A 72,089-nucleotide genomic window follows, 5' to 3' on the forward strand; every position below is an offset into this window, starting at 1 on the left:
CACATCCTTGCTCACATGCCCACACTATCTTGCACAAACACAGACTCACACAGCCCCTCTCTCACAGACACACTCTCTCTCACACACACTGTCTCACACAAACACACAGAGACAATCTCTCACACACACACTCTCACACTGTCTCACACAAACACACATGCAGACCCTGTCTCTCTCTCTCTCACACACACTCTCTCACACACACTGTCTCATGCAAACACACACACAGACCCTCTCTCACACAAATACACACACTCTCTCCCTCACACACATACACACACACAATCACACAGACCCTCTCTCACATACACTCTCTCGCATGAACACACACGCACAGAGTTACGCAGAACATCTCTCTCACACACACTCACAAATCTATTGGGTGAATCATTTCATTCAAGACATTTATGTATTTGCAGATACATTTTTTTTCAAAAAGCACACAATTTGTAGTAACAGTCAGCCATTGCAATCCTGTAAATTCCAACTTGTGGAATTAAATTAGCTGGATTCCAAATTAAATCTCTGGACAGATTCTGGAGAGGCCCTCTCACCTACAATGCAGTGTCTAACCTGAGGTATCACCTTTTTTATAATCCTATCACTCTGGCTGGTTGCCATGACAGCACAGCACTGACATTGATTTTATAAACACTTTACACACTGTCTAACATTATTGGTCACCTGCAGAGACATATTACCTGATACTCCACTGACACCAGTGGTATGATCTTTTAATCTCTCTGCCCTTGATCTCTCGGCCGATAACCTCTGTGTGTTTGTCCTGCTCTCTCCCTGCACCTAATGAAGGAGCAACACTCCTAAAGCTTGTGTGATTTCAAGTAAACCTGTTCGACTGTATCTGTGTGTCGTGTGACTTCTGACTTTATTTATATCAAGTATTATTTGTGCTACATGAAATTTAAAACATGTGAACTGAATACCATGAAGATGTTTTATATCAGTATTTTTATTTTTGTGAATATTTCAAGGATTTTTACACAGACGTTCATTCACACGACGTGGGCATCATCGGTAAAGACGGTATTTGCTGCTGATGCCGAATTGCCTCTGAGAAGGAAGGAGCGAGTTCAAATGGGGTCACATCAGTGACTGTCATCCCTGTCTTTTAAATATTACACAGAGTGAGCAGTTTAAATGTTCCTTGTTGTGAGCACGTTAAACAATATTTGCTGCAATGATTTAAGCGACATTTGCTGTAACCATTTTATGTAATAGTTTTGCTTTGTTTATGCACTGCAACCAGCGAAAGTTACATCTGTGGTGACTATTTATAAATATCTGATGGAAGCCTTTTTTAAAGTGCTCTTCAGAAAATTTCCACAACATGAGGAGTGATGGACAGTGTCGATAAGGGCTAATTTGTGCACCTTAACAAAGTGAAACTTTGTGTTTGTCTCACTGATCCAGGAAGGACTGATCGAGTGCACTGTGTCTGTTTAAAGGATCATGGGGAGTGTTGAATGAACCTACTGTGTGTCTCTCACAGACGTCAGGGAGAGCAGACTGACCTCACTGTGTCTTTATCACTGACCCAAGGAACCTGGATTGTTCAATTGTGATCCCAGAATGACTCAATTCACCTCATCATTTCATAAGTTTCACTAATTGAGCAAAAGTGTATGTTACCATGCTCTTCAGCTGTTCTCTGAACTTAGTCTGGGTCACGGCATATATACATGTGTTTGTGCAGCAACTGAGAAGCTGGAGAATGAATCCTATATCTCGTGAAAAGTAATGTAAATATACAGCCTTATACCCTAAACGATACATGCGTCTCCACATAGAATACACCAGAAACATTGACCATAACAGGATGAAATTCCCTGAGATAACAAACATTAAAATGATGGATTTCCTTCGGCTCTCCAAGTGTCGGTCCTTGGAATGCTGCCCCCTGCTGTCAGACTGGAGTCTCCTGCGGGCTCTGCTGGCCACGAAAATGTACCTCCCAGTGAGAGCATTGAGCAGCAGAATCAGAACAAATGGGAGCGCTGGGGTCAGAATGTAGTGAATCAGCTCAATCGATCCCCAATCAGAGATAATATAACATTTTTTAGCCACACGAAACCAAGGCTGGTTCCTCAGACTATACCAAGGTGTTAACATAAAATACCAGGAAATGTTCTTTAAACAGCTGAGCACAGTTATTGTTCCCAGAACCACGGCTGCTGTTTTCTCAGTGCAATAGTTGCCTTTCATCTTTTGACAACAAATGGCCACAAATTGATCAAAGGTGAAAGCGACAGTGAACCAGACAGAGCAGTCCATAGCTGCAAAAACCAGGATGGCGTGGATGTTACACACGGGGATGGTCTTCAGAAATGTAAATTCAGTTTTATAAATAATTCGATGTGTCTCAATATCAGATTAATGATGTTGAGCAGTAAGTCCACTGCTGCCATGGCCACCAGGTAGCGAATGATACATTTTGAAAGATCACACTTTCTCTGCGACAGAATCACTATTGTGACTATATTAATTATGAGAAAGGGAGATAAACAAGATCATGTTATGTTAATCTGAGAACAAACCTTATTACAGTTACAGTCAGTAAGTTACAGTACTTGTTGAAATATTCAAAACTGTTATTACATCCAGTAACCATATAATAATGGAACATTAACTGGAATCATTGAATGGATATTTCGTGTCTGTCTCCAGAATGCAAACAACATGCCAGAAATAAGTATGAATAATAAATTGAAAGGAAGGAATAAATTAGACACAATTACAATCATTGCAAAATGTTGCTCAGTATATTATTCAAACCAAGGACCGATGTATCCCGAGTTCTGAGAAATTGCATCTAATGGTTTTCAAAGGAATGCTGGATGCGTTCGCAGATGCGCTGGTTTTAATTTTGCAATAGTGCCCAGAAGCTGGTGAGAATGGAGAGCAACTGCTTCTCCAATCACAGGCTGGTTCTCTCCATGCTTTCTGTTGGTAGGTTAATGATGAGGATGTCAGTGTCCAATAAGCCACAACTAAATTAAATGGCAGGGTAGGCTCGATGGGCTGAATGGTCTCCTCCATTGCCTACACCCCTAAAAACTTGTAAAGTCAGTAATCAGAGCACACAGATTTAATATGATTGGCACAAGGAGTAGAGGATGACATGAATATAATTGCTAAACACAATAAATGATTTGGATTTGGAATTCACAGTCTAATAGACTGACACAGATAGATTCAATCGTAGCTTATAAATATGGAACTGGAGAAATATGTGAGGGAGGAAAAGTTAAAGGACATGGGGAAACAGAGTGTGAGGGAGAGAAGAGTGAGTCCAAGATCAGTGTTGTGAATTTAAGGAAGGGTAGATCTGAGAGCATGAAATTAGATCAAACTAAAGAGAACAGGGAAATGAGGTTCAGGGAGAACACAGTAGTGGCAGAATTTTTTTTATAAGATTAGATTACTTACAGTGTGGAAACAGGCCCTTCGGCCCAACAACTCCACACTGGTCCTCTGAAGAGCAACTCACCCAGACCCATTCCCCTACATTAAACCCTTCACCTGACACTACGGGCAATTTAGCATGGCCAATTTACCTAACCTGCACATTTTTGGACTGTGGGAGGATACTGGAACCCTGGAGGAAACTCACTGAGACACAGGGAGAATGTGCAAACTCCACATGGACAGTTGCCTGAGGCGGGAATTGAAACTGGGTCTCTGGCACTGTGAGGCAGCAGTGCTCACCACTGTGCCACTGATTATACATAATAATTACATTCAAAATGAGAAAGGAAAATTTCCAAATGGAGCACCCACCATCTGTGTCAAAAATGGCATCAAACTTCAATAAAAAGCAAATAATTGTGAAAATTTGGCTGGCCGTCAGCAGTTTGAACAAAAAATAATAGTCTGCACAGAATGGGTAAAATTTTAACATGAGGGAACAATTAGAGTACAAGAGAAACCTAGCGAGCAACACAGGGGCAAGAACAAGGTGGGCTACAGTGAGAGGCCTTCATTGACATTGCTCGCTATTACCCTCATTAACACCAAATCTCACCTCATTAATATGCAGATTCCCATTCTACCATCCACTGGATAGAAACTAGACACAGAGAATTCCCAAGTCAGACTGGGAACCTGGTGACTCCAGCTCACTGCTTGTTCCTCCAGCCCTCCAGCTTGGAACCCCAGCACCAACAGCTCAAGGTCCGGTTTCTGGGTGGTGACCGCACACAGCCCACGGTCACAGACATTGGAATCTGACATGTGCCAGTCTCACCACACCCCATCCTGGCACATCTCCGAGCCACTCGTAGGGCACTGCCAAGGAGGCCACTCCTGTGGAATGACGGCTGGGGAACATAATAGTGGGAATCGGAGTTGGGAAGCTGGGGAATGATGATACTGAAGGGAGATAACTTACTATGTAAGGGGGAGGGGTTCAGTGAGAGTCAGCAACAGCCTGGATACAAGGAGGGGGCCAGTGCATTCCCAGCCCTGGCACATTGACCCGACCGGACTGGGGTTACAGCTGGAGGGTACGTAGATGCAGATGAGTTGGGCGGGGACTCGGGGAGGTGTGAAGTCTGAGAGGTTCCCAGGGCAGGGGGTGCTTGCAGGAACGGTCATTTTATCCGTGAGGGTTCCCCTGTGTGCAGAGGAGGAGGCTGGAACTCAGTGTCTGAGTGGAGCCTGCTCTTGCCTTCCATCCTGCTGTGACTCAGAAATGAAGATGGCTGCACCTGAACATGAGGCCAGCAGGGTAAGTGTTTGGATGTGCAGCCTCGGGTGGGGGTGGGGTATCTACAAGTCCATGCAATGGGAGGCCCCTTCAAAGGGCAAGGTCACTCGGCACACACCCAGAACCTGAAGGGCAGACCCTTTAATATTGTACATTGCAGCTCCTTCCCCAAACAGCTCAGAGCATTTAGTGTCATACAGGTTTACAGCATGGAAACAGGCCCTTCAGCCCATCTTGTTCATGCTTCCCAGTTGGTATAGTTAAACGTACCCAGTTTGGATACATTTAGTCAATATCCCCCATAACTGTCCCAACAACGCGCCTGTCTAAATATTTCTTAAATGACAAAATTGTACTCACTTCCACCACCACCTCTGGGAGCCCATTCCAGACACTCACCACTTTCTGAGTGAAAAATTGCCTGATGCACATTTCTGTACCTCTCCCCTCTGAACTTAAGCCTTTGGCCTCTAGTTGTAGACTCCCCTACCGTGGGGAGAAGCTGTTGGCTTTCTGCCTGAGCTATGCCTCTCATGGTTTTACAGACCTCTATAAGGACTGTGACAGAAAGGACATTTGAAGACTCATTTACTGAGGTAGTATGGGCTGAGGTTCGAAACAGGAAAGAAGAGGTCACCCTGTTGGGAGATTTCTATAGGACTCTGAATAGTTCCAGAGATGTAGTGGAAAGGATAGCAAAGATGTTTTTCGATAGGAGTGAGAGTGACAGGGTAGTTGTTATGGGGGCTTTGACTTTCTAAATTAAGACAGGGCATAATGTAGTTCAAGCATTTCAGATGGGTCTCTTTTTGCCCAATGTGTGCAGGAGAGTATCCTGACACAATATGTAGGGAGGCCAACATGGGGCAAGGCCACATTGGATTTGATACGGGGAAATGAACCTGGCTAAGTATTAGATTTGAACGTAGGTGAGCACTTTGGTGATAGTGACTACTGTTCAGTTATGTTTACTTTAGCGATGGAAAGGGACAGGTATATAACGCAGAGCAAGAGTTATAGCTGGGGGAAAGGCAATTACGATGCGATTAGGCAATATTTAGGATGCATAGGATGGGGAGGGAAACTGCAGGGGATGGGCACAATTGAAATAGGGAGCTTATTCAAGGTACAGTTACTGCGTGTCCTTGATAAGTATGTACCTGTCAGGCAGGGAGGAAGTTGTAGAATGAGGGAACAGTGTTTTACTATAGAAGATGAAGCTCTTGTCAAGAGAAAGAAGAAGGCACATGTTTGGATGAGACATGGCAGCTCAGTTAGGGCACTTGAGAGTTAGCCAGGAAAGACCTAAAGAGAGAGCTAAGAAAAGCTGGGGAGGACATGAGAAGTCATTGCTGGATAGGATCAAGGAAGGCTAAGGCCATCTATAGAAATATCAGGAACAATAGGATGACCAGGGTAAGATTAGGGCCAATCAAGGATAGTCATGGCAAGTTGTGTGTGGAGTCAGAGGAGATAAGGGAATAGCTAAATGAATATATTTTGTCAGTATTCACACTGGGAAAAGACAATGTAGCTGAGGAGAATACTGAGCCAAAGGTTACTAGCCTTGAGGAGTTGTTAGCAATTCTGGCAAGTGTGAAAATATATAAGTCCTCTGGACTGGATGGAATTTATCCTAGGATTCTCTGGGAGGCCAGGGTTGAGATTGCTGAGCCTCTGGCTTTGATCCTTGTGTCCACATTGTCTGCAGGAGTTGTGCCAGAACATTTGAGGATAGCAAATGTTGTTCCCTTGTTCAAGAAGGGGAGTAGAGACAATCCTGGTAATTATAGACCAGTGAGCATTACTTCCGGTGTGGGTTTGGTTCAGTTAGTAAAGGTTATAGGAGATAGGATTTATAACCATCTAGAAAGGACTAATTTGATTAGGGATAGCCAACACGGTTTTGTAAAGGATAGATTGTGCCTCACAAACCTGATTCAGTTCTTTGAGAAGGTAACCAAACAGATGAATGAGGGTATAGTAGTTGCTGTGGTGTATAGGGATTTCAGTGAGACGTTTGATAAGGTTCCCCATGTTAGGCTAATGCACAAAATATAGAGGCATGGGATTGAGGGTGATTTAGTGGTTTAGATCAGAAATTGGCTAGCTGAAAGAAGACAGATGTTGGTGGCTGATGTGATATGTTCACCCTGGTGTTCTGTTGCTAGTAGTGTACCAGAAGGATTTGTTTAGGGACTACTGAAAAAAATATTTTTTATAAATGGCCTGGATGAGGGGATAGGATGGGGAAGTAAATTTTTAGATGACAGTAAGGTCAGTGGAGATATGGAGAGTGCCAAAGGATGTTCTAGGATCCAGAGGGACATAGGTATGATGCAGAGCTGGGCTGAGAGGTAGCAAATGGAGTTCATGTGGAAAAGTGTGAAGCAATACACTTTGGAAGAAGTGACAGGAGTGCAGAGTACTGGGCTGATGGTAAGATTCTTGGTAGTGTAGATGAATAGAGAGATCAAGGTATACTTGTATGTAGCTCCTAGAAAATTGTCACCCAGGTTGATAGCGTTGTTAAGAAGGCATATGGTGTGTTAGCTTTTGTTAGTGGAGGGATTGCGTTTCAGAGCCATGAGGTCACGTTGCAACTGTACAAAACTCTGGTGCGGCCGCACTTGGAATATTGCTTACACTTCTGGTCACCGCATTGTAGGAAAGCTGTGGAAGTTTTGGAAAAGGTTCAGAGGAGATTTACTGGAATGTTGCCTGGTATGGAGGAAATTTCTTCCAAGGAAATGCTGATGGACTTGAGGCTGTTTTCATTAGAGAGAAGAAGGTTGAGAGGTGACTTAATTGAGACATATAAGAGAATTAGAGGGTTAGATAGGGTGGACAGGGAGAGCCTTTTTCCGAGGATGGTGTTTGCTAGCACGAGGGGACATAGCTTTAACTTGAGAAGTGATAGATATAGCACAGATTTCAGAGGCAGTTTCTTTACTCAAAGAGTATTAGGAACGTGGAACGGTCTCCCTGCAACAGTAGTAGACTCTCCAAATCTAAGAGCATTTAAGTGGTCATTGCATAGACATATGGATGAAAATGGAATAGGGTAGGTTTAGTGGGCTTCAGATTGGTTTCACACATTGATGCTACATTGACGGCCAAAAGGCCTGTATTACGTTGAAATGTTCGATGTTTTATGTTTTAGGGTCATCCCTCAGTCTTCGACTTGCTGGAGTACAAAGTCCCAGTCTCTCCAGCCTCTCCCCAAAACGTAAATCTTCCAGGCTTGGAAGCATCCTAATAAACCTTCTCTGGACTATTTCCAGTTTAATCTTATCCCTTTGATAGGAGGGTGACCAGAACTGCACACAGTATGCCAAATGTGGCCTTTCCAACATCTTGTACAGCTGCAACAAGACATCCCAACTTTTATACTCACTGCTCTCCCCAGTGAAAGCAAGCATGCTGAAAGCCTTCTTGACCATCCTGCCTACCTGTGTCTCCAGTTTCAAGGAGCAATGAACCTGTACCCCTAGATCTCCTTGTTCTATAACGCTCCCCGTGGCCTGACCAATGACTGGGTAAGTCCTGCCCTGGTGTGACCCAGCAAAATGCAACACCTCGCGTTTATCTAAATTAAACTCCATCTGCCATTCAGGTCAGCTCTAGGCCCAGGGAAGAAGAGTTTATAATCGGGACAGTTTCCTTTTCTTTTGGTTCTTTGTTTGATTTTTTTCTCTTTTGTTTATATCAGGCTTTGGATTCTTTATTTTAAGATGGCGCCTGAGAGTGGAGACTTGGTAAACCTTTCTCTGTACTTCTGTACGTGAGTACACGTGACAATAAAATCGAATTCTGACACAGATTTACATCATTGATAAAGAAACTTCAGGCAAAATAAGGATATCTTTCATTACAAAATGAGTTAGGATGATTTGGAATGTACTTCCCTGAAAACATTTTCGAAACAGATCTAAAAGGAGTTTACAAGGGAATTGCCAAGTACTTGACCAGCAAACATGTGTCCAGCTGTGGGGAAGGAGAGGGACAGAGCAACTCATTCTATTAATCAGTGAGCTGTGTACAATGAGCCTGTAATGTTTCTATCATCCAAGGTTCTGTGAATAAGGGAGAGATCAAAGAGGAAGAGGACTTAGCTAAAGGAAAAGAGACCGGAAAAGCAAGACGTGGAAGAGGGAGAGACACAAAGTGAAACAAATGAACTTTTAGAACGGAATTAAATTAAAGAAAACTAGAAGGAGATACAAAGGCTGCTCAGGCTGGTACTTTTTCACTGAAGCACAGGAGGTTAAGGGGTGACATTATCGAGGTTTAGAAAACCATGAGGGGCAGAGGTAAGGTGAAAGGCAGGCGTCCTTGGCCTCAGGGGGGGCATTTCTTTTAAAAGGGGAAATATTTTAAAGGTGACTAGAGAAAAATTTAAAAATGACATCTGTGACTTTTTTTTTAGCAAAGAGTGTGGTTCATGTGGGAGATGACCTTCCAGAGGAAGTGGCGGATGTGGGTACAGTCACAATGTTTAAAAAGACATTTGGAGAAGTAAATGAATAGGAAAGGGTTGGAAGGATACGGTCCAAGCACAAAGAAGTGGGACTAGTTTAGTTTGGGATTATGGTCAGCATGGACTGGTTGGAGCTAAAGGATTCTTTCTCCACCGTAACATTGTTTAGTGGATAGTGATGAGAGCACTGAGGGTGGGAATAATTAGACAGGACAGACCTGAACACAAAAATGAGAATACTAAAATGAGAAGTTGTTGGATCAAGAACATTTTTAGTCAAAGAACACAAAGGTAAATGATAAACCAAAGTTTCCCATTCAGTTCAGAGTTCAGAACAGGCAGCAGAACTTTGGACGAGTTCGGGTGTATTGAGGTTTGACACCGTGACGCTGAAGATGATATCAGTGGAATCCTCGAGTCTGGATTAATCAAACCCAGAGACGGTGTAGTGTGCAGCATCCCGGATGAAGCAGGCAGGAGACGGAGATATTACAGAGGGGATGGTAAACAAGCTTTGCAATGGAGAGGATGTGGGGTCAAACCTCAGGTTAGGGTTAAAGGGCGCCCTGAGGCTACAAACATTTTGGTTCAGCCTGAAGCCAGGGGGGATGGATGAAGTAGAATGATAGAAAACTGAATTTGTGATGGGAACCAAAGACAATGGCATTGGTACTTCTCAAGATTAAAGTGAGAATAGCAGGAGTCTAGTAGTTTATAAATCTACTGGGAGGGAGACAGAGACTTAGTTACAGCAGGAGCAGTAAGCAGCAGAATGGGAAATGACAAGAACGATAATAAAGTTAAACCATGATTCACAGAATTACCACCCAGACAGAGACACTTACCTGGAATACCAACAGCAGCGAGATAGTAAATTTGCCGCATAATCCAAAGTATACATTGGATCCGAGGTTCCAAATACATCTGTTGATAATTTGTAGAAAAATACTCGATTATCCCGGAGAGACTCCGGCCCATTGTGGTAACATTGCAGTCTGCTCTCCTCAGATTCTGATCTGTCATGTCTCCCTGTTTCGAGGAATGTTGCAGCTGAGACTCATTTATTAATAGAAGGAGGAATCCATCCAGAGACTCGATTAAAGCCGACAGAAATTGACATTAATTACAGTCACTGAACAAACAGGTTCATTGAACTCCTTTCAATCCAGTGCCTTTGTCCCAGAGTAAAGTTAAACTTATACCTGGTCTGGAGAGAATATGTGAGGGTTGCTGAGTAAAGGAACAATGAAAATACGAGAAGGGCCCACAGCACCAGTGTTTATGAGAAGTGCCCCCTGCTGATCCATGAAAACATTGAGCTTGGTGCCTTTAAAGAAGAGTTTGGCAAATGACAGCTATTATGCACTTGATAGAGTTCTTTAATAAAGTAATCGGAACTTGCTGAGTGCAGCATGTTTTGTGTTATAATCGCAGATGTTCAAAGGATGAGGTGCCAGTTTGTTGACTTATTCGGAAAGGGTAAACATCTGGATTGAAGGATCAATAGCTTTTTGAGTATCATATTGACCGAGGGACATAATTCAGAGAGAAATGTGAATAGGTAAAGTTTGGTTACAGGGAGAGGGTTCTTGTGGTGCAGTGATAGTGTCCCTACCTTGAGGCCAAGAGATCTTAGGTTCAATTCCCACCTGCTCCAAAGATGTATAACTTCAAAGCAAGTTAGATAGATTAAAGTAAAATATACAGTTCTTCCCTCATGGCTAGTATTAGGGAAACTGATCTTTGTAATACATATGTTAATGACATTGTCAAATATGTTATATATAAAGGGCATGATTTCAATTTTTGTAGTAAACAAGAGATACAGAAAGATAGTGATTAGTGAGGAGGATAGTATCAGACATCAGAAGATCATTCAAGCAAAATGTTGCACAACTGATATAAAAAGGAATGCTGCAGAATCTCAGGAATCAGGCAGCATTCATGGGGAGAGAAAAACAGAGTTAACACTCGGGAGTCATCACAGAATAGGAAGCAAGCCATTCGGCCCATAGAGTCCACACTAACCCTCTGATGCAGGTTATCACATCATGACACATCGCTGTCCTCTATCCCCGAAACCCTTCATTATCCCATGGCTAATCCACCTCATCTACACATCCCTGGACACTATGGGCAATTTGGCATCGCCAGCCCATCTAAACTGCACATCCTTGGACCGTGCAAGGAAACTGGAGCACCTGGTGGAAGCCCACCAAGGACCTTGGCATGGTCAGGCAGCAGTGATTGAGCCAGCGTGCAATCCTGTATGACTCAGAACCGAATGGGGTGGGTGGGGGTGAAGATTATTTTATACTTTAGACAGAGGCAGAAGAAAAGTGAAATAGTATCGAGGCCCAGTGTAAAAGACAATTGAGTGGTTAATGGGGTTGGAAGAGGAAAGAAAAGATGTAAAATGGGGATAAATGAAAGTGTGAAACGGAGTGCACGGGTCCTCTCGACTAGGAGCAATGTAAATAAGACAGAAACAAGAAAGCTGTGTGTGTAAAATATAATAAAATGTCAGAGATTGCAGGAATTAAAGAAAAGTGAAGAAGAGACATCATACAGTCAAGATCTGAAGCTGGGAAGATCGATATTGGGTCCACGAGGCTGGAAGGTTTCTCTGTGGAAAATGAGATGTTGTTCCTCAAGCTTGTGCTGTGCTTTGTTCCCACTCTCCCATTAACTGCTCTGTCAGTCTCATTCATCTCTCTCTCTCTCTGTGTGCCTTGTGGGTACTACCAGCATCTCCACCATCCCCAAGAGTGACGTGGCTGTTCCCCACAGAAGCCACCTCCTCCCCCTGTGAGGATGAGAGTACTGAAAGGCAGCCCACCAGCTCAGACCCTGAGACCTCGGTGGGAAGGTTAGCCTTAGAGTGTGTGGCAGCCACAAGCTGGTGAGCACCTCACTGCCACAGCTCCGCAGCTGGCTGAGGAAGAAATACCCCAGGCCGCTGGCACTCGGAGGGACCGGCAGAGACCAGGCAGCTGCTCAGGATAAGGAGAGGAGCCCGTGGTGTCACCAATCAGGACCCACATCTGAATGTACAGGGAGGAGCGGCAGACGGGGAAATGGGACACAATGGGCCCCATTACCCAAAGGCTGCAGCAGGGCAGTGAATCCTGAGGGAATTTGATAAGGTGCCACATCAAAGTTCATGCAGAAAATAAAAGCTCATGGTATTGGGGGAAACATAATGACCTGGATAGAAGATTGGCTGGTGAACATAAAGCAGTGAGTAGGAATAAGTGGGTCTTTTTCAGCCTGACAGGATGTGGTAATGGTATGTCCCAGGGGTCAGTGCTGGGCTCTCAACTCTTTCCAATTTACAGAAATTATTTGGATGGAGGTATCGAAGGTATGGAGCTAAATTTACTGATGGCACAAAGATTGCTGTGAAGATGAGTTGTGAATAGTAATGAGGATCCTACAAAGGATATGGATTGATTCACCGAGTGGGCAAAGATCTGATAAATGGAGGAAGATGTGGGAAAGTGGGAAACTGTACATTTTGGAAGAAAGAATAAAAAACAAATACCTTATCTGAATGGTCAGAGGTTGCACATCTCTGAGATGCAGAGGGATCTGGGTGTCCTGGTACATGAATCACTGAAGGTTAGTATGCAGGTGCAGCAAGAATTCAGGAAAAGATGAATAGAATGTTATGGTTTATCATGAGGGGAATTGAATGCTGCAGTATGGAGGCTATGCCTCAGTTATACAGCACATTGATGAGACCACATCTGGAGGACAGTGTACAGTACTGGTCACCCTACATACAGGATGTTAACATGGTGGAAGCTGTTCAGAGAAGGTTTATTGGACTGATTCCTGGAATGTGCTGATTACCTGATGAGACTATGCCTGCATACTGTAGTGTGTAGAAGAGTCAAAGTTGACTTAATTGAAACATATAAGATCCTGAGGGGACTTGGCCAATTGAATGTGAAAAGGTTGTTTCCTCTTCCGGGAGAATCTAACACTGAGAGGTCACAGTTTAAAAATAAGGTTGCCCCTTTCCGAGAATCATACACTGGAACCCTAGCTCCCTCTGCTCCTGTATTCCCCTCACAGTCATCAAATTGAGCCTGGATTGTCTCTCCATGTTGCTTCTACTCAAATGCATTCGCTCTCATTTCTCTGCATTGGAATTAGTCTGCCAGGTGTCTGCCCATTTGGGCAATCTGTTAATGCCTCTCTGAAGTCACTCAGCATCATCAGCACATTACGCCATTCTCTCTCACTTAGTATAATCTGCAAATTGAGAAAGTTTGCCCTCAACACCCATGTCCAAATTGTTTATATAAATTGGCAAAAGCAAGGAACTCACCCGAGGGAGTGTTATTGTCACCACATCAAGGAACACTGTTCAATTTGTTTCATATGACCTATCCTTGACAAAGCCGGGTTAACTGTCTCCAATTAAGTTAGTTTTTGCTGTTCTTATTCAGTATATCCTGCATTATGGTCTCCACCAGATGATATCAAGCTGCTTGGTCTGTTGGTTCCTGGATTATACTTTGCTCCTTTCTGAAAGAACGCTGCCACATTTTGCAATCCTCCAGGACTATTCCTGTGAACAGAGAGGTCTGGAAAGTTCCTGTCAATGGCTTTGCAATTTTCTCCCTCAAATCTGTCAGCAAACTAGATGCATCCTGCCTTTGTGTCATGACTTCTCTCCCTGAAGTGCCAGAACGTTTAGCACCTCTTCTTCATCGATCACTATAGTGTTCAGTTACTCAACATCCAGATTTTTAACTTGGCCATTCTCAATATTTTTTTAATTTGGTAAAGACAGAACCAAAGTACTTATTTAGTACCTCTATCATATCATTTCCTTCAGTGAGCAGATTATTCTGCCTGTTCGTCTATGGGCCCCACTTTATCCTTAACTAATCTTTCACTATTAATATGTTTGAAGAACATTTTCCTGTTTGAGCACAGCCTGTCATCCTTTCCTCTCGCTTCCTCTTAGCCTTCCTTACTCGAGCCTGAGCCTCTCTCCTGCCTTTGTGGTGATCTTCCTGATTTCCCTTTGCTGTTATTATTCTTGTCGGTATCATGGGCTTCCTTTCCTTCCTCAGTTATCCCACGTACACTCGCTTTGGATAAAGTCCTTCACCTGGATCGTGCATTTCGTCAACGTGATTTGGCTGCAACATGATTGGTGATTTGGGGAACAATTGTTTAAAATAGGTGAACACCTTTTGGCTATCAGGTGATTCCATCCCCGGTTCCCTTAAATCCACTCTCGGTGTTTACTTCAGGTCAAGCAAAAGAATTTCAATGACAGGGCACATTTTTTCTGTCCTTATTGTTGACGCTTTTGAGCATGTAGTTTAGAAATGATTCCGGGGAAGTGATTTGGATTTCAAGGTTTTCCTCATTCTGGACAATGCACCAAGCCATCCTCCCACCACTGGTGAGCTTTCTGAAAACATCAACGTTTTATTCCTACCTCCGAACACAACCGCTCTTATTCAACACATGGACCTGGGTGCAATAACAGATTCTAAAGCTTAATATTTAATGTATACATTCAGGAAGCTGACTGCAGTAACTGAGGGGGATCATGAGGATAGTGTTCTTCAATTTTGGAAGAGCTTTAACATCCATAATGCTACTGACATCATTGTATGTGTTTTGAGTGCAGTTGCTTTTTTGCGACCCATAGACTGTTGTGGTACTGTCCTGGTGATAAGTACGGCTGTGTGACTGTACAAGATGGCTTAGTTTATGTAGATTGTTTTGGAAAGGAAATATTTTTCCCTTGTGTAAGATTAACAAAATGTGTAGACTTGTAATGCTTCCCTAAAAACACCAGATTAAATACATTTCGGTACTAAATTCTATAACTTCAATTATGTAAAATCTTATTGATACACGAGGGCCCTGAGAACTGTGACCTAACTGGAGCCAGAATCTCTTCTAATAAACAGGGGGGAGCTCATTGCCTCTCATGATTAGTTGCACACATTAGAAGGATTTATTGTCCGTTGTAACAGAGACTGTTCGAAGAATCTAATCATTTGTTCGACTCCTCCCAGATCATCCCACCATGTCATGGACACTGTGAGTTGTCCTTATAACACTCAGTCTATATTAACCCTTTCAGACCCATGTACGACATGTGATTTGATTTATTATTGTCAAATGTACCTACATTCAGTGAAATGTTTTGGTTCGCGGGTGGTAGAGGTGCATCATAACACACAGACAGATCATTGGGTATTTAGACAGAGCAAGGCATACTGGGTTACAGCTACACAGGAGATACACAAACACAACATCAGCATTAGGTTTGAAATTAGAGAGGTCCATTCAGCAGTCTAAGAACAGCAGGGAAGAAGCTGTGGCATCTCCTGCCTGATGGAAGAGGTTGGAAGAGAGTCTGACTGGGTGGGAGGGGTCTTTGATGGTATTTGCTGTCTTTACACCTCATCGAGAACTATAGATGAAGTAGCTAGATGGAAGGTTGGCTTGTGGCATGATCTGGGCTGTGTTCATAGCTTTCTTCTGGACCTGGACCAAGCTGTTACCATACCAAGCCGTGATGCACACAGATAGAATGCTTTTCATGGTGCAGTTATTAAGGTCGGTGAGAGTCCTTACGAATGTGCTGAATATCCTTAGCCTCATGAGGAAGAAGACTCATTGTGGTGACCTCCATGATGTCCTCTCTATATCTCTATTCAATTCTCTACACTGCTCCATGATTTCTTCCATACACCTCCATTCGGTCCACCATATACCTCATTCAGTCCTCTACACACCTCTATTCAGTCCCCAAGATTCCTTCATGCAACCTCCCATGATTTGGAGACGCCGGTCTTTGACTGCAGCATACAAAGTTAAAAATCAGACAAAACCAGTATATAGTCCAACAAGGTTATTTGGAAGCACTAACTTTTGGTGCACTGCTCCTTCATCAGGTGGTTGTGGAGAATAAGATTGTAACACATAGAATTTATAGCAAATGTTTACAGTGTTATGTAACTGAAATTATAATTGGAAAAGACCTGGATTGATTAAGTCTCTCATCTTTTACAATTACTATGTTGGTTTCAGTTCTTTCATATGTAAATCGCAAAACTCCTGGTATTATTACGAGACAATCGATCCAGAAACTCAGTTAATGCTCTGGGGACCAAGGTTAGATTCCTGCCATGACAAATTAAACTCTATTAAAGAAAACATCTGCAAATAAGAATATACTGATGGCCATGGGAAAGCCCATCTGGTTCACTAATGTCTGACAGGGAAGGAAATCTAATGGCCTCACCTGGATTGGCCGACATGTGACTCCAGACCCACAGCAGTGTGAGTGATTCTCAACTGCCCCCTGGTCTGGCTTGGCAAGCCATTCAGTTGTACCAGTCATTACAAAGTCTCAGAGAAATGAAACTGGACGGATCACCTGGCACCGCCCGAGGCAACGGAAAATGCAGGAACAGCCCTGTCGATCCTGCAAAGTCCTCCTTACTAACATCTGGGGGCTACTGCCAAAACTGGGAGAGCTGTCTCACAGTCTAGTCAAGCAACAACCTGACATAGACATACTCACAGAATCTTACTTGACATTCTATGTCCCAGTCACCACCATCACCATCCCTGGATATGTCCTGACAGACCCAGCAAAGGAGGCAGCACAGTGGGGATACAGTCGGGAGGGAGTTACTCTGTGAGTCCTCAACATTGACTCTGGACCCCATGGAGTCTCACGGCTTCAGGTTAAGCATAAATAAGGAAAGCTCCTGCTGATTACCATGTACTGTCCTCCCTCAGCTGATGAATCAGTTCTCCTCCATGTTGAACAACACGTGGAGGAACCACTGAAGGTGACAGGGGCACAACATGTACCCTGGGGGGGGGGGATTTCAATGTCCACCATCAAGAGTGTCTCGGCAGCAGTACGACTGATTGAGCTGGTTGGGTCCTAAAGGACAGAGCTGTTAGTCTGGGTCTGCGGCAGGTGGTGAGGGAACCAACAAAAAGGAAAAACATACTCGACCTCATTCTTACCAATCTGCCAGCTGCAGATACATCTGTCCATGACAATACCAGGAAGAGTGATAACCACACATTCCTTCAGGAGACAAAGTCCTGTCTTCAGGTTGAGACTAAACTCCCACATGTTGTGTGGAACTAAATGTTTGTGATAAATGAGACAGACTTCAAACAGTTCGAGCAACTAAAACATTGGCGTCCACAATGTGATGTGGGCCATCAACAGCAGCACAGTCTGTGACCTCATGGCCCAGCATATCCCCCACTCAGCCATGACCCCATCAAGAGAGAATATCAACCCTGGTTCAATGGAGAGTGCAGGGGAACATGCCAGGAACAACACCAGGCACAGCTGAATATGAGGTTTCAACCTGGTGAAGCCACCAAACTGGACTACTTCCATGCCAATCAGCATAAACAGCAAGTGATAGACAGAGATGTGTGTTCCCACAATCAACAGGTAAGATCTAAGGTCTGCAGTCCTGCCACATCCAATCATGAATGGTGGCGAACAATTAAACAACTCAGGGGAGAAGGAGTCTCCATAAATATTCCCATCCTCAATGAGGGAAGAGCTCAGCACATCAGTACAAAAGGTAAGGATGAAGTCTTTGCAGGAATCATCAGTGAATGATCCATCTCACGCCCCTCCAATGGGCCCCAGCTTTACAGATACCAGGCTTCAGTCAATTCAATTCACTCCACGTGATATCATGAAATGGTGGGAGACACTGGACACTGCAAAGGCTATAGGCCCTGACAACATTCCAGCAATAATACCTGAAGACATGTGCTCAAGAGCTTGTCGCTTCCCTGACCAAGCTGCTCCAGTACACCTACAACACTAGCATCTATCCGACAATGTGGAAAATTGCCCAGGTATGTCCTGTACAGAAAAAGCAGGTCAAATCCAACCCAGCCAATTCCCGACCCATCAGTCTATTCTCGATCTCCAGTAAAGTGATGGAAGGTGACACCAGCCGTGCTATTGAGCAGCTCCTGCTCAGCTATAACCTGGTCAGTGACGCCCAGTTTGGGTTCCACCAGGAGCACTCAGCTCCTGACCTCATTACAGCCTTGGTTCAAATATGAACAGTTCCAGAGGGGAGGTGAGAGTGACAGCCTATGACATGAAGGCCATTTGGATCGAGTATGGCATCGAGGAGTCCGAGCAAAACTGGAATCAATGGGGGACAAGCTCTCCCATGGTTGGAGTCAGACCAGGCACAGAGGGAGAATGCTGTGGTTGTTGGAGGTCAGTCATCTCAGCTTCAGGACATCTCTGCAGGAGTTACTCTGGGTCAAGCCCTTGGCCCAAACATCTCCACCTGCTCCATCTTAATGTACACATAAGCACCTTCCCTTCCTCATAAAATCAGAAGTGGGGATGTACACCGATGATTCGACAATGTTCAGCATCATTAATGACTCTTTAGATATTGAAGCAGTCCGTGTTCAAATGCAACAAGATCTGAACAATGTCCAGGCTTGGGGTCACAAGTGACAAGTAATATTCATGGCACAGAAATGCCAGGTGATGACCATTACCAATAAGAGACAGTCTATCAACTGACCCTTGAATTTCAATGGTGTTACTATCACTGAATTCCCCCAGTGTCAACATCCTGGAGGTTATCATTGACCAGTAACTCCACTGAACTCATCACATAAACACAATAATTGCAAGTATCGGTCAGGAACTCAGTATATCACTGTGAGTAAATCACCTCTTTACTTCCCAAAGCCTATCTACCATCTACAAGGTACAAGTCGGAGTGTGATAGAATACTCCCCACTTGCCTGAATAAGTGAAGCTCCAACAGCACACAAGAAGCTGACACCATCCTGGATAAAGCAGCACACTTGATTAGCAATACATCTGCGAGGATCCATTCCCTCCATCTCTGATGCTCAGTAGTAGTAGTCTGTAGTTTGTGCTGCAGAAAATCACCAGGGATCATCAGACAGCACCTTCCAAACTCACATACACTTCCACCTGGAAGGACAAGAGCAACAGTTATACAGGAATGCCACCACCATTAAGTTCCCCACCAAGCCCCTCACCATCCTGACTTGGAACTACATCATCGTTTCTTCACCATCACTGGGTCAAAATCCTGGAATTCCCACCCTAATGGCATTGCAGTTCAAGAAGGTAACTCACCAACATCTTCTCAAGGGGCAGCTGGGGTCAGGCAATAAATACTGGCCCAGTCAGCGACACCCAGATCCCACCAAGAATAAATAATTTCCTCCATGCTGTCCTCTATACAGATTCATCCTCTGCACCGTGTGATAAACTGACTAGTGACATGGTGAATGCCTGTCACTCTGCACTAAACACTGAGATAAACTGGACAGCCACAAGTAAACACAAAGTGAATGAGCCTTTAGAAAGTTAGCTCAGAGCCAGAAGATGCATCTTATGTCGCTGCATGAAATGTGCGCATGCCCCTGACTGTGAACCAGGAGAAAGTGAGGTCTGCAGATGCTGGAGATCAGAGCTGGAAATGTGTTGCTGGAAAAGCGCAGCAAGTCAAGCAGCATCCAGGGAACAGGAGAATCGACGTTTCGGGCATAAGCCTTCCTGAAGAAGGGCTTACGCCCGAAACGTCGATTCTTCTGTTCCCTGGATGCTGCCTGACCTGCTGCGCTTTTCCAGCAACACATTTCCAGCCCTGACTGTGAACCAACCTGGCAGAAGCAAGTACAACATCATTGTCTCTGAGCTCCACAGTGAAGGGTGAGTTAATCTGAAAGCAGCCAGAATGATGTGGTGAGGCTGGGGTTTGGTGATGCCCACACACACCGACAAAGTGTGGGAGAGGACAGTGTTGATGGAGCATGCAGTGAAATGGTGCTGATGGTGGAGATGGATGAAGACCTGGAGAAGCAAACAGTGAGCTCCTGCCTCCAGGTAACTGCCCAGGCTTTCCTGTTGGGAACTGGCACCATCTGGTTTCCACAGGAACTGAAGGGAGGATTAGAATCTCCATCGAAATGAGGCAAGACCAGCTCCTAATGAGATAGAACAGCATGAAAATGAAGTGGTCACCCCTCACTAGTGAGAAACAGAATTCGCTGTTTAAATGATAAAGGGGGAAATTGGAAATACTTTTCACAACAAAATCTAATGCTTTCATTCTTGCCATATTTCCCTAACTTTCTTGTCTTTGCTCATGTCACTCAAGGCAGCAGAAAATTCAACTCAAAAAAAATTACGAACAATGTTCTCTTTAATCTACTTACAGGATTGATGATTCCAATGGTTGTCCAGGCCTGAGGACTTTCGATGCTAGTCATCCAGTAGCATCCAGAGCAGATCTATGGACTTCCTGTAGGACTCACATGGCCACCAGAACCATGATCTGACCCCTGACCCCGCAGCATCCTGACCTCAACACAGAATGAAATCGGCCCTGTCTGTGAATTAGATTCCCTACGGTGTGGAGGTAGGTCTATCGGCCCAACAGGTGCACACCGACCCGCCGAAGAAAAGTCCACCCAGACCCATTCTCCTATCCCTATTTACCCATGATGAATGTACCTGACCTGCATATCCCTGAACAATGGGATGGGCAAATTAGCATGGTCAATTCACCGAATTTGCATATCTTTAGATTGTGGGAGGAAACCTGAGCACCAGGAGGAAACCTGCACAGACACGGGAAGAATGTGCAAACTCCACACAGACATCACCCGTGGTGGGAACCGAACCCAAGTCCCTGGTGCTGTGAGGCAGCAGTGCTAACCACTGAGTTACCATGCCACCCAGAGTAGGTTTAACTAGCCTTTGTCCAGTCCCAGACCCTGTGACTACTCCAACCCGAGGAGGCCCTACCCGACCAGGCCCAACTCACTAACATACAGGAGAAGTAGACACGCTCAACCAACACCCAGAAACGTCCAGAAAGCTTCAAGGAAACAGGAAACACCTGCTGGCCTGAAGGTGATGCTGAAACAGCACAGTTACAAGACCACCACCCCCCTTTCCCAGCATACTTCTCACAAATGTCCAGGCTATCAAAAACAAAATGGATGAACTCAGATCCATACTTACCTACCAGAGGGAACTCAGAGGCTGTTGTGTGCTGTGTTTCACAGAGACTTGGCTACACCTGCCATTCCTGACTGCTCCCTACAAGCTGAGGGGTTCTCCATACACCATATCGACCACACAGCATCCTGGAGGAAGGTGAAGGGCAGTGGGATATGTGCTCAGATGTAGCAACTCTGACAAGCCATTGCTCTGCTTGATCGAGAATACCTTACCGTAAAATGGCACCCTTGCTGCCTTCCGTGAGAGTTCACCTCCACCATCTTGACAGCAGTCTGCATCCCACCCCATGAAGATGTGAAGAATGCCCTGGATGGATTTTCCACCGTCATAAACATGATGAGACAAAATTCCCCGAGTCCTTACTCATCGTGGCGGTGATCCCAACCGATCCAACCGCAAGAGGGCACTGCCAAAGTCCCACCAACACATCTCCTGCCCCACTGGAGGACCCAACATCCTGGACCAGTGTTACACAACCATCAAACACACCGATAGTTCCATCCCCCGCAGCACACATCAGAAAATCAGATCACAACGCTGTGCCCCTCCTCCCAGCTTGCAAGCAGAAGCTAATATGGGAGGATCCTTCACAGAAAGAAATACAATCTTGGTCTGAGGCAGTGGAAGAGCATCTCTGGGACTGGTTGGAATCAGTGAACTGGATACTATTCAAGGACTCAGCAGAAATCCGGGACGATTGCACCATCATCATCACGGACATCATGAGCAAATCCACGGAGAAGTGCGTGCCAAAGTCACTCCGGGTGTTTCCCAAAAGGGAATCTTGGATGAACTGTGAAATCCACTTCCTCCTGAAAACCAGACACTCAGCATTCAAGTTGGATTACCCAGACCAATACAGAAAACCCAGATATGACCTCCGCAAAACCATCAGAGATACCAAGAGGCAGTATCAGGCCAAGAGTTGGAGGTACAAACCAACCATCCAGACACCCACTGTCTGTGGGAAGGCCGAAACAACATAACGGGATACAGAATGAGGCAGAGCAAGACAGCGGACAAAGATACATCCCTCCCTGACGCGCTCAACGCTTTCTATGCACTGTTCAAGCAGAAAGCCAGCAGTGCAGTGTTACATTCCCCGATAGCTCCAGGGACTGATCATTGACTTCAGAAAGACAGGAGGAGAACATGCCTCCTTCTACATCAATGGAGCTGAGGCTGAGAGGGTGGAGAGTGTCAAGTTCCGAGGAGTGAAAGTAACTGTCAAGCTGTCCTGGCCTTCCCACATTGCTGTGATAATCCACAAGGAACAACAACGCATCTTGTTCCTCAGGCAACTTCAGGAATTTGGCCTGTCCATAAGGTCCCTCACCAAACTCTCCAGATGCAACACAGAGAGCATCCTGTCCCGGTGTAACAACCGCTCTGCCCAGCACGGTAAGGAACTACAGAGAGTTGTGTGCACAGCCCAGACCATCACGGAAGCCAACCTTCCATCCATGGACTCCACTTACACGGCCCGTTGCCGTGGAATGGCTGCCAACATCATCGAGGACCCCTCCCACCCCGGTAATGATCTTCTACAACCTCACCCATCAGGCAGAAGGTACAGAAGCTTGAACACACTCACCAGCAGCTTCAGGAACAGCTTCTTCCCAGCCGTTATTAGACTGATGGATGGAACCTTGAACTTCAAATAATGCTGACTTTGTTAATGTTGATCTTGCCCAGTGCACACGCTGTGGGGTGTAACCTGTACATCTCTGTCCACATTTCTGTTCACCCTGTGATCTGTATATCCCTGCTTACTGTGATCTATCTGTACTGCTCATAAATGAAGCTTTTCACTTCTTCTAATCAATCAATCAAACAATTAATGTGTCTCTTTTCAGCCTGAACCACAGCCTTTCAACATGTCTCTCTGCTGTCAGTGCCTCAGACAACATGTTACTGAAGCGGTCCTTACTTTAAACTAAGGGAGGCAGAGTACCCCAACTGACTGGCTGCAGGAACAGCAATTATCTCTCCAGCCTTTTTTGAACAGGAGTGTATTATTTATAACTATCCATTTCTTTCGAACCACTTCAATATCTCCAGATAATTGAAAGATTATGGTCAATGCCTGAATCTCTCCTTCTCTCAGTAACTCATGTCCATACAGTCCGCGTTTGCTCCAGGTCCTATTCCATTGTGGGAATAGTGTACTGGATTGAAAGGGTTAACTGAACATGTTTGTTCAGTGACTGTACTTGATGTCAAACTCCATGGAATTTAATAGTGTCCCAGGAGGGTTTCCCTTTTCTATTAATAACAAATTCCTTACAATGTACAAGGATATAGCATCAGTGACAGCATCACCTCCAGCATCACCCCCAGCAGTAACAGGGACCGGCAGCTCCAGAGACTGGGAGCACGGGAGAAGAGAGATTCAAATCTGAGAACAATAGATTGGAATTTTACAACCATGGGTTGGAATCTGAACACAGAAGATCGGAATTTTACAACAATGGGCAGGAGTTTCTCAGCAACAATTGATTATATTTTTGCAAATTACCACTTGATGTCATTAACAAATCAGATCCATTATATACTCCGGGTTATTCAACACATTTACTATCCCACCCTTGTTATTGTTGGTGTTCCTGGTAAGTCTCTAGCTCTTAATTAACTCTTAGAACTATCTTTAACTGCATCACTTTCCCTGCCAGTTGCTCTGTCCTCCTTGCTGCTTTTGCTGTTATTCCTGCTAAGTGTCAAAGTCTACCCATGAGATCTGTAAATCATATTTCACCGTAGTAATGCTCTTATCATTTCAATTTGGAAAGATCAAAGCCATTATCTTTCGTTCCTACTATAAGCTTTAATGCCTATCCACCGATTCCAATCCTATCCTTGGCCAAGTCATGTGGACCAGTGAGATTGTTCAGAATCTTACAGACCCATTTGACCCGAATTGGGTCACCCTTGTGTTGGTTCCTGGCACTGACTCGGGTGGCCACTGTTCCCAACATGTATCTCATTACAAGAAGCTTTTCAGTCAACTCACTTTCCCAGTTCCCCATCCTGACCAACATTTCCTGATCCCCATCCTCCTCCACCCCTCGACATCAGGGTGAAACAAATACAATCTCTCAGAACTGGCTGCCACAGGAATGGAGCTGTCTGAAAACCAGAGACTTATAGAATGTGCCTTGCATTGTTTCTTCAAAGTTTCCCTCAATTGCAATGAACCTACCCGGACAATGAATGGTGCTGGATGTGATATTTATTCCACTGCCTGTGTGTCAATCTATTCCCGTGCTGCAAGTGACCCTTGACCCCTCTTCTGTCAAAACTGCCAAAATGTGACCAAACCCCTGCCTTCCAAAATCTAAAACCAGTCAATGGTCTTGGTGCCATGACTGCTGGCTATGAGAGAATGTTCCTGTATTTGTACTGGAGAAGGTCTACTCCAACACAATTTATTCAATGACCTGCTCAACCCCTCCAGCCATACACCTCCCTCCACACCACCCCCATGTAGTTAACTACACCAAGGAGTCAGCACAGTTACTGGTAGGGCACTGGGTAGAAATCTTGAAAAGAGACACCAGTGGGTGCAGATACATGGTACCATGAGAGTGGCATCACAGGTAGACAGGGTGGTATAGAAGGTGTTTTTCACACTTACCCAAAGCTGGAGGGCATAGTTTTAAGGTGAGCGGGGAACGATGTAAAATCGACCTGAGGGGCAACTTTTCCACACAGAGGGTGGTGCGTGTATGAGACGAGCTGCCAGAAGAAGTGGTAGAGGCGACTACAATGACAGCATTCAAAACAAACTTGGACAGATACGTGGATGGGAAAGGTCAGAGGAATATGGGGCAGATACATGAACAGAGGACTAGTTCAGAGGACTAGTTCAGAGGAGGAAATCTGGTTTGCATAGACAATTTGGATCAAAAGACCTTTTTCCATGCTCTATAATTCTCCAATTCTATGGCCCAGAGCTGAGGATGCAGGGCAGGAGAACTGGCAGGAGAAAACAGAGACCATCCCTCAGTGTAGACCCCACTGCAGGCCCAATCAGTTTCATCTCCAATGGCAACAGTGCACTGGTTTAAACTGTTTCCCCCTTACTAAGCCCTCTGTGCAGAAACTAACATCAGTGAGAATGCAGAGACCATCCAATGATGCAGCAATGATACAGTCCAAATCACCTTCAGCTGCTTCATCACTGACCATCCCTCCATCCTGGGGTTAGAATTCAGGATGTTTGTTGATTGTTGTACAACATTGTGTATCATTCCCCATTTGCTGGTCACAGGAAATCTCAACATCCACACATAGCACTGCCTGACCAATATTCAGTCCTGGGCTGACTAGTGCCACTTAACTCCAAAAAGTGTGAATATAACCATTTCACTTGTTATTAATTGCTTTACCATCACTGAATCTCCCACTCCCAATCTCCTGGGGGATTACAATTGACCACAGACTGATGTGGACCAGCTCTGGAAATGACAGTGTTACAAGACCACATTAGAGGTTGGTACGTTTGTGGTACATACCTCATGTCTGTATGACCCAAAGCATGTCCACCATCTACAAAGGGCAAGGCGGGTATGTGATGCAATGCTCTGTACTTTCCGAAATGAGTTTAGCTCCAAAATACATCAGAAACTTGACATCATCCAGTGTATAGCAAGTCCTTTGATTGGCATCACATCCACAAACATTCTCTGCTTTAACATCAATGCACGGTGGCTGCAATCTGAGGCTTGTGGAAGATGCACTGCAGCAATGTTTTAAAGGCCCTTTCACAACATCTTCCAAAACTGTGACCTCCACCATCTCGAAGCAATCAGCCATCAGCTGCACAGCGAAATTATCTTGGGGCCATATTGCTGTTCCTTCACTATCACAGAGTCAATACGGTGGAACTTCCTCCCTAACATCTTTGTGGGTATACCTACATTACATGGACCTGAAGAAGGCAGCTTGGCAGCGTCTGAGCGGGGGCAATCAGAGATGGGCATCGAATGTTGACCTAACCAGCATCGCCCATATTTTATGAATGATAAAAGATGGTAATCAAGGACTACTGTTCTTTCATTACACAAAATCCCTAAGTAAATATGAGAGTGAACAATATACACAGATATATGATGACATAAATCCATCTGCATTGGATGAGGATCAGGAGCAGGATATGTGTGATGATATGCTCGATGGTCACTTGATATTAGTGAATGAGGTTCTTCCGCACTAAGTTTGAATGACTCTGTAAAGATGAAGAGCAGGAACCTGATCATTTCCTCCACTCTAATACAGGGTCACTGACCTCAGTTCTGCTTCAAAAACTGAAACATACCTCTCATGGTCTTGGTGATTTCCCCTGCATTCCCTTGTTTTCAATATAAATAATTTGTCAACACAGAGTCAATCTTCACAGAATATCTTATAAACTGCTATTCCTCATTTTCTGTATCATACAACATATGATTTTTTACTTAGTGATTGATTTAGTAGGATGGTAATTTTTGAGTCCAGCAGATTACTCAAACATAGGTATGAATACTTCAATACGTTTTCAGAAAGAAGGACACATTTGCAAATCTGACAAAGTACTCTGTGAAATTGTCAACTTTTCTACCAGCTTGATTAACTTCCATATTTATTTTTCTTCCTCACAGTTAACATCATCACAATTATACTTTTGTTGCAAGGAAAGTGTGGTCTTTCAAAATGTATTCCTCAATACCTGGTGGCGATGTCAACAGCAGACATACTGGTTATTATACGCGATCTGCTGTTGAGACACATTCCAATTGTTTACAAGAGAGAGTTTCGTTTCCTACGGGCTATCCCCATCTGTAATATCCACGCTGTCTTCATTTATGCAGCCACCGACTGTTCTGTCTGGTTTCCCGTCACTTTTACCTTTGATCGATATGTGGCCATTTGCTGCCCAAATCTGCAAATTAAATTTTGTACCGAGAAGACAGCAGCTGTGGTTCTGGGAACAGTGACTGTGCTGAGTGGTTTGAAGAACATTTTCTGGTACTTTATGTTCACATCTCAGTATTTGCTCAGGAATCATCCCTGGTTTTGTTCAGTACCAGCTGATATTCTCTCATCTCCAGCCTGGGGAACAATCGAGTGCCTTCATTATATCCTGACCCCAGCAGTGCCATTTGTTCTGATTCTGCTGCTCAATTCTTTAAGTGTCAGGTACATTTTAGTGGCCAGCAGAACCCGCAGGAGACTTCGGGCTCACAGCAGTGGGGAGAATCCCAGTGACCCAGAAATGGGGTCTCGAAGGAAGTCCATCATTTTATTGTTTGTTAACTCAGGGAATTTCATCCTGTTATGGTCAGTGTTTGTGGTAAACTCTCTCTGGAGACGAATGTTTTCAATGGGGTATAGGGCAATATATCTACATTATTTTGTTCGAGAAATAGGATACATTCTCCAGCTCCTAAGTTGCTGCACAAACACCTGTATATATGTCGTGACCCAGACTAAGTTCAGGAAACAGCTGAAGAACATGGTAAAATACCCTTTTACCCAAATGGAGAAATTCATTAAATGGTGAGATGGATTGGAGAATTCAGGGATTAGGAATGTGTTCTGTCTCAGAGTCCATCCAATCTACTTTCTATGGGGTCAGTGATGCAGACACAGTGAGGGGAGTCTGCACTCTCCAATCTTTGTGAGACAGACTAAGTATGTACAGTTGGCAGCCCTGGTGCTCCACGACAGACACAGAGTAAATGGTCTGTTCTCCCACAGTCAATGATGTCGACAAAATGGGGTCAATCTGCTGTTCCCAAGGTGTGTGATACAGATGCAGTAGGGACAATCTGCCCTCTCTAGGGTATGTGTCAAAGACACAGTGAGTTTGGTCTGCCCTCACTGGGATTCATGTGAACAAACCAATCTGAATGAGGAGTAGGAGAAAGTGAGGACCACAGATGTTGGAGAGTCAGAGTTGAAAAGGCAGTGCGGCAGCAGATCAAGTAGCGCCCGTGAAACAGGAGAGTCGGCATTATGGGCATAAGTACTTCATCATTCCTCATGAACTTCCTTGGAGTTTCTGATGGACCTGGGCAGAGCAGTTACCACAACAAACCGTGATGTACCCAGTTAGAGTGCTTTCTACGGTGCAACTTCAAACCTCGGTGAGTGTTGTTTTGAATGGGCTGAATTTCCTCAGACTCCTGAGGAAGAAGAGGCACTGTTGTGAATTCCATGAGTCCACTTGACACTTCCAAGCAGTGCTTTATAAACCTCCATGCCGTCTTCTATACAGCACCATGCAGTCTGCTATACACCTCCATGCAGTCCTCTATACAGCACCATACAGTCTGGTATGCACCACCATGCAGTCCTCTATACAGCACCATACAGTCTGGTATGCATCACTGTGCAGTCTGCTATAGCCCTCCACGCAGTCCTCTGAATATCTCCATGCAGTCTGCCATATACCTCCATGCAGTCCTGTACACACCTCCATGCAGTCCTGTATACAAGTCCATGCAGTTCTCTATACACCTATATACAGTCCTCTATACACCTCCTTACAGTTGTTTGTACCCCTCTATGCAGTCCTCTATATACCTATGTGCAGGTCTCCATATAACTCCATATAACTCCATTCTGCTATACATCTCCATAAAGTCTTCCGTACTGTCCTCTGTACCACTCCAATCGGTGCTCTGTACCCCTCCATACAGTCCTCTAAACACCATCATGCAGTCCTCTGTACACCTCCAAGCTGTCCTCTCCACCCCTCCATGCAGTCCTCTCTACCCCTCTATGCAGTGGGGGGAAGGGAGGTGATGCTGGCTGTTATTATCATGAGACTAACAATCCAGAAACTGAGTCAATGCTCTGGGGACCCAGGAGTGAATCTGAAGAAGTGGTCCCCCGGGGAGAGGTCTCTCGGTTCCACTATCGGTCAATAAACACACCTGTCAACGAAACTTTGTCAATCGCACAAGCAATCACATATTGTCTGATACAGCACTGGGTTGGCAGACTCTGATTCACCCAGAAGTATGAACACTTCTTGGCAATCAAAAATATCCAACAACTTAGAGAGTTTGCATTAGGTTTATACACACTGTTCATAGTCAGACACGGAGCATGATCGCATAGTAACAATCAATGAATGCATGATATCACTTCATTGATAGTTGCTTCAACCAATGATTTTGATTTATAAAGAAGTTAAATCATAAATCAGCTTGCAGGGTGCAGCGAGCCATTCCCATTCCAAAGGCTTGCAGTGTGTGGTTAATATTTCCTCATTTTATCTGTCTACTTCTCATTCTAATGGTTAATGATTATTGGTTTATATAGGTTAGCTGCAGTTGGTGATATAGATACAGTGAACCATTTTGTCTAATCTAACTTAGCAATGCAGAAGCCATTTTGTGCAGCTCCTTCAGCCATTTTGTCCTACCTCCCGGAGACCCATATCCTCAAATCCTGCCATGACAGATGGTGGAATTTGACTTCAATTCAAAAAAAGAGTATCTGGAATTAAGATTCACTGATGACCATGGCAAAATACATCTGGCTCACTGATGCCTGACAGAGTAGGAAATCTGCTGTCCTCACCTGGTCTGGCCTACATGTGACTCCAGACCCACAGCAGTGTGATTGATTCTCAATTGCCCACTGTACTGACCTGGCCAGCCACTCAGTTGTACCAGACATTACAAAGTCTGAAAGAAATGAATTGAATTGATTTGAATTGAATTTATTGTCACGCGTACTGAGGCACAGTGAAAAGCTTTGACTTGTGAGCAATACAGGCAGATCACAGAGTTAAGTTGCATAGATAAGTAAATAATAGGTAAACATTGGCAAAAAACAATACATATATAGAGGCAAATGTTTAGAGTTTGTGAGTCCTTTCAGTATTCTAATAACAGTAGAGTAGAAACTGTTGTGAAACCGGCTGGTGCGTGTGTTCAGGTTTCTGTACCTTCTCCCCTTGGTCGAGGTTGTCAGAAAACTTTGCCAGGGTGGGATGGATCTTTGAGAATGCTGGCGGCCTTTCCTTGACAGTGGGCCTGGTAGATGGATTCTATAGATGAGAGGTTGGCCTTTATGATTGTCTGGGCCGAGTTCACCACTCTCTGTAACCGTCTCTGATCTTGAATGGTACAGTTGCCATACCAGGTCGAGATACATACAGACAGAATGCTCTCGATGGTGCATCTAAAAAAGATGGCAAGGGTATTCATCGTCATGCCAAATTTCCTCAGCTGCCTGAGGAAGAAGAGATGTTGTTGGACCTTTGTAACCAGTGTGTCCACATGAAGAGTCCATGAAAGCTTGTTGTGGATGACCACTCCCAGGAGCTTGACACTCTCCACTCGTTCCCCTCTGTGATGTTAATGTGTAGGGGGGCATGAGTAGCACCCCACCGAAGGTCAATAATGCGTTCCTTGGTTTTGCCGGCATTGAGAGCTGGGTTGTTCTCAATGCACCATTTTCCAGATCTTCCACCTCCCATCTGTAGTCTGTTTCATTGTCATCTGAGATTCGACCGACTATGGTGGTGTCATCAGTGAACTTGTAAAAGGCATTAGTGTGGTATTTGGTGAGGCAGTCATGGGTATACAGTGAGTACAGTAGGGGGCTGAATACGCACCTCTGGGGGGCTCTAGTGTTGAGTGTTAGTGAGGATGAAATATTGACCACAATCTTCACTGATTGTGGCCTGTGGGTCAGGAAACTGAGGATCCAGTTGTAGAGAGTGGGGCTTAGTCTGCGATAACTATGTTTAGTAATCACAAGAGGATAATAGTGTTGAATGCTGAACTGTAGCCAATGAGTAGGATCCTTATGTAGCTGTTCTTGGTGTCAAGACATTTTGGGAGGAGTGAAGGGCAAGTGATATGGTACCTGATGTGGAACTATTGGTCCAATAGGCAAATTGGAGTGGGTGAAGAGCAGTGGGAAGGCTGGAGTTGATTACTGCCATGACCAGCCTTTCAAAGTACTTCATGACTACCGAAGTTAGGGCCACTGGGCGGTAGTCATTGAGACACACTGCATGAGTCTTCTTAGGCACAGGAATTATGTTGGCCTCTTGAAACAGGCAGGGCCAGAGGCCTGCTGCAGAGAGAGGTTGAAGATGTCTGAGAAGACCTCTGCCTGTTGTTCTGCACATGCTCTGAGTGCATGGCCTGGTACTCCGTCTTGTCCTGCCTTGGATTCAACCGACGGAAAACTGATCTGACCTCTGAAGCAGTGACTGTTGGGATAGGTTCATCAGGACTTGTCGGAATCGGTGTTACCTCTCAAAGTGAGCAGAGAAGGTGTTGAGACAATCTGGGAGGGATACGTCATCGCCTGCTACCTTGCACTGTCTCTTTTTAGAACCTGTGATGTCATTCAGTCCTTGCCATAGTCGCTGGGTATCTGTCTGGGTTTCTAGTTTGGAGAGGCATTGGTCCTTGACTGTCTTAATGACTCTGTGAAGGTCATACTTGGATTCCTTATATTTGAGTGTGTCTCCTGATCTGAAGGCCTCGTGTCTGGTTTTTATCAGGTTATATATATCCTGATTCATCCAGGGTTTCCTGTTGGGGAACACCCGGATTGACTTCCTCGGTTTGCAGTCCTCCCCACCCTTGCTGATAAAGTCTGTGACAGTGGTGGCGTACTCATCCAAGGTACCTGCAGACTGTTTGAACATGGCCCAATCAGCCAATTCTAGACAGCACTGGAGTTGATCCTCTGCCTCCTCCGACCAGCACTGGATTTGAATCCGCGAGGGGGGTCTCCTGCTTGAGCTTTTGCCTGTAAACCAGGAGAAGAAACATGCATTGTGGTCGGAGTTCCTGGAAGTGAGGGCGGGGGATGGAGCGGTAAGCATCCTTCACAGTGGTGTAGCCGTGGTCTAAAATATTCTGGCCCCTGGTGGGGCAGGTACTGTTCTGGTGGTACTTGGTCAATACCTTCCTTAGATTGGCTTGATTGAAGTGGCCAGTCACAATAAACAGGGCCTCGGAGTGTTCCGTCTCCAGGGTGTTATGGTGGAGTACAGCACATCCAGAGCTTCCTCAACCTTTACTTGTGGTGGTATGTACACAGCAGTTAGTATAACAGTGGTAAATTCCCGTGGGAGATAGAAGGGGTGGCATTTGACGGTGAGGAATTCAAGGTTTGGGGAACAATGGCTGCACAGGGTTGCAATGCCCATGTACCACAAGTTGTTGAATCCAAAGCAAACCCCTACAGAATTGCCTTACCTGAGGACAATGCACAGTCCATACGATGGATAGAAAAACCATCAGCCTGAAGTGCGCAGTCGGGAATGGATGGGATGAGCCCGATTTCTGTGAAGCAGAGGGTGCAGCTTCCTGCCGTTCACACTGGAAGCTGAGCCATGATCTGAAACTGGACGGATCACCTGGCACTGACCTAGGCACCGAAAAATGCAGAAACAGCCCTGTCGATCCTGCATTCCCTGTTTGCTTTCTATCATCTTTTCTTGTCCTTCTTGCCCTTACTGTAAAGATTTTGATCTGATTGAAACTGATATAACTTCTGACCATTGCTATCATGTCATTGCAAGCCTTAGCTCAATTACAAGAACACACCAAGTTGACAGAGCTCATCGAAAGGGACTTTCAATTGGATTAGCTCCACAACCACATGAGTATAATGAGTGCTTTCACAAGTTTCACAGACTTGATTACGTTTCCCACAGTAAAGACAAAGTGGTGATACTGAGCTGAGGGCAGTGGTCAGTTGTCACATTCACAATGGAACACCTGTCCTCAAGCTGCAGTCCTCAACCTTGTCCCTTAACTGCAGCCTATCGCTGCCTTTCCCTCGGGATATATGTTTAGTGTCTTACAAACCATTACTTTATACACAGTTTGCCACTTGGTTCTGTGTTATATTGTTTAAGCTCTGTACCTACTCAATCAGTTGATTAATTTGTTCCAGTACAAAACTGAAACCACTGACTAACATAGGGATCTAAACAGGTAAATCTCAAAGAGTAGAAAAAATAAACCCAGATAATTACCACCCCTTCGGTCTGATCGGAATTAACAGCAACATGATGGAAGGTGTCATCAAGAGAGCTACCGAGCTGCACTCCCTCAGCAATAACTTGTTCACTGGTGTCCAGCTCTGCAGGGTTGCTCAGCACCAGACCTCATAACAACTAATATCCAAACAAGGACAAAAGAGCTGGACTCCTGAGTTGAGAGAGTCTGCACTTGACATCAAAGCAGGAAGTGACCAAGTCTGACCTGAAGGAAATCTAAAATAATGAGAAATGGGATGAACCTCTCATTGTTTGGAATCATTCCTGGCACATTGGAGGATGGGTGTGATTGTTGGAAGTCAGCCACCTCAGCTCCAGGACATCTCTGCAGGAGTTCCTCAGGGAAGTGTCCTCGGCCCAGTTATCTTCAGCTACTTCATCATGGACAATCCCTCCATCATAAGGTCAGAATTCAGGATGTTTGTTGATTGTTCACAAAGTTTTTCCCATTCCTGACTTGTCAGACACTATGCTGGTATATAGCAACACTTGGGCAGTATTCAGACCTGAACTAAAAGTAGCATGTGTGCCACACAAGTGTCAGGTATCTCCGAAAAGAGAGAATCCAACCATTTCTCTTGACATTGATTGGTCTTACAGTTACTGAATCCCGCACTGTCTACATCCTGGGCCACGGTTGAATGGGGTTACCATTGACCACAGACTAGCTGGACCACTTATATAAATCCCATTGTTACAAGATCATGTCAGAGATTGGTAATTCTGTGATACATTTCTTATCTCTCGCCTCCCCAAAATCTGTTCAATATCTGCAAAGGGCAAGTCAGGAGTGTGATGGAATATTCCTCACTTGCCTGGGTAAGCTCTGCTGCAACAACAGTCAAGAAACTTGATAATATCCAGAATAAAGTGCTCTTGTCTGGCACCACATCCACAAATATTCACAGCTTCCACCAAAAAAGCACCCAGCAGCAAAGTGTGGCACGTGGAAGATGTACTGCAGCAACTTTGCGACAGCCTTGTCACAGCATCTTCCAAAACAGAATCTCAGTGTTTCTGCTATACTCTCTATGGAAATGCACATATCGGATGGGATACAGGGACCTATATCTACATTATTTTGTAGGAGATATCGGATTCATTCGCCAGCTCCTAAGTTGCTGCACAAACACTTGTATATATGTCGTGACCCAGAATAAGTTCAGGAAACAGCTGGAGAACATGGTAAAATACCCTTTTCCCCGAATGGTGAAATTCATTAAATAATGAGGTGGATTGAAGGATTTAGGGATTAGAAATGTGTTCTGTCTCAGAATCCATCCAATCCACTCTCCGTGGGGTCAGTGGTACAGACACAGTGAGGGGAGTCTGCACTCTCCAATCTTTGTGATACAGACTGAATATGTTCAGTTGGCAGTCCTGGTGCTCTACAGAGTAAATGGTCTGTTCTCCCACAGTCAATGATATAGACACAATGGGATCAGTCTGCTCTAGCCAATGTGTGTGATATAGATGCAGTCGGGACAATCTGCACTCTCTAAGGTGTGTGACAAAGATACAGTGAGGTTTGTCTGCCCTTCATGGGATACATGTGAAGACACAAGTATGAATGAGGAGTAGGTCAGTTAGCCTTTTGAGTCTGATCTGGGATTTGATCAGTTCATGGTTGATCTTGCTGCAACCTTAATACTTGTTTCCACATCCTTTCCAACCCCACTAACTTCCCTTGTTCGTGACGAGTTCATGTTAATCTTCCAGACAAGTCATTAATGAGCCTGCCTCCATTGTTATCTGGAAGATCCTTCCACAAGCTATTGTACAGTGAGGTGAATCACATGTTGTATGTGCTGCCACAAATACTTTGTCAGTTTTAAAAGGGAATTTACAGAGTTTGGATGAGTTCAATGTGTTTGAAGTCAACTAATTAAAAGACTTTTGGACTAACTGCTTCAAACTGTGATGTTCAAGTGTTTCAGGTTCAGCAGAAATATTCATTAGGTAAGATAGGTCCTTGGAAATAGTGAATAATATCTGATTGTATTAAGTTTCATGAAGTAAAGCTGACTCATCTGACAACAAAACTCGATTGAAAGAACATGCAAAAGTCACAAATGTTATAAGACCATAAAATAGAGGAGCAGAAATGAGGCCAGTCAGCCCAATGAGTCTGCTCTGCCATTCAATCATGGCGGATATGTTTCTCAAACCCATTCTCCCACTTTCTCCCCATAACCCTTGACCCCCTTGAAAATCAAGAACCTATCTATGTCAGTTCTAAATATACTCAATGACCTGGCCTCCACAGCCTTCTGTGGCAATGAATTCCATAGATTCACCACTCTCTGGCTGAAGAAGTTTCTCCTTATCTCCATTTTGAAACATCTTCCCTTTACTCAAAGCTGTGCCCTTGGGTCCCAGTCTCTCCTCCCAATGGAAACAACTTCCCAACCTCCACTCAGTCCATGCCATTCAGTATTCTGTATGTTTCTCTTAGATCACCCCTCATCCTTCTAAACTCCATCAAGTATAGACCAGACTCCTCAAACATTCCTCAGATGTTAACCTCTTCATTCCTGGGATCATTGTCCTGATCCTCCTCTGAATATGCTCCAGGGCCAGTACGTCATTCCTCAGATGGGGGGGGGGGGGGGGGGTGGGGGTGGGTCCCAAAACTGCACACTGTACTCTGAATGTTGTCTGACCAGAGTCTTATAGAGCCTAAGAAGTACAGTGGCTGCTTTTGTATTCAAGTCCTCTCAAGATAAATGCCATCATCGCATTTTCCTTCCGAGCTATTGACTCAACCTGCAAATTTAACTTGAGAGAATCCTAGGCTAGAGTTTCTTTGCACTTCAGTTTTATGATTTTTCGCCCCATTTAGGAAATAATCTATGTCTCTATTATTCCTACCAAAGTTATGACCTCACACTTTCCCACGTTGTACTCCATCTGCCAATTCTTTGCCTACACTTCTTACCTGTCCAAAACCTTCTGCAGCCTCCCGGTTCCTCAATACTCCCTGTCCTTCTAACCACCTTTGTATCATCTGCAGCTGAGCCAGAGTACCCGCGATTCCTTCATTGAGACAATTAATGTAGAAAGTGAAAAGTTATGGTCCCAACACTGAGCCTTGCGAATAACAAATTCTCACCAGCTGCCATCCTGAGAAGGACCCTTTCACTTCCACTCTCAGCTTTCTGGCAGACAGCCAGACTTCTAACCATGCTAGCACCTGGCCTCTAACATCATGGGTCCTTATCTTATTCAGTAGCATCCAATGAGACACCTTGTCAAAGGCCTTCTTGAAGTCCAGGTAGACAATATCCATTGGCTCACCTTTGTCTAACTTGTTTGTTACTTCCTCAAAGAATTCTAACAGATTTGTCAGGCATGACTTCCCCTTGATGAAACCATGCTGACATTGCTGCACTATCTCTTCAGCTATGTCCCTTAGAACTCTGGGGAGTAGTCCATCTGGTCCAGATCATTTATTCACGTTCAGACCATTCAGTTTTTCTAGCACCTTCTCCTTGGCGATGGGCACCATACTGAGCTCTGCCCCCTCACGCTCTTGTATTTTTGGGATATTACTGTTGTCTTCCACTGTGAAGACTGAGGTAAAGCAATTACTCAGTTCCTTAGCCATTTCCTTGTTCCCCACTACTATCTCTCCAGTGTCATTTCCCAGCAGCCCAATGTCCACGTTTGCCTCGTTTTTGCTCTTTATATATCTAAAGAAACTCATACAGTCTTCATTTATATTACCGGCTAACTTGCCCTCATATTTAAGTTTCTCCCTCCTTATTTCTTCTTTTGTTGACCTCTGTTGGTCTTTGTAAGCTTCCCAATCCACTGCCCTTCCCCACATTATATGATTCCTTTTTTTTTTCATGCTATCCCTGACTTCCCTAGTCAGCCATGGTCGCCTCATTCTCCCTGTACCATGTTTCTTTTTCCTCGGGATGAATCTCTGCTGTGTCTCCTGAATATCATTATCTCTGATTTTATCTTCTCCCTCTCAAATTGCAGAGTAAATTCAATCACATTATGATCACTGCCTCCTCAGGGTTCCTTCACCTTAAGCTCCCTCATCAAGTCTGCCTCATTGAACAGCACTAAATCCAATATTGCCTGCTCCCTCGTGGGCTCCACCGCAAGCTGCTCCAAAAAACCATCTCGGAGACATTCCACAAATTCCTTTCCTTGCAATCCACTGCCAACCTGATTTTGCCAGTCCACCTGCATATTGAATTCCCCCATGATCACTGTAGCTTTGCCGTTCCTACACATCTTTTCTATCTCCTGGTGTATCTCGTGTCCCAGTTCCTGAATACTGTTTGGAGGCCTGGACATATCTCCAACACTATTTTTTTAACCTTTGCGTTTCCCCAATTCTACACCATCTGACCCTCCTTTGTTTCTTACTATTGATTTAGTTTCATTTCTAACTGATATGGCAAACCCACCCCCTCTGCACACCTGCCTATCTTTTCAATAGGAGGGAAATGCTTGAATATTCAACTCCTAATCCTGATCCCCTTGCAGTCATTCGTTTGCCTAGTTATCTTCATCATAAATACAAGACAGGCATCAAACTGGCTCTGAAACCTAACTCCTGGATACAAAATCACTTCCTTCCTTGAGACAACACAGCTCAAGTGCTCACATGGACAAAAGCCCCTGCCTCCTGTCTTTGAAAGTTGCTAAACCCAAAAAGGCATCCCTTTGATCGAGGAAAACCCAACCTGGGCCAGGAGCATACTCCAACTTTCCTCAGGATATTGGGAGCACTCAAAATGCACTAGACTCCTTGTTTTGTAGTTCGATTCTCCCCCTGCTTAATGTTTGTTCACACGCATTGTTTGACCTCAACTTTCTCATAATGTGTTCATGGTTAATTTAATTGGATTTCCCATCGGCATAACTTGCCTTTTTTTGCACTGTCTGTTGTTCTATCTCAGGACGACAGGCCTCTATTCATTGGTGTATCCGTGGCTTTAAGTGGCAAGGGCAGTTTTATCTGATAAAAGACTGGAGACATCTTCTCTCTCCTACAATAACAGTGTTAATTATAGGCCAGTGAGCCTTACTTTGTTTGTGGGTAAGGTATTGGAAATTGTTATAAAACATAGGATGTATAATCATCTGGAAAGGAATAATATGATGAGAGACAGCAAACATGGTTTTGTGAAGGGTTGGCCATGCCTCACTAACCTTATTGAATTATTTGAGAAGGTGACAAAACAGGTGAATGAAGGTAAGGTGGTTGATGTGGTGTAACTGGACATCAGTAAGACGTTTGATAAGGTTCCACATGGTAGGCTATTGCTCAAAACATGGAGTTTGGGGATTGAAGGTGATTTAGCGGGTTGGATCAGAAATTGACGAGCTGAAGGAAGACAGAGGGTGGTGATTGTTGGGAAGTGCTCATCCTGGAGCTCAAGAGGGTGGTGGTTGATGGGAAATGTTCATCCTGGAGCTCAGTTCCCAGTGGTGTGCCACAATGATCTGTTTTGGGGCCACTGCAGTTTGTCATGTTTATAAATGATCTGGAGGTGGGCGTAGAAGGATGGGTTAGTAAATTTGCAGATGACACTAAGATCGGCAGATTTGTGGATAACGTCGAAGGATGTTGTGGGTTACACAGGGACATACATAGGATGCAGAGCTGGGCTGAGAAGTGGCAAATGGAGTTTAATGCAGAAAAGTGTGGGGTAGTTCACTTCGGAAGAAGTGACAGGATTGCAGAATACTGGGGTAATGGTAAAGTTCTTGGCAGTGTAGATGAACAGAGAAATCCTGGTGTCTAGGTCCATCAATCCCTGAAAGTTGTCACTTTCAGAGTTGTTAAGAAGGCAGACGTTGTGTTGTCGTTTATTGGTTGGGGGATTGAGCTTTGGAGTCATGAGGTCATGCTTCAGCTGTACAAGACACTGGTAAGGCTGCACCTGGAGTATTACATGCAGGTCTGGTCATCGCATTATAGGAAGGATGTGGAAGCTTTGGAAAGGGTTCCGAAGGGATTTACTAAGATGTTGCCTGGTATGGAGCGAAGATCTGAAGAGCAAAGGCTGAGGGACTTGAGGTTGTTTTCATTAGAGAGAATAAGGTTGAGAGATGACTTAATCGAGACATATAAGATAATCAGAGGGATAGACAGGGAGGACAGTGAGAGCTTTTGTCATCAGACAGTGAAGGTTAATATGAGGGGACATAGCATTAAATTGAGGGGTGACAGATTTAGGACAGATGTCAGAGGTAGTTTCTTTACTCAGAGAGTAGTAGGGGCGTGGAATTCACTGCCTGCAACAGGAGTAGACTCACCGATGTTAAGGGCACTTAAATGTTCATGGGATATACATAGGGATAATAATGGAACAGTGTAAGTTAGATGGGCATCAGATTAATTTCGCAGGCCGGCGCAACATTGAGGGCCGAAGGGCCTGTACTGTGCTGTAACATTCTACGTTCTATGTTCTATGAAAGTGGCCACCAGGTTGATAGGGCTGTTAAGAAGGCATATGGTGTGTTAGCTTTTATTGGTAAAAGGATTGAGTTTTGGAGCCATGAGGTCATGTTGCAGCTGTACAAAGATCTTTTGCGGCCGCAGTTGAGGTATTGTGTACAGTTCTGGTCACCACATTACAGGAACGATGTGGAAACATTGGAAAGAGTGCAAAGTAAAGGTACCAGGACGTTGTCTAGCATGGAGGGAAGGCGTTGGAAAGAAGAAGGTTGAGGGTGATGTAATAGAGCCATACAAGATGATCAGAGGGTTCGAAAGATTGGACAGTGAGAGCCTTTTCTCTCGGATGGTGATGGCTTGCACAAGGGGACATAGCCTTCAGTTGATGGTGCTTGATATAGGACAGATGAGAGAGGTAGTTTTTTTACTCAGAGAGTAATAAGGATGTGGAATGGCCTGTCTACTGTAGTAGACCCGCCAACTTTAAGGATATTTAAATGATCATTAGTTCAACATGTGGCTCATAATGGAATAATGTAGGTTAGATGGGCTTCACATTGGTTTCACAGGTCGGCACAACTTCACGGACCGAAGGGCCTGTACTGTGCTGTAATGTTCTATGTTCTATGAATCATAACATACAGACAGATCATTGTTTATTTAGACAGAGCGAGGCATCCAGGGTTACAGCTACACAGGAGATATAGAAATCTTCATTAGATTTGAAGATAGAGAGGTCCATTTGGCAGTCTCAGAAGAGCAGGGAAGAAGGTGTGGCTCTGTCGTCTGCAGATACATCTGTCCATGACAGTATCAGGAAGAATGATCACCAAAAAGTCCCTTAAGGAGACAAAGTCCCAATTTCACATTGAGAATGACCTCCATCCTGTTGTGCGGCACTATCACTGCGCGAAATGAGACAGACTTCAAACAGATCGAGCAATTCAAGCATCGGCATCTATGATGTGATGTGGGCCATTAACAGTAGCACAATATGTGACCTCATGGCCCAGTATATCCCCCACTCAGCCATGACCCCATCAAGAGAGAAGATCAACCCTGGTTCAATGGAGAGTGCAGGGGAGCCACGAGCAACACCAGGCACAGCTGAAGATGAGGTGTCCACCTGGTGATGCCACCAAAATGGACTACTTGCATGCCAATCAGCACAAACAGCAAGTGATAGACAGAGCTAGGTGATCCCACAATCAATGTATCAGATCTAAGCTCTGCAGTCCTGCCATATCCAGTTGTGAATGGTGGTGGACAATTAAACAACTCACTGGAGAAACAGGCTTCACAAATATCCCCATCCTCAACGATGGAAGATTCCAGCACATCAGTGTAAAATATAAGGATGAAGCATTTGCAGGGATCTTCTGCCAGAAGTGCTGAGTGGATGATCCATCTCACCCTCCTCTAATAGGCCCCAGCATTACGGATACCAGTCTTCAGCCAATTCGATTCACTCCACATGATATCACAAAATGGTGGGAGACACTGGATACTGCAAAGGCTATGGGCCCTGACAACACTCCAGCAATAATACTGACGACATCTGATCCAGAACTTGCCGCGCCCCTCGCCAAGCTGTTCCAGTACAGTTACAAAACTCGCATTTACCCAACAACATGGAAAATTACCCAAGTATGTCCTGTACATATTTAACAGGGCAAATCCAACCCAGCCAATTACTGCCCCATCAGTCAATTCTTGACCACCAGTGAAGTGATGGAAGTTGACATCAGCAGTGGTATTGAGTAGCTCCTGATCAGCAATACCCTGGCCAGTTTGAGACCTGCCAGGACCACTCAGCTCCTGACCTCATTACAGCCTTGGTTCCAACATGGACAAAAGAGCTGAGTTCCAGAGGGGAGGGGAGAGTGTCAGCCTGTGACACCAAGGCCAATTGGACCAAGTGTGGCATCAAAATGTCCGAGCAAAACTGGAATCACTTGGGTACAAGCTCCCCGATGGTTGGATTCCGATCATACACAGAGGAAGATGGTTGTGATTGTGGAGGTCAGTCATCTCAGCTCCAGGACATCGCTGCAGGAGTTCCTTAGAGTAGTGTTATTGGCTCAAACATCTCCAGCTGCTTCATGATAAGGTCCCCATAAGAACCTTCCCACTGAGCTCACCACATAAGCACAGTGACTACAAGAGTAGGTCAGAGGCGAGCGAGGTGTACCAAAGTGAGTAAATCACCTCCTGACTCCCCAAAGCCTATCCACTATCTCCAAGGCATAAGTCAGGAGTGAGATGGAATACTCCCCACCCACCTGGATAGGTGCAGCCCCAACAATACTCAAGAAGCTGTACACCATCCAGGACAAAGCAGACCTCTTGATTAGCACCACATCCACTCCCTCCATCGCTAACGCCCAGTAGTAGCAGTGTGTAGTATCTACAAAATGCAAAGTAGAAAATCACCAAAGATCATCAGACAGCACCTTCCAAACCCACAACCACTTCCATCGAGAAGGACAAGAACAGCTATATTTAGGAACACACCACCTTCAAGTTCCCCACGAAGACCTTCACCATCCTGACATGGAAATACATCATGGTTCTTTGACTATCACTGGGTCAAAATCCTGGAATTCCCTCCCTAATGGCACTGTGGGTCAACCCACAGCAGGTGAACTGCCGCGGTTCAAGAAGGAACTCACCACCACCTTCTCAAGAGTAACTAGAGATGGACAATAGATACTGGCCAGCAAATGATGCCCAGATCCCATCCACAAATAAGTAATGTCCTCCACACATCTCTGTGCTGTCCACCATACAGATTCATCCCCTGCATTGTGTGATGCCTGTCACTCTGCACTCAAACTCAGATACACCTGACAGCCCACAAGTAAATGCAACGTGAATGAGGCTTTAGAATTTCACTCAGAGCCAGACGAAGCATCCTATGTCACTGAATGAAATGTGCGCATGCCCCTGACTGCAAACCAACCTGGAAGAAGCAGGTACAACATCATTGCAGCCAGAATGATGTGGTGAGGCTGGGGTTTGGTGATGCCCACACACACGGACAGAGTGTGGGAGAGGACAGTGTTGATGGAGCATGCAGTGAAATGGTGCTGATGGTGGAGATGGATGAAGACCTGGAGAAGCAAACAGTGAGCTCCTGCCTCCAGGTAACTGCCCAGGCTTTCCTGTTGGGAACTAGCACCATCTGGTTTCCATAGGAACTGAAGGAACGATTAGAATCTCCAGTGAAATGAGACAAGACCAGCTCCTAATGAGATAGAACGGCATGAAAATGAAGTGGTCACCCCTCACTCGTGAGATTCAGAATTCACTGTTTAAACCAGAAACGGGGAAATTGGAAATACTTTTCACAACTCAATCTGATGCTTTCATTCTTGCCACATTTCCCCAACTTTCTTGTTAGTGCTCACAGCACTCAAGGCAGCATAAAATTCAACTCTGTAAAAATTATTAACAATGTTCTTTTTAATCTACTTACAGGATTGATGATCCAACGGTGGCTCAGGCCTGAGTACTTTCAATGCTGGTCATCCTGTAGGATCCAGAGTAGATCCTGGATCTACTCCCTGAACCACGATCTGACCCCTGACCCCACTGCGTCCTGATCTCGACCTGGAATGGCATCGGCTACATGACCCCTAGGAGGCCCAACTCAGAGACTCTGAGATTTGGCGCCACCCTCTGCAGCTGGATCCCCAGCTTCCTGACCCACAGACCACAATCAGTGAAGATAGACAGCAGCACCTCCTCCACGATAACCCTCAACACTGGAGCCCCCCAAGGATGTGTTCTCAGCCCCTACTGTACTCCCTGTACACCCACGGCAGTATGGCTAAATTCCAGACAAACATCATCTCCACGTTTGCTGCAGACCCCACTGTGGGAGGATGGATATCAAACAACAGGAAGGAGATAGAGGGCTTGGTGCCATGGTGCAGTGAGAACACCCTCTCTCTCAGCATCAGCAAAACTGAAGAACTGATCATTGACGTCAGAAAGACAGGAGGAGAACATGCCTCCTTCTACATCAATGGAGCTGAGGCTGAGAGGGTGGAGAGTGTCAAGTTCCGAGGAGTGACAATAACCGCCAATCTGTCCTGGCCTTCCCACATAGCTGTGATGATCCAGAAGGTACAACAACGCATCCTCTTCCTCAGGCAGCTCTGGGAATTTGGCCTGTCCATAAGGTCCCTCACCAAACTCTCCAGATGCAACACAGAGAGCATCCTGTCCCTGTGTAACAACCGCTCTGCCCAGCACGGTAAGGAACTACAGGGGGTTGTGTGCACAGCCTAGACCATCACGGAAGCCAACCTTCCATCCATGGACTCCATTTACATGGCTCGTTGCCGGGGAATGGCTGCCAACATCTTTGAATACCCCTCCCATCCTGGTGATGATCTCCTACAACCTCGCCCGTCAGGCAGAAGGTACAGAAGCTTGAACACACCCACCAGCAGCTTCAGGAACAGCTTCTTCCCAGCCGTTATTAGACTGATGGATGGAATCTCTAACTTCAAATAACGCTGACATTGTTAATGTTGATCTTGCCTCGTGCACACCCTGTGGGATGTAATCTGTACGCCTCTGTTCAAGTCTCTACTCACCCTATGATCTGTATATCCCAGCTTACTGTGATCTACGGGCACTGCTTGTAAACAAAGCTTTTCACTGCACTGAGGGAAACGTGACAATCAATCAATCAATGTGTCTCCCTTCACCCTGAACCACAGCTTTTCAATATGCACCGCTGCTGTCAGTGCCTGAGACAACATGTCACTGACGCTGTGCTTACTTTAAACAAGGGGAGGCAGAGTGCCCCAACTGATTGACTGTGGGTTAAATATCCAGGGATTCCAGTCTGTTGGGGAGAACAGACAGGAATTTCAGGGAGGTGATGTAACTCTGATATTCACGGACGACTTCAGGGCAGTGCTGACAGATGATATAGGAGAATCAGGTTGAATCTATTCGAGTGGAAACTAGAAAGTCTAAGAAGAAAAAGTCACTGATAGGTGGAGTCTATATAATGCCATCACATTGGGTTGGGAAACAAACAAAGAAATATCTAATGCCTGTAAAAATGGTACAGCTATGATAGTGGGGAACTTTAATCTGCACGTAGATTGGTTGAACCAGCTCAGGAAGGGGAGCCGTGAGGAGGAGTTCGTTGAGCATATCTGAGCTAGTTTTCTTGAACAATATATAATGGAACTGACGAGGGAGTAAACTATCTTAGACCAGGTTCTGTGTGATGATACAGGGATAATTAATGACCTCACAGTTAGGGATCCTTTTGGAAGGTGCGATCACAGTATGGGTGTAGTTAGAATACAGATGGAGAGTGTGAAGACAAAATCCAAAACCAGGGTCCTGTGTTTGAACAAGGGGGACTGCAATAGAACGAGGGAGGGCCTGGCTGAAGCGGATTGGAAACAAAACTTTCGTGGTGGGTCAGTTGACAAGCATTGGAGGACTTCCACAGAAATCTTTCAAAGTGCGAAGGGAAACTGTATTCCAGTGAAAAGGAAGGACTGTAAGAAAAGGGGTAATCTGCCCAGGGTGTCTAAGGAAATAAGGGAAGCTATCAAAGTGAAAGAGGATGCATACAAAGTGGCTAAGAACAGCAGGAAACTAGAAGATTGGGAAAACTTTAAACGCCAACAGAAAGCCACAAAAAGAGCTGTTAAGAAAAGTACGATAGAACATGACAACAAACTGGTGCAGAATATAAAGGCAGGCAGCAAATGTTTACACAAATACATACAATGAAAAAAAGAGTGGCTTCAGTAAATGTTGGTCCTTCGGAGGATGAGAAGGGGCATTTAGTAATGGGACATGAGGAAATGGCTGAGGCATTGAACAGGTATTTTGTCTCAGATTTCACAGAGGAGGACACTAATAACAAGCCAGTAATTGACAAACAGACGAAGGTAGGTGCGGACCTGGAAACAATCATTATTAAGGAAGAGCTAGTTTTGAGTAAGTTAATGGAGCTAAGGATAGATAAGTCTCCTGGCCCTGCATCCCAGGGGAATAAAAAAGATGGCAGGAATAATAGCATGTGCACTGGCGGTAATTTTCCAAAATTCACTCGATTCTGAGGCAGTCCAAGTAGATTGGAAAACAGCAAATGTGACACCACTGTTGAAAAAGGGACATAAACAAAAGATGGGATATTATAGACTGGTGAGCTTCATCTCTGTAGTGGGGAAGATTCTTGAGTTCTTGTGAAGAGTAGGTCGTGCCTCACAAACCTTACTGAGAACTTTGAAAAGGTGACCAAACAGGTAGATGAGAGTAAACTGGTTGGTGTCGTGTATATGGATTTCAGCAAGGCGTTCGATAAGGTTCCCCACAGTAGGCTATTATACAAAATGCAGAGGAATTGGATTGTGGGAGATATAGCAGTTTGGATCCGTAATTGGCTTGCTGAAAGAAGACAGAGGGTGGGAGTTGATGGGAAATGTCCATTCTGGAGTCCAGTTACTAGTGGTGTAATGCAAGGTTCGGTGTTGGGTCCACTGCTGTTCATCATTTCTATAAATGACCTGGATGAGGGCACAGAAGGGTGGGTTAGTAAATTTGCAGACGACACGAAGGTCGGTGGAGTTGTGGATAGTGACGAAGGATGTTGTAGGTTACAGAGAGTCATAGATAAGCTGCAGAACTGGGCTGAGAGGTGGCAAATGGAGTTTAATGCAGACAAGTGTGAGGTGATTCACTTTGGTCAGAGTAACCGGATTGCAAAGTACTGAGCTAATGGTAAGACCTTTGGTCGTGTAGATGAGCAGAGAGATCTCGGTGTCCATGTACACAGATCCTTGAAAATTGCCACCAAGGTTGACAGGGTCGTTAAGAAGGCATACAGTGTTTTAGCTTTTATTAATAGAGGGATCAAGTTCCGGAACCAAGAGGTTAGGCTATAGACTGCACAAAACTCTGGTGCAGCCGCACTTGGGGTATTGTGTACAGCTCTGGTCACCGCATTATAAGAAGGATGTGGAAGTTTTGGAAAGGGTGTAGAGGAGATTTACTAGGATGTTGCCTGGTATGGAGGGAAGGTCTTACGAGGAAAGGCTGAGGGACTTGAGGCTGTTTTCGTTAGAGAGAAGAAGGTTGAGAGGTGACTTAATAGAGACATATAAGATAATCAGAGGGTTAGATAGGGTGGACAGGGAGAGCCTTATTCCAAGTTTGGTGATGGAGAGCATGAGGGGGCATAGCTTTAAATTGTGTGGTCATAGATATAGGACAGATGTCAGAGGTAGCTTCTTTACTCAGAGAGTAGTAAGGGTATGGAATGCTTTGCCTGCAACGGGAGTAGATTCGCCAACTTTAAGTGCATTTAAGTCATCATTGGACAAGCATATGAACGTACATGGAATAGTGTAGGTGGGATGGGCTTCAGATTGGTATGACAGGTCGGCGCAACATCAAGGACCGAAGTGCCTGTACTGTGCTGTCATGTTCTATGTTCTATGTCCATTATCAAGGAAGAAATAGCAGGGCATCTCAATACAAATTGTCCCATTGGACATATGCACCATGGATTCATGAAGGGCAGGTCTCCCTTGACAAATTGTTTGGAATTCGATGAAGACATTTCAAGCAAGGTGGACAACGGGGACCCAGTGGAGATGTTGTACCTAGATTTCCAAAAGGCCTTCAACAAGGTACTGCACAAAAGGCTGCTGCATGAGGTAAAGATTCATGGTGTTATGGTAGTGTATTAGCATGGACAGAGGATTGGTTGACTAACAGGAAGCAAAGATTGGGGATAAATGAGTGCGATTGTGGTTGGCAATCACTAAATAGTGATGTGTGTCAGGGATCGGTGTTGGGACAGCAATTATTTACAATTTATATTAATGATTTGGAGTTTGGGACCACGTGCAGGCTGTCAAAGTTTGCAGGTGACACCAAGATGAGTGGCAGAATGAAGTGTGCAGAGGACTGTGAAACTTTGCAGAGGAATATAGATACATTGAGTGAGTGGGCTGAGTGAGTGGGCAAAGATCTGCCAGATGGAATACAATGTTAATAAATGTGAAGTCATCCATTTTGGTCGGAGTAACAGTAAAACAGATTATTACTTGAACGGTAGAAAAGCTGCAGCTTGCTGCTATGCAGAGGGACCGGGGTGCCCTTGCGCATGAATCGCAGAGGGTTGGTCTGCAGGTACAACAAGTTATTAGGAAGGCAAATGGTATTTTGTCCTTTATTGCTGAAGGGATTGAGTTTAAAAGCAGAGAGGTAATGTTGCAGCTGTACAAGGTACTGGTGAGGCCACACCTGGAGTACGCTGTGCAGTTTTGTCTTGAGAACGAATGTGGAGGGGGTGCAGGGGAGGTTAACCAGGTTGATTCCAGGGTTGAAGGGGTTGGTTTATAAGGAAAGACTGAGTGGATTAGAATTATATTCATTGGGATTCAGAGGAGTGAGGGTGGAATCTTGTGGAAACATATCAGATTATGAAGGGAATACATCAGATAGAAGTAGAGAGGATGTTTCCACCAGAAGGTGAAAATAGGATGAGAGGACACAGCCTCAAGATTAGAGGGAGCAGATTTAGGACTGAACTGAGAAGGAACTTCTTCACTCAGAGGGTTGGTAATCTATGGAAGTCCTTGCCCAGGGATGTAGTTGATGCTAGTTCAGTAAATGTTTTTAAAGCAAAGGTAGATATTTTTGAAAAATAAAGGAATTAAGGGATACGGTGAGAGGGCGGGTAAATGGGGCCGAGTCCAGGAAAAGACCAGCCACGATCTTATTGAACTTTGGAGCAGGCTTGGAGGGCCGGACGGCCTACTCCTGCTCCTAGTCCTTATGTTCTTATGCCCTTATGATTGGCTGAATGACAGCAATTATTTCTCTCACATTTTTTTGAACAGAGATGCATTGTTTGTGATCACCCATTTCTTTGGAACCGCTTCAATATCTCCAGAGAATTGAAAGATTATGGTCAATGCCTTTATCTTTCCCTCTCTCAGTAACTCACATACGTGCAGTCCAAGGTGGGTACAAGTCCTATTCCATTGGGGGAATAGTGTACTGGATTGAAAGGGTTTAACTGAACTGGTTTGTTTAGTGTCTGTAATTAATGTCAAACTCCATGAATCATAGACGTCTCCCAGGAGGGTTTCCGTTGTCTATTAATTACAAATTCCTTACAATGTTCAAAGCTGTAGTATCAGTGACAGCATCACCTCCAGCATCACCCCCAGCATTAACAGGGTCTGGCAGCTCCAGAGACTGGGAGCTCGGGAGAAGAGAGATTCGAATCTGAGAACAATAGATTGGAATTTTACAACCATGGGTTGGAATCTGAACACAGAAGATCGGAATTTTACAACAATGGGCAGGAGTTTCTCAGCAACAATTGATTATATTTCTGCAAATTACCACTTGATGTCATTAATAACTCGGATCCGTTATATACTCCTGGTTATTCAGCGTATTTACTATCCCACCCTTGTTATTGTTGGTGTTCCTGGTAAGTCTCTCACCTGCTATTAACGCTAAAAGTAATCATTAACTGCATCGCTTTTCCTGCCAGTTTTTCTGTCTCCTTGCTGCTGTTCTTGTTCAGCACATGCCCACCCATTAAATCTGTAAATCATATTTCATTCTATTAATGTTCTTGACATTAATCCCTGTCCATTGACTCGAACCCCATCCTTGGCCAAATGATGAGGATCAGTGAGATTGTCCAGAATCTTACCAATCCATTTACAGTCAAAGAGTTAGAGAGCTGTACAGCATGGAAACAGACTCTTCAGTCCAACTCGTCCATGCCGATCAGATATCCCAAACTAATCTAATCCCATTTGCCAGCACCTGGCCCATATCCTTCTAAACCCTTCGTACTCATACACCAATCCAAATTGTATAACAGCCTCCACCACTTCCTTTAACAGCTCATTCCATACATGTAACACCCTCTGCGCAAAAAGGTAGCCCCTTAGGTTCCTTTTAAATTTTCCCTCTCTCTCCCTAAAACTGTGCCATCCAGTTCTGGACTCCCCCACACCAGGTTAAAGGCATTGTCTTTCTGCCCTATCCATACTGCTTATGATTTTATAAACCACTATATGTTCACCCTCAGTCTCCAACACTGCTGGGAAAACAGCCCCAGCCTATTCAGACACTCCTGATAGCTCAAATCCTCCTACCCTGGCAACATTGGTGGGCGGCACGGTGGCACAGTGGTTAGCACTGCTGCCTCACAGCGCCAGAGACCCGGGTTCAATTCCCGCCTCAGGCGACCGACTGTGTGGAGTTTGCACATTCTCCCCGTGTCTGCGTGGGTTTCCTCCGGGTGCTCCGGTTTCCTCCCACACTCCAAAAATGTGCAGGTTAGGTGAATTGGCCACGCTAAATTGCCTGTAGTGTTCGGTGCAGGGGTAAATGGGTCTGGGTGGGTGCGCTTCGGCGGGTCGGTGTGGACTTGTTGGGCCGAAGGGCCTGTTTCCACACTGTAAGTAATCTAATCTAATCTAATCTAATCTAATCCCTATAAAGTTTTTCTGAACTCTTTCTGGTTTCACAGCCCCCTTCCGATTGAAGGGGATTGAACCCAAGCTTTGTCAAACTCATGCTCTTTCCTGGCACTGATTTTTGTGGCCCCCAATTCCACAATGTGTCTTATCACAGGGACCTTTTCAGTCAACTCACCTTCGCAGTTCCTCATCCTGACCAACATACCCACCCACCCCCTTTTCTGCTACATCAGGAGTAAACAAGTCTGCTCTCTGAAGACTGGCAGCCAAAAATAACAGAGTTGTTGGCAAACTGGACACTTTTAGATTGTGTCTTGCAGTGTTTCTCAAAACTGTTGCTCAATTACGATTAACTTACCTGGACAATGCCAGTTCCTGGATTTCTTATGTGTTTCATTGCTTATGCGCCAATCTATTCCCAAGCTCCAAGTGACCCATGGTCCCTCTTTTGTCCAAATTGCCCAGTCTATCCAAACCAATGTCTGACAAAATCCAAAACCAGGCTAGGGTCTCTGTGCCATAACTGTTGGCTGTGAGAGAATGTTCCTGTATTTGTACTGGAGAAGGTCTACTCCCCCACAAGCTTAGTCAATGACCTGCTCAATCCCACCTGCAATACACCTTCCTCTACACCACCCCCTGTAGGTAACCACACCAAGGAGTCAGCACTGTTCATGGTAGGGCCGTGGGAAGAGTTAGCGAACACAGACACCAAGGGGTGCAGGCACATAGCACCATGAGTGTAGTATCACAGGTAGACAGGGTGGTGAAGAAGGCATTTAGCAAACTTGTCCAAAACCAGAGGGTATAAGTTATAGGTGAGAAAGATAAGATTTAAACTGGACCAGAGGAGGAACTTTATCACTCAAAGTATAGTGTTTCTATGGAGAGAGCTACCAGAGGAAGTGGTAGTGTTTGGGACACTGACAACATTTAAATCAATTTGAAACAGGTATATGGATAGGAAAGGTTTAAAGGGATATGGGACAAATACAGGAAAATAGGACTAATTCAGCTCAGGAAACATGGACCAGTTGGACAGAAAGCTCTGTTTGTGTGCTCTGTGACTCTATGACTCAATGGCCCATCGCTGAGGACACATGACAGAAGGATTGGCAGGAGAGAACATCAGTCAGAGGCCAATCCCTCATTATAGACCACACTACATGCCCAACCGCTTTCATCTCTCACGGCAACTGTGGGTGTTTTAAACTGTTCCCAGCCTGGCTAAGCCCTCTGTGCAGATACCAACATCAGTGAGAATGCAGAGACCACCCGAGGCTACAGATACGGTACAGTCCAAACAGTACCTTCGACTGTTTGAGAGTGTCCACTGTCAGTACCCGATGGTGGGCTTACAGAACTCTGTCCAGTCACTAACAACGCTATTGCTGGGCTCAGTGACCATGTGTAAACCCAGATAATAAGTATTCTTCTGAACAAGATGCGTTGTCTCAAACATTGGCCATGCATGCTATCATTTCACTGCCTGACAATGCAACCTGATTTCCTGTACAATTTTCCTCACTTATTTCCCTGAATCATGTTATCAAAGTTTGAAATCTTGCCCTATATCCCAGAATGTGCCTCAGCAGATCCAGTGGAACAATAGGGGAGCACTGATGTTTATAACCCTGTAGTCTGTAAACTACCTATTAAACACAACCCTGATTAAAGTCCATCGGAACATTGTCACAATCCTCAATGATATGGAGTAACCTGTTATTTTTCCCATTCAATATGATCCTGTTAGTTTATTTACTTCTCAATCTACTGAGGAAATCCCTGTTTCATCCTCAGGTGTTCCTTTTGCTCCAAACCTGATGTACAACTTCCCTGGTTTACAATGCGGTGCCAATTGTGATTATGTTATCATTGAATTTGCAGTGGACTCATTTCTAATCAAAGTTTTGTCATAATTGAATTCTGTGCGACCTGTTAGTGCTGAGGGAATCTATCAGCCAGTCAAACACTTAACCACCAACACCATCCCCTCACCCCCCCTCCCCCCCCACCCGGTGTGGAGTAAAATACCACAGATTCTGCCAATCTGATATAAAAACACTGCTCAAAGTACTCAACAGATCAGGCAGCATCTATGGAGAGTGGGACAGTCAGGAATTCAGGTTAGAGATCTGGAGTCAGAACTGGGAGTGGTCAGAGCAATTTATTTAAATTAGGCAGGGAAATGAGGTGGCTGGGGAGAACATGGAAAGGTCTGTACTTGGGTGGAAGACAGGAGAGATTAAAGGACAAAAAGAATTGTTATGAAAAGCACAATGGTAAAGAGAGAAAAGATATATATCTTGAAGTATAAATGCATAATCATCACTCTGTCACAACAAACGAATGAGTTCGAATTTTTGATCTGAACTTGTTGAACTCAGTGTTAAATGTAAACATTCTCCCATTTTTTGGGAAGCATATTTGATGATGATGTTTGGATTTCATATTATAATTTTTACTCCTTCACTTGTCCTGGTACAATCCCATTTTGCTTTTCGTTTTCATCCCTTCTCCCATCTAATGTCTCCTGTCTCCTGGGTTACCACAGATCTTTTCATTTGTTGTTCCTTCCTTTCCATGACTGGTTTAAATCCTGTTTCAGTACATTTCCCGTTCTGACAAAGGGTTAGCAGCCTGAAATGTTAACTCTGTCTCCTCACAGGCACTGCCAGAGCTGCTGAGAATTTCCAGCATTCCCTGTTTGCTTTCTATCATCTTATCTTTTCCTTCTTGCCCTTACTGTAAAGATTTTAATCTGACTGAAACTGATATAATTTCTGAACTTTGATGTCATGTAATTGCAAGCCTTAGGTCAGTTACAATAGCACACCAGGTTGGGAGAGCTCATCGAAAGGGACTTACAATTGGATTGGCTCCACAACCACTTGAGAATAATTAGTGTTTTCATAAGTTTCACAGACTTGAGTACATTTCCCACAATAAACATAAAGTTTTGATACTGAGCAAAGGCATTTGTCGCATTCACAATGGAACACCCATCCTCAAGCTGCAGCCCTGAAGCTTGTCTCTTAACTGGAACCGATCAGTGCCTTTCCCTGAGTGTCTTATAAACCTTTACTTTATCCACAGTTTGACACTTGGTTCTGTGTTATATTGAGTAAAGCTCTGTATCTACTCAGTCAGTTGATGAATTTGTTACTTAATTGTCCTTTCCGTGATAGCTTGTGGGTGGCACGGTGGCACAGTGGTTAGCACTGCTGCCTCACAGCGCCAGAGACCCCGGGTTCAATTCCCGCCTCAGGCGACTCTCTGTGTGGAGTTTGCACGTTCTCCACGTGTCTGCGTGGGTTTCCTCTGGGTGCTCCGGTTTCCTCCCTCAGTCCAAAGATGTGCAGGTCAGGTGAATTGGCCATGCTAAATTGCCCGTAGTGTTAGGTAAGGGGTAAATGTAGGGTTATGGGTGGGTTACACTTCGGTGGGTCGGTGTGGACTTGTTGGACCGAAGGGCCTGTTTCCACACTGTAATGTAATCGAATCTACTCTGGTTTTGAAATTCATTTCTCCTTGCTGTTTATTTATTAAAATGACCAATTAGTGAGACTACAATGCACTTGTCCCTCTTCATGACTATTTTGCCTGTTCCAGTCTGCGGGTGTCACTAGTTAATATGCAAATCCACACTCAATAAACTTTGAAATAAAGGATCTTTACATCCTCTGAATTAAACTTTTCCATCATCTTACTGCATCACATGACTTGCACAAAATTGTAACTCAGTCGAGCCTATCCATCTCACTTCTCTGGCTATATTACATATAGATACAATTTTATAATGAACAATATGATTACCACATTCTGACAGTGGTGTAATAAAAATACATTCTACACTGAGGTATAGTGACTTATGACCAGTTGAGATGTTTTCCAATCCAAGACTCTTTGAAAGTCTCACCATTCACCACAGAGCTGAGAAATCATTCCCAGATTTACATTGAGGTCACTCAAAACTGTTCCTGAGATTTCAGAGAAATGGACCATTCTGCCAATATTAATGGAAAGTTATAAAATGAATGAACGAATGCAAAATACTGCAGGGGCTGGAAATCTGAAATAAGAACAGAAAAGGCTGGGAGTGCTGTTGGAACAGCATTAACCTGAAATGTTCACTTATCTCTCCATAAGTTTAACCTGATCCAACAGAGTAATGGAATCTTGTTGTAAGTTTGGATCACGAGGTATCCTGTGAAAGAGAACGAGTTGAGCTAATGGTTTTTATTTCTGAAATATGTTAAATTTTCAGGTCCCATTTCTAATAAGTAATCAACTTGAAAGTTGATGGAGAAGGAACATTGGTCCGGTTGTACTGAGACAGTGAGGAGGGACTTGAATGATTATTGAAATTGAATGAATGTCGGGGGAATGGGGAAGGGCAAGTGGTCGGCACTGTGTCAAAACGTGTGGACAGCCGATGCAGATACGATGGGCTGAATGGCTTCCTTCTGACAACTGGGTGATTATTAAACTTGATCTCCATTTTCCTTTCCTGGGTATGCAGACTGCATGCTGGATTGTGCTTCAGTAGAAGTTCTCCAGTGCTCACCAGGATGTAACACAAGAAACACTTAAGCCACTATATAGTAATGGACCTGAAAATACCTTGTCAGTGGTTAATAGCTCCAATACTAGCCATATCCTGAGTTGGACTTGCAACCACCTATTAATATTTGGATTTAAACAGGTAAATCTCAAAGAGTAGAACAAATCAAATCCAAATAATTATCGCCCCATCAGTCTAATCGCAATTAACAGCAACGTTGTGGAAGGTGTCATCAAGAGTGCTACAGAGCTGCACTCACTCAGCAATAACTTGTTCACTGGTGTTCAGTTGCCCAGCACCAGACCTCATAAAAAATATTATCCAAAGAAGGACAAAAGAGCTGAACTCCTAAGGTGAGTTGAGGTGAGGTGACACCAAACCAGCAATTGCCCAAGTCTGACCTGAAGGAAACCTAAAATAATGAGAAATGGGATGAACCTCTCATTGTTTGGAGTCATTCCTGGCACATTGGAGGATGGGTGTGGTTGTTGGAAGTCAGTCACCTCAGCTCCAGGACATCGCTGCAGGAGTTCCTCAGGGAAGTGTCCTCGGTCCAGTTATCTTCAGCTGCTTCATCATGGACAATCCCTCCATCATAAGGTCAGAATTCAGGATGTTTGTTGATTGTTTGCAATGTTTAGTCCCATTCCTGACTCATCAGACACGATCGAAGAATTTGGTGCTGGAAAAGCATAACTGGTCAGGCAGCATCTGTGGAGCGAGAATCGATGTTTCGGGCATAAGCCCATCATCAGAATTCCTGAAACGTAGATTCTCCTGCTTCTCGGATGCAGCCTGACCGGCTGTGCTTTTCCAGCACCACACTCTTTGATTCTGATCTCCAACATCTGTCAGATACTATGTCCATATATAACAACATTTGTACAATATTCCAGCCTGAGCTGACAAGTGACAGTTGCTCCACACAAATATCAGGTATCTCCAAAAAGAGAGATTGTAACTATTTTTCATGACATCAATGCATTCCCTAGTGTCAGCATCCTGGGGGAGGGACGAGGGGTTGCAATAGACCATTGTCTGAGCTGGACCAGTAATATAAATACCGGTGTTACAAGACTATCTCAGAGACTGGTGATTCTTTAATATATACTCACCTCCTGACTCCCCCAAATCTGACCACTATCTACAAAGGGCAAGTCATGAGTGTCTGGGTGACGTCTGCTCCAACAACTCTCAAGAAACTTGATAATAAAGCAGTGCCCTTGACTGGCACCACATCCACAAACACTGCCAGTTTCCACCCTCACTGCACCCCAGCAGCAATGTGTGGCATGTGGAAGATGTGTAAGAGCCCTTTGATAGAATTTTCCAAAGTAGCAACCTCTACCATCTTAAATGAATAGACAATCAGCTGTACATGGAAACTACCTCTGAGTAGGTATCAGAGGATAACATCGACTGAGCTACCCTCACATTAATCCACCTTCATTGGATAATGATCAGGAGCAGAATATGTGTGCTGATATCCAGCATGGTCACTAGATACTAAAGAATCTAGTGGGATGATCTGTCCACACTAATTCTGAATGACTCTGTAAAGATGAAGAACAGGACATTTCCACCACCCCAATACAGGGTCACTGATATCTGTTCTACTTCAGAAACTAAAGCATATATCTCATGGTCTTTGTGATATTTCCTGCATTCCCTTGTTTACTGAAGAAGGGCTCATGCCCGAAACATCAATTCTCTTGCTCTTTGGATGCTACCTGACCTGCTGTGCTTTTCCAGCAACACATTTTCAGCTTCCCTTGTTTACAGTTTAATAACCTGTCAGCATAGTGTCAATCTTCACATCATCTCTCAAACTGCATTTCTTCATTTTTCTGTTTCAACCCAAACATGAGTTCCTAAATAATGGCTGACTTTTTTGGATCCAGCAGGTTACATGACAATGCGTATAAATACATCATTACATTTTCACTAACAGGGGCACACAAAGAAATCACATGATGTACTCTGTGTAATTGGTAACTATTCTACCAGCTTGATTAATTTTCCTGTTTATTTTCCTTCCTCACAGCAAACATCATAACAATTATAATTCTGTTGCAAGGAAAGTGTGGTCTTTCAAAATGTATTACTCAATACCTGGTGGCGATGTCAACAGCAGACAAACTAGTTATTATCCTCGATCTGCTATTGAGACACATTCCAATCATATATAAGAGAGAGTTTCATTTCCTACAGTCCATCCCCATCTGTAATATCCCCGCTGTCTTCCTTTTTACAGCCACTGACTGTTCTGTCTGGTTTATTGTCACTTTTACCTTTGATCGATATGTGGCCATTTGCTGCCCAAATCTGCAAATAAAAGTTTGTACTGAGAAGACAGCAGCTGTGGTTCTGGGAACAGTGACTGTGCTGAGTGGTTTGAAGAACATTTTCTGGTACTTTATGTTCACATCTCAGTATTTGCTCAGGAATCAGCCCTGGTTTTGTTCAGTACCAACTGATATTCTGTCATCTCCAGTTTGGGGAACAATCGAGTGCCTTCATTATATCCTGAACCCAGCACTGCCTTTTGTTCTCATTCTGCTGCTCAATGCTTTAAGTGTCAGGCACATTTTAGTGGCCAGCAGAGCCCGCAGGAGACTTCGGGCTTACAGCAGTGGGGAGAATCCCAGTGACCCAGAAATGGGGACTCGAAGGAAGTCCATCATTTTATTGTTTGTTATCTCAGGGAATTTCATCCTGTTATGGTCAGTGTTCATGCTATACTCTCTATGGAAACGCATGAGTCAGATGGGGTATCGGGCCATACATCTACATTATTTTGTCCGAGATATCGGATTCCTTCTCCAGCTCCTAAGTTGCTGCACAAACACTTGTATATATGTCGTGACCCAGACTAAATTCAGGAAACAGCTGAAGAACATGGTAAAATACCCTCTTACCCGAATGGGAAAGCTCATTAAATTATGAGATGGATTGAAGAATTCAGTTTCAGAATCAATCCAATCCCCTCTCTGTGGGGTCAGTGACACAGACACAGTGAAGGGAGTCTGCTCTCTCCAATCTTTGTGACACAGACTGAGTATGTTCAGTTGGCAGGCCTGATGATCTACTACAGACACAGTGTGATTGGTCTGTTATCTCTGGGTCAATGATATAGAGACAGTGCGGTCAGTCTACTCTACTCAATGTACATGACACCGATACAGTTGGGACAATCTGTCCTCTCTAGTGTCTACGACAAAGAGACAATGAGTTTGGTTTGCACTCTCACTGGGATAGATGTGAACACACTAATATGAATGAGGAGCAGGTCAGTTTGCATTTGAGTCTGATCTGCCATAGTTCTTGGTTGATCTTCCTGAAGCCTTAATCCACTTTTCCACCTACCTTCTATCCCACTGAATCCCTCATTAGTGATGAGTCCACATATCTCTTCCATACAAGCCATCAGTGAGCCTTCGTCCATTGTTATCAGAAAGATCCTTCTACAAACTATTGTACAGTGAGGTGAAATATGTGTGGTATGTGTTGCCACAAATACTTTTTCAGTTTTAAAGGGAGTTTGCAGAGTTTGGATGAGTTCAATTTGTTTGAACTCAATTATACATGAGGCTAGACAGGGACACTGAAATAGTGGACAATATCTGATTGTGTTAAATTTCATTCAGGAAAGCATTTGACAACAAAACTCGATTGAAAGAACGTGCAAGAGACAAAACTGTTTTAAGACCATGAGACATCGGAGCAGAATTTAGGCCATTCAGCCCAATGAGTCTGGTCCACCATTGAATTATGGCTGATACGTTTCTCAACTCCATTCTCCCATTTTCTCCCTGTAATCCTTGATCCTTTTGATACTCAAGAACCTGTCGACCTCAGTCTTAAATATATTCAATGATGTGGCCTCCACAGCCTTCTGTAGTAATGAATTCCATAGATTCACCACTGTCTGGGCTAAAGAAGATTCTCATTATCACCGTTCTAAAAGGTCTCCCCTTTACTCTAAGGCTTTACCCTGGGTCCTCATCTCTCCTGCCAATGGAAACATCTTCCCAATATCTACTCTGTCCAGACCATTCATTGTTCTGTATGTTTCAATCAGATCCCCCCTCATCCTTCTAACCTCCATCAAATATAGACCCAGAGTCCTTAAATGTTCCTCATATGTTAAGCTTTTCTTTCCTGGTAATTTTTTAAAAATTTCATTTCAATTACTCTGCTGTCCTGCGTGTTTTGCATTTCTTTGCACTCTATGCTGTCTGTGTATGATCATGTAGTTTGTGCTGTCCATGTTGCACCTTGGTCCTGGAGGAACTCTGTCTCCTTTTTCCTGTATCGGTTGTATATGGTAGAAAAGCTACTCTTGATTCTTGAATCTTGACCCCTTTAAATATTCTTGTGAATCTTCTCTGAACACACTCCAAGGACAGTACATTCTTCCTGAGATATGGGCTCCAAAACTGCACACAATACTCCAAAAGTGTTCGGACCAGAGCCGTATAGAGACTTAAAGAGCCTCAGAAGTACACTCCTGCTTTAATGCTCTTGTCTTCACAGGATAAAAGCCATTCCTGCACTTGCCTTCCCAACTACTGACTCAAACTGCAAGTTTACCTGGAGAGAATCCTGAATTAAAACTCCTAAGTCTCTTTGCACTCCAGACTTCTGAACTTTCTCCCCATTTAGAAAATACCCCATGCCTCTATTCTTCCTACCAAAGTGCATGACCTCACACTTTCCCACATTGTGCTCCATCTGCCACTTCTTTGACAACTCTCCTACTCTGTCCAAATCTTGCAGCCTGCCCTCCTCCTCAATACTGCCTGTCACTCTACCTATCTTTGTATAAGTTGGAAACTTAGCTGGAATGCCCCCAGTTCCTTCATTGAGATCATTAATGTACAAAGTGAAAAGTTGGGGTCCCAACACTGAACCTTGCAGAATACCTGTTGTCACCGGCTGCCATCCTGTGAAGGACCCTTTTACCCCCCTCTGCTTTTTGCCAGACAGCCAGACTTCTATCCATGCTCGCACCTGGCCTCTAACACCATGGGCCCTGACCTTACTCAGTAGCCTCCTTTGTAGCACCTTGTCAAATGCCTTCTTGAAATCCAGGTAGACAACATCCATTGTCTCTCCTTGGTCTAATCTGTTCGTTACTTCCTCAAAGAATTCTATAGATTTGACCTTCCCTTGATGAGACCATGCTAACTCCACTCTATTTTACCAGACACTTCCAAGTATTCAGAACTCTCAGCCTTCACAATGGATCCAAGGATCTTATCCACAACCAAGGCTCGGCTAATTGGTCCGTCATTTTCCATAATTTGCCTGACTCCTTCTAAATATTTAATATATTTTATACATAATCACATATTTAATCTTCTCCCTCCTTATTTCTTTTTTTTTGTTGCCCTCTGTCTTTGTAAATTCCCAGTCCTCTGGTTTCCCACTGCCCTTTGCCACATTACATGCTTTTGCTTTTATGCTATCCCAGACTTCCCTAGTCAGCCATGGTTGCCTCATCCTCCCTATACCATGCTTCCTTTTCCCTCGGGATGAATCTCTGCTGTGTCTCCTGAATTCCTCTCAGAAGCCCCTGCCATTGCTGTTCCACTGTCTTTCCTGCTCGGCTCCTCTCCCAGTCAATTCTATCCAGCTCCTCCCTCATGCCTCTGTACTTTCCTTTATTCAGCTGTAATACCGTTATCCCTGATTTTATCTTCTCCATTTCAAATTGCAGAGTAAATTCAATCATATTATGATCACAGCCTCCGAAGGATTCCTTCACCTTAAGCTCTCTCAGCAAGTTTGCCTCATTGCACAACACAAAATCTAGAATTGCCTGTTCCCCTATGGGCTCCACCACAAACTGCTCTAAATGGCCATTTCTTAGACATTCCACAAATTCCTTTTCTTGCAATCTACTACCAACCTGATTTTCTCAATCCACCTACATAATAAAATCTCCCATGATCACTGCAACTTTGCCTTTCCAACACATCTTTTCTATCTCCTGGTGTGTCTTGTACCCCAGCTCCTGAGGATTGTTTGGAGGCCTGGACATAACTCCAAATATGTCTTTTTCAAATTTGCAGTTCCACAATTCTACCCACACAGATTCTACACCATCTGACCTGACTTTGTTTCTTACTATTGAGTTAATTTCATTTTATACTGATAAGGCATCACCACTCCCTCGGCCCACCTGGCTTGTTTTTGATAGGATGTATATCATTGAACATTCATCTCCCAAACCTGAACCCCTTGCAGCCAAGTCTCTGTGACACCCACCATGTCATACCTGCCAATTTTGATCTGCGTCACAATCTCATTTCCTTTATTCCTTATCCTGTGTGCATTCAATATGACACCTTCAGTCCTGAACTGAGTGTCTTCTCATTGCCATTCACTTGTCCAGTTATCCTTGTCATCAATACAAGACAGGCATCAAACTGGGTCTGAAACCTAACTCCTGGATATAAAACCACTTCCTTCCTTGAGACAGAATACCTCAAGTGCTCAGATTGACAAAAGCCCCTGACTCCTGTCTTTGAAAGTTGCTCAACCCAAAAAAGGCATCCCTCTGATCAAGCAAAACCCAACCTGGGCCAGGAGCACACTCCAACTTCCCCCAGGATATTGAGAGCTCTCACAATGTGGTGCTTGAACCCTTGTTTTGTAGTTAATTTGGCCCTGTGCTCAATGTTAATTAAAACTTACTGTTTGACACCAACCTGCTCATGATGTGTTAATGGTTATTTTAATTGGCTTTCCCATCTGCATCAATTGCCTTTGTTTAAAGCCTGTTGTTCTATCTCAGAATGACAGGCCTCTAAGCATTGCTGTATCCATTGCTTTAATTCTCAAGGGCAGTTTTAGCTGACAAAAGACTGGAGACGTCTTCTCTCTTCGACATGAACAGCCTTTTCACTAAAGCAAAACATTATTAATATTTATGTGTAAAATTATTAAAAATCCAGCCTTTATTCAGTGATAATTTTGAATCTTTTTCTTCATCAATTCCAGCATAATGTAAATGTTTCTAATGCAGTTGCTTTGTTGCAACCCACCCACTGGTGAGGGACCGTTCTGGGAATATGTGCGGCTGTGTGACTGTCCAAGATAACTTTGTTTTTGTGGACGGTTTTGGAAAGATTTGGCCTCTTTCCCTTCAGTAAGATTAACAAATGTGTATGTTTGTAAAACTTCTCTAAAAACAACCGATTAAATACATTTTTACACTAAATTCTATAACTCCAATTACTTACAATCTTCTCGATATACAATGGCCCTGAGAACTGTTTCCTAACTGGAGCCAAAGTCTCTTCTAATAAACAGGGTGGGGCTCATTGCCTCTCAGTGATTATTTACACATCAGAAGGATGTATTGTCCATTGTAACAGAGACTGTCAGAAGGATCTGATCTCTTGTTCGACTCCTCCCAGATCCTCCCACCATGTCATGGTCACTGTGGATTGTCCTTTTACACTCAATCAACATTAACCATTTCAGACCCACGTGCAGCATTTCATCTATTGTTATCACATGGACTGAAGTACAGTGAAATGTCTTGTTTAGCGGGCAGTAGAGATGCAACATAACATACAGACAGATCATTGGTTATTGAGGTGGAGCAAGGCATGCCGGGTTACAGCTGCAAAGGAGATACACAAATGCAAGATCAGCACGAGATTTGAAGTTAAAGAGGTCCATTCAGCAGTTGAAGAACAGCAGGGAAGAAGCTGTGGCTGTGTGTGATGATGTTTCTACATCTCCTGCCTGATGGAAGAGGTTGGAAGAGAGTCTGATCAGGTGGGAGGAGTATTTGATGGTGTTCCCTGTCTTTCAGCAGCAACGTGAACTACAGATGGTTTCAATTGATGGAAGGTTGGCTTGTGTCATGGTCTGTTCTGTGTTCATAACTTTCTGTCGTTTTTTTACGGTCCTGGGCAGAGCTGTTCCCGTACCTAGCTGTGATGTACCCAGATAGAGTGCTTCATGTGGTGCAGCTATAAACATTGGTGAGAGTCCTTATGAATGTGCTGAATTTGCTTAGCCTCCTGAGGAAGAAGAGTCATTGTTGTGAGCTCCATGACATCCTCTCTACATCTCTATTCAATCCTCTCCATTCCTTCATTCAGTCCTCCGTACACCTCCATGCAGTCCTCCGTACACTTCTATGCAGTCCCTAAGACTCCTCCATGCTGTCCTCTATAGACCTCCATACAGTCCCCAAGACACCTTCTTGCAGTCTCCCATGATTTGGAGATGCCGGTGTTGGACTGGGGTGTACAAAGTCAAAGTCACACAATACGAGGTTATAGTCTAACCGGTTTATTTGGAAGCAGTAGCTTTTGGAACTCTGCTCTGGAATAAGAATTTAAGACACAGAATTTATAGCAAAAGTTTACAGTGTGACAGAACTGAAATCATGTATTGAAAAGAACCTGGATTGTTTGTTCAGTCTCTCATCTGTTAGAATGACCATGTTGGATTCAGTTTTCTCATATGTAAATCACAAAACCTTTTTTAAAAGTCACATTCTCAAGGAAGAAGGAGCAGTGCTATGAAAGCTAGTGCTTCCAAATAAACCTGTTGGACGATAACCTGGTGTGGAGTGATTTTTTAAATAATTTTATTCAATCTCCCATTAACCTCCATGCAGTGGAGGCAAAGAGGTGATGGTCTTCTAATATTATTAGGAGACCATCGATCCAATAACTCAGCCATGCTCTGGGGAACAACTGCCACGACAGATCGTGGAATTTGTATATTGTTTAAAAAAATCTGCAAAATGAATCTGGTTCATTAATTTCCGATAAGGACGGAAATCTGCTGTCCTCACCTGGTCTGTCCTACATGTGACTCCAGACACACAGCAGTGTGAGTGATTCTCAATTGCCCCTGATCTGGCCTGGCAAGCCATTCAGTTGTACCAGTCATTACAAAGTCTCAAATAAATGAAATTGGACAGATCACCTGGCACCGACCTTGGCACCCGAATATGTAGAAACAGCCCTGTCGATTCTGCAAAGTCCTCCTTACTAAAATCTGTGGACTGATGCCAAAATTGTGAGAGGGGTCTCACAGACTAGTCCGACATAGTCATACCCACTGAATCCTCCCTGACATTCTATGTCCCAGTCAGCACCATCACCATCCCTGGATATGTCCTGACAGACCCAGCAGAGGAGGCAGCACAGTGGGGATACAGTCGGGAGGGAGTTACCCTGTGAGTCCTCAACATTGACTGTGGACCCCATGACGTCTCATGGCTTGAGGTTAAACATGAACAAGGAAAGCTCCTGCTGATTACTATGTACCGTCCTCCCTCAGCTGATGAATCAGTTCTCCTCCATGTTGAACAACACTTGGAGGAACCACTGAAGGTGACAAGGACACAACATGTACCCTGGGGGTGGGGGGGGGGGGGGGAGGGATTTCAATGTTCACCATAGAGAGTGTCTCGGCAGCAGTACGACTGATTGAGCTGGTCGGGTCAGAAAGGACAGAGCTGTTAGACTGAGTCTGCGGCAGGTGGTGAGGGAACCAAGAGGAAAAACCATACTCGACCCCTTCATTGCCAATCTGACAGCTACAGATGCTTCTATCCATGGCAGTATCAGGAAGCATGATCACTGTACAGTCCTTAAAGAGACAAAGTCCTGTCTTCATATTGAGAATCATCTCCATTGTGTTGTGTGGTACGAATGTGTGTGACAAATGAGACAGACCTCAAACAGATCCAACAACTCAAGACTTGACATCCATGATGTGATGTGGGCCATTAACAGCAGCACAATCCATGACCTCATGGCCCAGCGCATCCCCCCCTCAAACATGACCATCAAGCCAGGGGATCACCCCCGGTTCAATGGAGAGTGCAGAAGGGCATGCCAGGAACAACACCAGGCTTAGCTGAAGATGAGATGTCAACCTGGTGATGCCACCAAACTGAACTACTTGCATGCCAATCAGCATAAACAGCAAGTGATAGACAGAGCCAAGTGATCCCACAATCAATGGGTCAGATCTAAGCTCTGCAGGCCTGCCACATCCAGCTGTGAAAGGAGGTGGACAACTAAACAACTCACTAGAGGAGGAGGCTCCACAAATGTTCCTACCTTGAATGGTGGAAGAGCCCAGAACATCATTGCAAAAAATATGGATGAAACATTTGCAGCAATCTTCCGTCAGAAGTGCTGAGTGAATTATCCATCTCACCCCCGTCCAAGGGCCCCAGCATTACAGATACCAGTCTTCAGCCAATTCGATTCACTCCACATGACATCATGAAATGGTTGGAGACACTGGATACTGCAAAGGCTATAGGCCCTGACACCAGTCCAGCAATAATACTGAAGACATGTGCTCCAGAGCATGCGGCTCCCCTCGACAAGCTGTTCCAGTACAGTTACAACACTGGCATCTACCCGACCGTGTGGAAAATTGCCCAGGTATTTCCTGTACAGAAAAAAGCAGGTCAAATCCAAAACAGCCAATGACCAAACCATCAGTCTATTCTCGATCACCAGTGAAGTGATGGAAGTTGTGATCAACACTGCTATTGAGCAGCTCCTGCTCAGCGATAACCTGGTCAGTGACGCCCAGTTTGGGTTCCACCAGGACCACTCAACTCTTGAGGAAGGGCTCATGCCCGAAATGTCGATTCTCCTGCTCCTTGGATGCTGCCTGACCTGCTGTGCTTTTCCAGCAACACATTTTCAGCCCCACTCAACTCTTGACCACATTACAGCCTTGGTTAAAACATGGACAAAAGAGCTGAATTCAAAAGGGGAGGTGAGAGTGACAGACTGTAATATCAAGGCCAAGTGGACTGAGGGTGGCATCAAGGACCCCTAGCAAAGCTGAATTGATGGGCGAATGGATGGGGGGGATGACTGGGGCAAACTCCTTAGTGGTTGGAGTCAGACCAGAGACATAGAAAGATGGTTGTGGTTGTTGAAGGTCAGTTAACTCAGCTCCAGGACATCTCTGCAGGAGTTCCTTAGGGTCCTGCCCTTGGCAAAAATATCTCCAGCTGCTTCAGCATAAGGTGCCCATAAGCACATTTCCTCCCTCATAAAGTTGAAGTGGGGATGTTCAGCGATGACTGAGCAATGCTCTGCATCATTTAGATATTGAAACAGTTTGTGTTCAAATGCAATGTCCAGGCTTGGGCTGACAAGTGGCCAGTAACATTCGCAGCACACACAGCCAGGCTATGACCATCACCAATAAGAGACAATCTGACAATTGACAATTGACTTTCAATGGTGTGGCCATCACTGAATCCCCAAATGCCAACATCCTGGGGGTTAGCATTGACCAGACACTCCACTGGACTCACCACATAAACACAGTAATGACAAGGCCAGTTCAGAGGCTAATAATACGATAGAGAGTGACTCACCTCCTGACTCCCTAAGGCACAAGCCAGGAGTGTGTTCTAATATTCCCCACTTGCCTGAATGAGTAAAGTTCCAACAATACTCAAGAAACTTGACACCATCCAGGACAAAGGAGGCTGCTCGATTGGCATTACATCCACAAGCATTCACTCCCTTCCCCTCTGACGCTCAGTGGCAGGTATGTAAAATCTACAAGATGCACCAAAGATCATCAGACAACACCTTCCAAATCCATAAATACTTCTACCTAGAAGGACAAGGGTGGCCGATACATAGGAATGCCACCAACTTCAAGTTCCCCACCAAGCCCCTCACCATCCTGACTTGGAAATACATCGCCATTCCTTCATTGTCACTGGGTCAAAACCCTGGAATTCCCACCTTAATGGCATTGTGGGTCAACTCACAGCAAGTGGACTGCACCAGGTCAAGAAGGTAAATCACTACCACCTTCTCAAGTGCAACTAATGCTGAGCAATAAATACTAGCCCAGTCAGCGACACCCAGATCCCACCAATGAATAAATAATGTCCTCTACGCACCTCCATGCTGTCCTCTATGCAGATTCATCCCCTGCACTGTCTGATACTCTGACTAGTGACATGGTGAATGCCTGTCACTCTGCACTAAACTCTGAGATAAACCTGACAGACCACAAGTAAACGCAAAGTGAATGAGCCTTTAGAAAGTTAGCTCAGAGCCAATTGATGCATCCAATATTGCTGCATGAAATGTGCCCATACCCCTGACTGTGAACCAACCTGGCAGAAGCAGGTACGACATCATTGTCTCTGAGCTCCACAGTGAAGGGTGAGTTAATCTGAAAGCAGCCAGAATGATGTGGTGAGGCTGGGGTTTGGTGATGCCCACACACACCGACAAAGTGTGGGAGAGGACAGTGTTGATGGAGCATGCAGTGAAATGGTGCTGATGGTGGAGATGGATGAAGACCTGGAGAAGCAAACAGTGAGCTCCTGCCTCCAGGTAACTGCCCAGGCTTTCCTGTTGGGAACTGGCACCATCTGGTTTCCATAGGAACTAAAGTGAGGATTGGTATCTCCATCGAAATGAGGCAAGATCAGCTCCTAATGAGATATTTCGGCATGAAAATGAAGTGGTCACCCCGCACTAGTGCAATTCAGAATTCGCTCTTTTATCTAGAATAGTGGTTTGATTCTTGCCATATTTCTTTAACTTTCTTACCTTTGCTCAGACCCACTCAAGGGCAGCAGAAATTTCAACTCTGTAAAAATTACGAACAATGTTCTTTTTTAATCTACCAACAGGTTTGAGGATCCCAGGCCTGAGTATTTTCAATGCTGGTCATCCTATAGGACACAGAGCAGACCCATCAGCTTCCCATAGGGGTCACATGGACACCCGGCGCTATGATCTGACCCCTGACCCTGCAGTGACCTGACTTCGACGGGAACGGAATCGGCCCTATCAGTGTCTTGACCCCGAGGAGGATAACCAGGAAGAAAGCCCTGGATTAAATTTACACCGCCATAAACATTCCAAGACAAAATTCCCCGAGGCCTTATTCATCGTGGCTGGTGACCCCCAACCAAACCAACCTCAAGAGGGCACTGCCAAAGTCCCACCAACACATTTCCTGCCCTACAAGAAGACCCAACATCCTGGACCAGTGTTACACAACCATCAAACACACCGACAGCTCCACCCCCCGCAAAACACAACGGAAAATCAGATCACAATGTTGTGTCCCTCCTCCCAGCTTACAAGCAGAAGCTAAAGTGGGAGGATCCTTCTCAGAAAGAAATACAATGCTGGTCCGAGGCAGTGGAAGAGCATCTGCAGGACAGTTTGGGATCAGTGAACTGGACTGTGTTCAAATACTCAGCGAAAAACCTGGACGATTACACCACCACAGTCACAGAGGTCATGAGCAACTCCATGGACGATTGCGTGCCAAAGTCACTCCGGCTGTTCCCCAAATGGGAACTTTGGATGGACTGGGAAATCCAGTCCCTACTGAACACCAGGAACTCAACATTCAAGTTGGATAACCCAGACCATTAGAGAAAATCCAGATGTGACCTCCGCAAAGCCATCAGAAATTCTAAGAGGCAATACGGGCCAAGTTAGATGTCCAAACCAACCATTCAGGCAACCACTGCCTGTGGGAAGGCTTAAACAACATAACGGGATACAAAATGAAGCTCAGCAAGATAGCAGACAAAGACACACCCCTCCCCGATACCATCAATGCTTTCTATGGTCAGTTCAAGCAGAATGCCAGCAGCGCGGTGTCACCTGCCCCAATGGCTCCAGGGGAACCTGTTCACACCGTCACTGTTGCTGATGCTTGATCAGCCTTCCTCGGAGTCAATGCAAGGAAAGCGACAGGCCCAGATGGAGTCCCTGGTTGTCCACTCCAATCCTGTGTGAACCAGCTGGTGGAGGTATTCACTGAAATCTTCAACCTCTCCTTACTGCACTCCAAAGTCCACACCTACTTCAAGAAGCCCATCACCATCCCAGTATCTAGGAAATCCAGTGAAATGTGCCTTAATGATGACCTCCAAGTGGCTCTGACCTCCAGAATGCTAGAGTGCTTCGAGAGGCTGGTCATGGCCCACATCAGCACTGCCTCAAATCCCTCTGACAGATGTAATAGGATCACAGCATTTCCCAACCCTGCCCTCATCCCTGAAACATCTGGACAGCAAGGACATCTACGTCAGACTCCTGCTCATAAACTACATCTCCACCTTCAACACCATTATCCCCTCCAGACTGATCACAAAACTCTGAGACTCTGAGTCTCTGTTCCACCCTCTGCAGCTGGATCCTCAGCTTCCTGACCCACAGACCACAATCAGTGAAGATAGACAGCAGCACCTTCTCCACAATAACCCTCAACACTGGACACCCCCAAGGATGTGTTCTCAGTCCCTACTGTACTCCCTGTACACCCACGGCAGTCTGGCTAAAGTCCGTACAAACACCATCTCCATGCTTGCTGCAGACCCCACTGTGGGAGGATAGATATCAAACACCAGGAAGGAGATAGAGGGCTTGGTGACCTGGTACAATGAGAACACCCTCTCTCTCAGCATCAGAAAACCTGAAGAACTGATCATTGACGTCAGAAAGACAGGCGGGAATTGAACCCGGTTCTCAGGCGCTGTGAGGCAGCAGTGCTAACCACTGTGCCACCGTGCTGCCCACAAATCTGCACGTAGATTGGTCGAACAAGCTCGGTCAGGGTAGCCTTGAGGAGGAGTTTGTTGAGTGTATCCGTGATAGTTTTCTTGAACAGAATGTAATGGAACCAGTGAGGGAGCAAGCTGTCCTTGATCAGGTCCTGTGTGATGAGGCAGGAATAATTAATGACCTCACAGTTAGGGATCCTCTTGGAAGGAGCGATCACAGTGTGGGTGTAGTTAGAATACAGATGGAGAGTGTGAAGATAAAATCCAATAACAGGTTCCAGTGTTTGAACAAGGGTGACTACAATTGCGGCATGGTGGCTCAATGGTTAGCACTGCTGCCTCAGACTGCCAGGGACCTGGGTTCAATTCCCGCCTTGGGCAACTGTCTGTGTGGAGTTTGCACATTCTTCCCATGTCTGTGTGGGTTTCCTCCCACAGTCCAAAAACGTGCAGTTTAGGTGAATTGGCCATGCTAAATTGCCTGTAGTGTTAGGTGCATTAGTCAGGGGTGAATGAAGGGGTCTGGGTGGGTTTCTCTTCGGAGGGTCGGTGTGGACTTGTTGGGCCGAAGGGCCTGTTTCCACACTATAGGGACTCTCTAATCATGTAGAATTAGGGAGGTCCTGGATAAAGTGGACTGGAAACAAAGATTTCATGGTGGGACAGTGGACAAGCAGTGGAGGACTTTTAAAGAAATTTTTCAAAGTGCTCAGTGATGGTATATTCCAGTGAAAAGGAAGGACTATAAGAAAAGGGACAATCTGCTGTGTGTCTAAGGAAATAAGGGAGGCTATCAAATTGAAAGAGGAGGCATACAAAGTGAAACGTGGCTCAGGGAGGTACAGGACTGGCAGCTTAACGTTCCAAGATACAAATGCTTCAGGAAGGACAGAAACGGAGGCAAGATAGGAGGGGGAGTGGTGTTTTTGATAAGAGATAGCATTACAGCTGTACTGAGGGAGGATATTCCCATAAATACATCCAGGGAATTTACTTGGGTGGAACTGAGAAATAAGAAAAGGATAATCACCTTATTGTTATTGTATTATAGACCCCCTAACAGTCAGAGGGAAATTGAGGAACAAATTTGTAAGCAGATCTCATTATCTGTGAGAATAATAGGGTGGTTATGTCAGGGATTTTAACTTTCCAAACATAGACTGGGACTGCCATAGTGTTAAGGGTTTAGACGGGGAGGAATTTGTGAAGTGTGTACATGAAAATTTTCTGATTCAATTTGTGGATGTACCTCCTGGAGAAGGTGCAAAACTTGACCTACTCTTGGGAAATAAGGCATGGCAGGTGACTGAAGTGTCAGTGGGGGAGCACTTTGAGGCCAGCGACCATAATTCTATTAGTTTCAAAATAATGATGGAAAAGGAGAGACCAGATCGAAAAGTTGAAGTTCTAAATCGGAGGAAGGCCAATTTTGACGGTATTAGTCAATAACTTTCAAAAAGAGATTGAGGGCAGATGTTCGTAGGTGATGCGAAGGCTGGAAAATGGGACATCGAGAGTCCAGAGACAATATATTCCTGTTAGGAAGAAAGGAAGAGCTGGTAGGTATAGGGAATGCTAGATGACTAGAGAAATTGAGTTTTTGTTTAAGAAAAAGAAGGAAGCATATGTCAGGTATAGACAGGAAAGATCATGTGAATCCTGAGAGGAGTATAAAGGCAGTGGGAGTATATTTAAGAGAGAAATCAGGAGGGCATAAAGGGTGTATCAGATAGCTTTGGCAAATGGTGTTCAGGAGAATGCACAAGGTTTTTTTTCAAATGCATTAAGGACAAAACGATAACTAGGGAGAGAATACGGCCCTTCAAAAATCAGCAAGGCGGCCTTTGTGTGGAGCCACAGGAGATGGGGGAGATACTAAACGAGTACATTGCACCAGTATTAACTGTGAAAAAAGACATAGAAGATATAGAATGTAGGGAAATAGATGCTGACATCTTGAAAAAAGTCCATATGACAGAAGAGGAAGTACTGGATGTCTTGAAACGCATAAAAGTGGATAAATCCCCAGGACCTGAGCAGGTATACCTGAGAACTCTGTGGGAATCTAGGGAAGTGATTGCTGGGCCCCTTACTGAGTTACTTGTATCATCGATAGTCACAGGTGAGGTGCCGGAAGACTGCAGTTTGGCTAACGTGGTGCCACTGTTTAAGAAGGGCAGTAAGGACAAGCCAGGGAACTATAGACCAGTGGGCCTGATGTTGGTGGTGGGCAAGTTTTTTTTTTAGATTAGATTACATTACAGCGTGGAAACAGGCCCTTCGGCCCAACAAGTCCACACCGACCCGCCGAAGCGCAACCCACCCATGCCCCTACATTTACCCCTTACCTAACACTACGGGCAATTTAGCATGGCCAATTCACCTGACCTGCACATCTTTGGACTGTGGGAGGAAACCGGAGCACCCGGAGGAAACCCACACAGACACAGGGAGAACGTGCAAACTCCACACAGTCAGTTGCCTGAGGCAGGAATTGAACCCGGGTCTCAGGCGCTGTGAGGCAGCAGTGCTAACCACTGTGCCACCTTGCCGCCCCAAGCATAAGTTGTTGGAGGGAATCCTGAGGGACAGGATGTACATGTATTTGGAAAGATAAGGACTGATTAGGGATAGTCAACATGGACTTATGCTTGGGAAATCATGTCTCACAACCTTGATTGAGTTTTTGGAAAAAGTAACAAAGAGGATTGATGAGG

General features: G+C 44.7%; 2 protein-coding genes across 2 annotated transcripts; both read left to right on the forward strand.

The window, feature by feature from the left end:
- Window positions 1-23,707: 23,707 nt before the first annotated feature.
- LOC148148583 (putative G protein-coupled receptor 139) lies at window positions 23,708-27,820 on the forward strand. The gene is made up of 2 exons (XM_087992323.1): window positions 23,708-23,888; window positions 26,919-27,820. The coding sequence occupies exons 1-2, from the start codon at window positions 23,708-23,710 to the stop codon at window positions 27,818-27,820; spliced, it is 1,083 nt and encodes a 360-aa protein (XP_087848449.1).
- A 12,828-nt stretch (window positions 27,821-40,648) lies between these two features.
- Window positions 40,649-57,746, forward strand: LOC148148584 (putative G protein-coupled receptor 139). Its single transcript, XM_087992324.1, has 3 exons — window positions 40,649-40,863; window positions 48,920-49,230; window positions 56,845-57,746. The coding sequence occupies exons 1-3, from the start codon at window positions 40,649-40,651 to the stop codon at window positions 57,744-57,746; spliced, it is 1,428 nt and encodes a 475-aa protein (XP_087848450.1).
- Window positions 57,747-72,089: the final 14,343 nt, after the last annotated feature.

Source organism: Chiloscyllium plagiosum, unplaced genomic scaffold, assembly GCF_037043375.1.
Source record: "Chiloscyllium plagiosum isolate Xiang-an unplaced genomic scaffold, Cpla_swu_hap1 HiC_scaffold_12, whole genome shotgun sequence".
NCBI classification, from domain to species: Eukaryota; Metazoa; Chordata; class Chondrichthyes; order Orectolobiformes; family Hemiscylliidae; genus Chiloscyllium; species Chiloscyllium plagiosum.

Bases quoted from the DNA above. Each gene is read 5' to 3' on its own strand.
- LOC148148583 (XM_087992323.1), top strand. From the start codon at position 23,708: ATGGGTTGGAATCTGAACACAGAAGATCGGAATTTTACAACAATGGGC. The intron at 23,889-26,918 runs GTAAGTCTCTAG...TCTTCCTCACAG, and splicing joins TGTTATTGTTGGTGTTCCTG to TTAACATCATCACAATTATA.
- LOC148148584 (XM_087992324.1), top strand. From the start codon at position 40,649: ATGAGACAGACTTCAAACAGATCGAGCAATTCAAGCATCGGCATCTAT. The intron at 40,864-48,919 runs GTGATGCCACCA...CAATGTTCAAAG, and splicing joins GAAGATGAGGTGTCCACCTG to CTGTAGTATCAGTGACAGCA. The intron at 49,231-56,844 runs GTAAGTCTCTCA...CCTTCCTCACAG, and splicing joins TGTTATTGTTGGTGTTCCTG to CAAACATCATAACAATTATA.